The sequence below is a fragment of the Electrona antarctica genome, assembly GCF_951216825.1.
Source record: "Electrona antarctica genome assembly, chromosome: 21".
Taxonomy (NCBI): domain Eukaryota; kingdom Metazoa; phylum Chordata; class Actinopteri; order Myctophiformes; family Myctophidae; genus Electrona; species Electrona antarctica.
The window spans coordinates 16,940,286-17,012,032 of NC_136802.1; the positions used below are offsets into that span (position 1 = coordinate 16,940,286).

At 43.1% G+C, this 71,747-nt stretch overlaps 3 protein-coding genes across 8 annotated transcripts; 1 reads left to right on the top strand and 2 right to left on the bottom strand.

Annotated features, from left to right (window-relative positions):
• Window positions 1-2,510: 2,510 nt before the first annotated feature.
• On the bottom strand, window positions 2,511-16,731 carry LOC306914620 (myosin heavy chain, fast skeletal muscle-like). Of its 2 annotated transcripts, XM_079491742.1 has the most exons (40): window positions 16,513-16,731; window positions 16,271-16,414; window positions 15,882-16,038; window positions 15,767-15,794; window positions 15,544-15,655; window positions 15,334-15,426; window positions 15,182-15,245; window positions 14,945-15,043; window positions 14,757-14,860; window positions 14,337-14,475; window positions 14,011-14,129; window positions 13,399-13,548; window positions 13,135-13,305; window positions 12,666-12,853; window positions 11,927-12,042; window positions 11,725-11,789; window positions 11,501-11,588; window positions 10,589-10,706; window positions 9,862-9,985; window positions 9,582-9,718; window positions 8,998-9,253; window positions 7,815-8,057; window positions 7,547-7,723; window positions 7,322-7,467; window positions 7,105-7,195; window positions 6,633-7,022; window positions 6,415-6,541; window positions 6,152-6,270; window positions 5,850-6,046; window positions 5,549-5,732; window positions 5,248-5,413; window positions 4,997-5,121; window positions 4,556-4,864; window positions 4,247-4,450; window positions 4,034-4,159; window positions 3,671-3,841; window positions 3,482-3,586; window positions 3,304-3,399; window positions 2,708-2,836; window positions 2,511-2,598 (listed from the first exon to the last, which is right to left on the bottom strand). In XM_079491742.1, exons 1-40 carry the CDS (start codon window positions 16,717-16,719, stop codon window positions 2,578-2,580), a joined length of 5,805 nt encoding a protein of 1,934 aa, XP_079347868.1. In that variant the 5' UTR covers window positions 16,720-16,731; the 3' UTR covers window positions 2,511-2,577. The 2 variants fall into 2 exon arrangements, with proteins under 2 accessions (XP_079347868.1, XP_079347867.1); XM_079491741.1 differs by lacking the exon at window positions 16,513-16,731 and having other exon boundaries at window positions 16,271-16,408.
• A 7,207-nt stretch (window positions 16,732-23,938) lies between these two features.
• Window positions 23,939-47,266, top strand: LOC306914034 (aldo-keto reductase). 5 transcript variants are annotated; one of them, XM_079490913.1, is made up of 6 exons: window positions 23,939-24,064; window positions 26,693-27,005; window positions 27,614-27,759; window positions 28,291-28,430; window positions 29,008-29,166; window positions 47,152-47,266. In XM_079490913.1, the coding sequence occupies exons 2-6, from the start codon at window positions 26,758-26,760 to the stop codon at window positions 47,155-47,157; spliced, it is 699 nt and encodes a 232-aa protein (XP_079347039.1). In that variant the 5' UTR covers window positions 23,939-24,064; window positions 26,693-26,757; the 3' UTR covers window positions 47,158-47,266. The 5 variants fall into 5 exon arrangements, with proteins under 5 accessions (XP_079347039.1, XP_079347038.1, XP_079347035.1 ...); XM_079490912.1 differs by lacking the exon at window positions 47,152-47,266 and adding an exon at window positions 32,201-32,714; XM_079490909.1 differs by lacking the exon at window positions 47,152-47,266 and adding an exon at window positions 29,772-30,670.
• On the bottom strand, window positions 37,265-45,045 carry badb (BCL2 associated agonist of cell death b). The gene is made up of 5 exons (XM_079491790.1): window positions 44,933-45,045; window positions 41,757-41,915; window positions 40,534-40,727; window positions 39,123-39,654; window positions 37,265-38,905 (listed from the first exon to the last, which is right to left on the bottom strand). The coding sequence occupies exons 2-4, from the start codon at window positions 41,905-41,907 to the stop codon at window positions 39,517-39,519; spliced, it is 483 nt and encodes a 160-aa protein (XP_079347916.1). The 5' UTR covers window positions 41,908-41,915; window positions 44,933-45,045; the 3' UTR covers window positions 37,265-38,905; window positions 39,123-39,516.
• Window positions 47,267-71,747: the final 24,481 nt, after the last annotated feature.

Here is a 71,747-nt window from a genome sequence, read left to right on the forward strand (position 1 = left end):
GCTCCGATGCGTATGTCCGTTGCTGCGTATGACGTAATGATTAATTTGTGCTTGATATGGTATTGGTTTCAGATTACATGTATACATAGGGGCATTACCTTTAATCCACCCGACACTGAAGCATATCATTATTACGTCACCATCGAGAGCCAGTTATACGCTGGCATTGGTACATATCTTCATTACGTCATACGCAGCTACGGACATACGCATCAAACGACCCAAGTAACCACAGTATACTGTTAATCAATTTACAAATTACATATACATATACATAGAGGCATTTTCTTTAATCCACCCGACACTGAAACATATCATTATTACGTCACCATCGAGAGCCAGTTATACGCTGGCATTGGTACATATCTTTATTACGTCATACGCAGCTACGGACATATGCATCAAACGACCCAAGTAACCACAGTATACTGCTAATCAACTTACAAATTACATATACATATATACAACTTACATATACATACATGTATATATGTAATCTGAAACCTATCTTTATTACGTCACCATTGCGATCCAGAGATTTGAAAGTTCGTAGCGGTTGACAGTACTTGCGCGCTCTGCTTGCACACTAGTAGGTAATTTATGGCCTACTTGTGTGCAAAGCGCAAGTAGGCACTCGACAGAGTGCAGTTCTAGTTAGTTCAATGTTTGTTTTGTAAGCGTCATTGACAATGAAGGGAAACTTTACGCCATAATGTAACTCATTACGTCATGTTGTCTCTTTATTGTTAATGGCGTTTGTTTTACATCACCATTACAACCTAATCAACATGAGTTAGACTTTAATATATTAGCGCCCCTCAATTCACACGGGTGTGATTTTTATTAACAAGACATCTAAAAAAAGAAAATCTTATGCCTAACTTTGTCAAAGGCTAAGGAAGAACTGATTAAATTGTATTAAGCCAAATGGGCCAAAATCATAGAAAGGTGAAATAACTTTCACCAACAAATTCACACAAAACTTGGTCAGAAATGGTCACGGGTCAAGGAACAACTAATTAACTTAATTAAGTTGAAGTTGACCAAATTCAGTGGGGAAAATAGGGTATGTGAGCATGCATTCTGTGAACAGGCTGCATTCTGATTGCTGTCTGTGCGCTTCTGAACAGTGGTTGTAACTTAAGTCATTATAATAATAACTCAATATCTTGTCATGACCAACTTTTCAATTTCAATCTCAATTTCAAAATGCTTTATTGGCATTATAAAATAATATGTTCTACATTGCCAAAGCGTATACAACAAAACAAATGTCAACATTGCGTACAGAGAGACAACATCCCAACAATAATGAACAACAAGCAATACAGTAACAATGAAAAGAAATTAACAAACAGAAACATAACAGCAACTTAATTACCCTATTTAGCCAGATATACCTGCAGGCTCTTCTGTCCACTGGCTGTCCTTCAGTTGATGATAACTCCACACGTATTTTGCTGCCAAAAATGTACATTTGGACTGTTCTCCCAGAACATATTGAAGTGATGAGTTATTAATGGTGGATTCAAATTCTTTATATTTTTCTTTAAATTTAGGGAAGAATGATTCTCTGAAGTCTATATTTGTCACATTGTATAACGAAATAAAGTATATAGCTCCGTCTCCACCTCCCCTTGAGAGCAGAGTGAACACAATCTGTCTTCTCTAGGCAGCCAGTTCTGTCCGTGTCTGCCTGTTTCTATTGCCAGGCGTGGTAAATGGTAAATGGTTCATTTATATAGCGCCTTTATCCAAGGCGCTTTACAGAGATTGTGCATTACATTCACCCATTCACACACACATTCATACACCGATGGCAGCGGAAACCATGCAAGGCACCAACCAGCACATCGGGAGCAATTAGGGGTTCAGTGTCTTGCTCAAGGACACTTCGACAGTAACTCTGGGGGAGCCCGGGTTCGAACTGGCAACCTTACGGTTTCCATCCAGGCACTCTACCCCTGAGCCACCGCCGTCGCCCTGAGTACAGACTCAGTGGTCACTGAGTCTGTACATAGTCAACATCTTCCTCAGTTTTGGATCAGTAACAGTGGTCGGGTAATTTGCCATTGTGTATTCTCGGCTGAGGGCCAAAAAATTTACTTTGGGTTTTTGTTGTGTTTTTCCAATATGTGATGTAATTAGCATATAAATAAGCAGAACATTATTTGAATAATTATTAATTATTATTATTATTTGAAAATAAAAGTGACATTGATTTGATTTCTGCTCTCACAAACTTTACCATATAACGGGGTCTTCACATTCAGTTGATCAGTCATTAACCATACTCTTTCAAACAATTGTTATGAATTGGTGATTTTTTATTTTTCAAATAATCAATATATAATCAATTTGATTATATTTTTCTGATTGAAAAAAGTATTAAGTATGGCAATACATATACCATACATATACTCCATTATGTCCACTATTAGACCCAGAATTCAAACATCACAGTAAAACAAGACAAGGTAATGAATACAAGAAACGACAAAATACTGTTGTTGCCACCTTTATTGAATACAATGGGTCATATTTTATGACTTTGTACAGTGATTTGAATTGGAGAACTTATTCAGCAGCTTCTTTTCCCTGTAACAATAGGAATATAAGTTTAGGTATTCAACATTCATGAATCTTTAGTTAAATCTTAGTTAAAGATATAGTCAACATAATGAACCTACTATTGAACATGTATTACCTTGGAGTCACGACTTTTAGTTCTCATCTTGTTGACCTGGGATTCAGCGATGTCGGCACGCTCTTCAGCCTCCTCCAGCTCATTCTGAACCTTCCTGCACTTGGACAGGTGAGTGTTGGCTGCTTCCTCCTACAATATGATAGAGATGGTTCAAAGCCTCAATACTTGAAAAGAACATCTTCCAATCATAGTCCAAACAAGACAATTTCAGGGCATTGTAATGTGTGGTTGTGGCCCAAGCAGTATTGTTCATGAGTGACATTCATGTGGTCACATGAATTAGCCCTGACAGGTTCTCATTGGAATAGCACAATCATAGCTGTGTTCTTGTTCTTGTTCGGCACCCCAAGCCAAACATTGCAGCTTAGTTATAGGAAACAAAAGCCATTGCTTTCTGTAGTCCATTTGGCCTGAATATCCCTGAAACACACTGCCTGTGTCTTCAGTATGTGAATCTTGCTTTTCTTTTCAGCACCCATGTTACAGTAACAGATCAGACCCACTGCTCATGAATACATAACTGATTCCCATTATTCCTTACTTACACTAGGACAACAACACTCTGCCCATGGCAACCAAATGTATATTTGTCTTACCGCTTCTTCAGCCTGCCTCTTGTAGCCCTTCACCTTCATCTGCAGCTTGTCTACCAGATCCTGAAGCCTGCCAATATTCTTCTTGTCCTCTTCAGTCTGAAGTGAGAGTGAATTGAGAACATTAGTTTTTCGCCAATGGCATGATGGTCATTAAAGTGGACATGATAAGATAGTATACCTGGTATGACAGCTCCTTCACTCTCCTCTCGTACTTGCGGACACCTTTAACAGCGTCAACTCCGCATCTCTGTGCAGATTCAACCTCTCCCTCCAGTTCACGCACCTTCACAATGGAACGATACATTATGAAATTATTTCAGTTTTATTTCATTGACTATAAGCTGTGTTGAAGTAAACCTCATCTTACCCTGCCCTCCAGTTTCTGGAGCTGCTTCTTGCCTCCCTTCATGGCCAGGTTCTCAGCCTCGTCGAGACGGTGCTGCAGGTCCTTGACTGTGACCTCCAGGTTCTTCTTCATCCTCTCCAGGTGAGAGCTGGTGTCCTGCTCCTTCTTCAGCTCCTCAGCCATCATAGAAGCCTGGAAAGAAGATTAAAAAAATTGTCCCGCAAGAAAAACATGTCTTGGTCTCCATGCCATACACAGACAATGAGCACAGACAATAATGTATATTTTAAGCATGCCACAAGTATGTCCAATTGTCCTGGTATAATAATATAATAATAAATATAATTATAATGGGTAAGCAGCGGTTTTGTCATCCTAACTTACATCAGTGATGGCTTTCTTGGCCTTCTCCTCAGCATTCCTTGCTTCTTGAACACTGTCGTCCACTTCACCTGTGACTTGGATCAGGTCGGTTTCAAGTTTCTTTTTGGTGTTCAAAAGGCTTGTGTTCTAAAATAAACATTCAGTTTAGCAATGCATGAGCAAGTGTGCATGACTTGTATGATAAATATGGTGAGAGTTTTTCCATTGACTTACCTGGGAGTGCAACAGGCCAGCGCGTTCACTGGCATCCACTAGCTCTTGTTCAGCCACTTTGCGGCCTCTCTCTGTCTGTTCCAGAGACACTCTCAGCTCCTCGATCTCAGAAACCATGAGGCCATTCCTACGCTCCACCATGGCAGCTTGTTCCTTCATATCTTCTTGGCCTCTGCAAGCATCGTCAAGGTGCAGTTGGGCCTCCTAAAATTCACATTTAAGGTGGTCATGTTAAGAGAAACATCAGAATGTGACTTGTTCAGAGCAGTTCCGTTGTTTGTATATGTGTCCAACGACTATGTTTTGCACCTTAAGCGTTCCCTGGACATTCCTCAGCTGCTTCTGGGCCTCAGATGCCTGGCGGTTGGCGTGGCTCAGCTGAACCTCCATCTCATTAAGGTCTCCCTCCATCTTCTTCTTGATTCTCAGGGCATCGTTTCTGCTCCTGACCTCGGAGTCCAGAGTGCTCTGCATGGAGTCGACCACCCTTGCGCTGTTCCTCTTGATCTGCTCCATCTCTTCATCCTTCTCTGACAGCTTCCTGTCGACCTCACCCTTGATCTGGTTGAGCTCCAGCTGGACACGAAGAATCTTGGACTCCTCGTGCTCCAGAGTACCCTGAAATATAATACAGGATCAAAAGGTTGTAGGATCATACTGTATACTGCTATGCTGTTTGAATGTAAAACGTCTTGAAAGAAATGTAAAATATAGACATATGCGTTGTTCATCTGGGAGCTAAAGTGTCACCTCTGCTTCCTCCAGGGCTGTCTGGATCTCTGACTTCTCTGTCTCCACCTGTTTCTTGGACTTCTCCAGCTCATGGATGCTCTTTCCAGTCTCACCAATCTGTTCAGTCAGGTCTGAGATCTCCTCTGCACCAAGGTTGAAAAGAATCAATTTGGAACTAACTGCACAATCAGCAACTATTTGCATTTGCATTTGAATCGTGTTCAAGCTTGTTTAACTGTTATTAAAAGAATGATGTAGAGGAAACTCACGTTGCAGGTTCTTGTTCTCACGCTTCATGGTCTCCAGTTGGTCCAGAGACTCTTCGTAAGAGTTCTTCATTTTAAACAACTCAGTGCTGAGAGAACGAGCCTCTTTCTGTGCGCCCTCCAGCTCCGCCTGGCCCTCTTCAAATTTCTGCTTCCATTCTGCCAAGACCTGCACAGCAGCAGTAATGAAGTGTAATTTACCACACTTTAAAGACCTGCACAGCAGCAGTAATGCAATGTGTCATTTATCACACTTCAAGAAGGCATGCACTATTTTTTTTCAAAATAACATTTGTCAAAGCACCTTATCGAAGTTCCTCTGTTTCTTGTCAAGGTTGGCAGCCAAACCATTGGCCCTCTCCACATCAATCATGAGGTCTTCCACTTCACCCTGGAGTCTTTGCTTGGTTTTCTCCAGAGAGGCGCATTTGGAATTCACAGCCTCGATTTGCTCCTCAGCTTCCTGAAGACGCTGGGCGAGCTTCTTCCTGTTGATCGGTTTTGAATGGAATCAAATTATTGTGAGCAATGTTTTGGTTAGTGAGTGGTACCTGTAAACCAATGTTTTGTATAGTGAGTGGTACCTGATGATGTAAACCACTTACTTAGCCTCCTCCAGCTCCTCAGTGCGTTGGACAGCATCAGTCTCATACTTGCTCCTCCACTGACACACCTCAGCGTTGGCCTTGGACATTCCACGCTGCAGCTCCGCCTTCGCCTCCTGCTCCTCTTCAAACTGTTCCCTCAGAAGGTCACAGTCATGGCGAGCTGATTGCACAGCATGGGCAAGAGCATTCTTTGCCTGTCAAAAGAAAAATACCCAGATAATGTCAGCTGGATAAAATTACCAAACAAAATAGAATCAGGGCTATTTGTAAGAAAGAAAAGAAAAGGCTGTTACTCATACCTTAACCTCCTCTTCAACGTGTCTCTTCAACTCCTCAATCTGTTGGGTGAAGGCCTGCTTGCCTCTGGTAAGCTGAGAGACCAGAGCTTCTTTCTCCTCAAGTTGACGACCAAACTCACCTAGTTAGACATTCAAATATTAGTTTCAAACATTTAAATAATCTTTGTTGAATACATAATCCTTAAATCTGTGGGATAACTGCGGATCAAAGCAGTGCCATTGACAGACCATGCAGGCTAGTGGACTTTACAATTAACATTTACCATTTTCCGTCAACAGTCTTGCTCTCTGAGCTCCAATATCATTTAGCTGGCGAACATTCTCATCACTCTTGGCCTTGATTTCACTGAGTTGGTCCTCAAGGGTGCGGCACATCTTCTCCAGATTTCCCTGTTGAATAACATTGGACATATTCAATCACTGAAGTAACCTACAATGCATTTCCTCGTTTTTTAGTATTTTGTCAAGAATTCTATACTACCTTTGCCTTTGCAACAGCTTCCATGTTGCTGGACAGGTCATCGATCTCCATCTTGTATTCACTCTTCTCCTTCTCCAGTTTCTGCTTGACTCTCTGGAGGTTGTCGATCTGCTCGCCCAGCTCTGCGACGCTGTCCGCCTGTTTCTTACGGAGCGCAGAAGCAGTGGCTTCATGCTGCAGGGTGGACTCTTCAAGGTCACGACGCACCTTCTGGAACTCAGCCTCGCGCTTCTTATTCATCTCAATCTGAGCAGCGGTGGCGCCGCCAGCCTCCTCCAGCCTCTCACTGATCTCCTCCAGTTCCCTGGAGAGGTCCGCTCTCTGCTTCTCAACCTTAGCACGAGCAGCACGCTCTGCCTCGATCTCCTCCTCCAGTTCTTCAATACGAGCCTTTCAAATTAAGGAACATTAAAATATGAATAAACACTTACTTATAATCAATGGTTTTAAAGAAGATGAAAAAAAGAAATACCTGGAGTTCTTTGATCTTCTTCTGCAGCTGGGCGCCCAGAGATTGCTCATCCTCAATCTTACTCAGAAGTTGGGCTACTTCAAAGTCCTTCCTGTGGAATACAGTACATCATACATTATATTTTAGTGGTAGTTTTTCTCTGTTACATTTCATATTGCTATTATTAATAATAATCATTATTATTCGTAATAATTATTCATATCGTGGTCCACGTTACTTCTTTATCTTCTCGTCAGACTGTTGTTTGTCGTTCTCCAGATCCATGATGGTTTCCTGGGCCAGTTTCAGATCACCCTCAAGCTTTCTCTTGGCTCTCTCAAGGTCCATGCGGAGCTTCTTCTCTTGCTCCAGAGAACCCTCCAACTGCACAACAATAGGTTTGTGTTTTTATTCAGTACAACAATATATAGTTCAAAACACCCAATTGACTTGATGTACTGACGTCGTCAACTTGCTGCTCCAGCTTGGTCTTGGCCTTGGTCAGAGTGTTGACTTTGTCTTCCTCTGCCTGCAGGTCATCCAGGGTCTGCTGATGGGCCTCCTGGAGAGCCTTCTTCTCCTTGGTCAGCTTAGAAAGACCTTCATCTTGGGAGGCCATCTCCTCAGTCAGGTTCTTCACCTAAAAAAGCAGAACAGATTAGTTGTCATGAATGGATCATTCTTGTTGTATAACTTGATAAGACGGTCGGCTAGAGTGTATAATGTTGAACCTTGTTTTCAGTGGCGTGTTTCTCCTTCTCCACTTTGGCCAAGGTGAGCTCCAGGTCATCAATGTCCTTCTTGAGCTCAGAGCATTCATCTTCCAGCTTCCTCTTCTTGGCCGTCAGCTCTGCATTGATCTCCTCTTCGTCCTCCAGTCTCTCAGTCGTCTCTTTGAGCTTTGCCTCCAACTGGATCTTACTTTTGATAAGACCTTCACATCTCTCCTCAGCATCATTCAGAGCCTCATCCCCCTGGTTGTCAATAAAAAAGATAAGTGAGGGAACATTTCAGTGCTTGTTCTGGGTGAGATATACGAGTTGCAGCTGCTTCCTGGGGGGGACATTAGTAGACTGAACAAGCTGTTGAAAAGGCAGACTCTATCATTGTTAGCTTGGACGGTACAGAAGCGGTGGCGGAGGTGAGGACAAGGAAGAAGCTGGAGGCTATCAACCTCCTCTAAAAGGATATACTATGGACTATAGTAGTACACCCTCCCCCACAGAAGAATTAACCACAAATTGGGTCTACATTGTATGATGCCAACGGCCATTCGACGGTCTACTCTGCAAAATACATGGGCAACTTGCGGCCCGGGGGCCACATGTATGTGGCCCCCACCATCACTTAATGCGGCCAGCAGGTTAATATCAGAATACTGATATATTATTGATTTCAGCTATATTACTAGTATTAAAATGTTCTTCTCTTTATTTAGTTCATAAAGTTAACATAACTATAACTAAATGCATTTGAAATGAAATAGAAATGTCACTTTTCAGGATTCCAATTCAAAAATAGCAAAACATTATTCGGGATTTCGATTCAAATTTCAGCTGTTAAGATTCCAAACATGCAAACATCTTTAATTACTTCCGTCTAAATTAGTAGCTTATGAGTATAGTATTCAAATGTTATTGTCTTTTTTAATGTCCAATGTATTTGTATTTAGTTAACAGTTAACTATAATTATAGTTAGTCACACTGCAACGCATTTTGAGCTTGTAGATCGGCTATTTTTGCAGTAATATGCACTGTGGCCCTCTGGAGCGAGAGTGGAAATATAGTGGCCATCTCCATCGTCAAAGTTGCCCACCCCTGGTCTACAATACATCTACATTCTACATTAGATAAAAGATTTAAGATGATAAACGATATGAAATATTAGCAAACATTTCCTGTATAGCTACTTACTGATGCGGCTGAATTTGCAAGGTTATTCTTCTCCTGCACCACAGCCACCAATTTCTCTTCTAGTGACTTCTTCGTGGCCAGGGCAGCAGCCAGGTCAGTCGTCATCTTTTCATAGTTCTCCTTCATGTTCGACAGTTCCTTCTCAGTCTCAGCACTTTGCAGAAGAGGCTTGATCTTGTAGTAGACCAACATCCATGGCCAGTGTTTCACATTGACGAATGAGCGGAGGTTGAACTGGATGGTGTAGATGGCCTCTCTGTGGAAAACAGTGGATCATGACTGAGGATCCCCCTGAGCTGCAGATCTAGTTTCCATGAAATATGACTGCAGGGTGTTGTTATTGTGTCATTATTATTATGTTGTTATTGCTGTTGTTTCCCCCCGGCAAAGTGCTCCACCCTAGAGCCTGGTTCTGCTTGAGGTTTCTTCTTTTTAAGGGGATTGAGTTTTTTCCTTTCCACCATCACCAAAATCTTACTTAACAATCTTTGCTATTTTATTATAGTGAGTGTGACTTTACATACACAATATTAAGTACAACATGACACATTGTACTTAATATTGAATTGGTGTTTTCAAAGTACCTGCTCTCCATCATCTTGACAAACTTCTTCCTCATGAGGTAAGCTCTTGCGAGAGCCTGAGTCATGCCGACCAGAGCAGCCAGCTTTTCATCTCGCATCTCCTCAAGGACACCCAGCAGACCAGCTTTGAAGAACACCTGAATAATGTTACAAACACTGTAACTAAACAACCGTAAAATCGACTTTTAGTCCTCTCTGGATAACGTTAAATCAGATTTGCAGTGCGTTTACCTTGGTGAGTCCAAACTTGTATACTCATCATGAGGTAGAGTGTGTTTACCTTGGTGTGTCCAAACCGGTACTCGTCAACGGGAACATCAATGGATCCAAGCAGCTTCTCAGAGGCCTTCTTGTTGTCCATGAACGCGCCTTCGGGACATGCGCTGGCATTCAGTACTTTGTACCTGTTTTGTAAAAGAGGGTCATTTTGCATATAGGTTCGGAACTAAAAGCTCAGTTGAAAGCGTTCTATCAGGCTGTGTTACGGCCTGGTATGGAAACTGTACTGCCCGGGAAAAGATAAGCCTACAGCGAGTAGTGCGATCGGCAGGGCACATCATGGGAGGCAAGCTGCCCGCACTCCAGGAACTGTACAAAAAGCGGTGTGTAGTCAAAGCCCAGCGCATCATCAAGGACAAGCACCACCGAAGTCACACACAAACTGTTCAACCCTCTACTACAACGACCGTCTTAGCTCTTCCTTGGACACCCGTGGATTATACCAGGGACAAGGGACTTTGTTTCTTTGCTCCTACTCATGGACCTCCTTGCAGATTATACCACTGTCAGTCAATCAACCTTATGCGGATTATGCGGTTGACACACACTGTCATTTTGCACCTTCATGGCATTTCTGTGTTTTTTCTAGCATCCATAATGCACAGCATATCTGCTGCTATGCTCACGCGCCTGCAGCGTTTATAGCTTATCTCTGGTACTATATGTAGATTTTGTACTTTGTAAACCTGTGATGTAACAATAAAGCATTCTGAAAAAAGAATGAATACCTCTGCTTGAAGTCAGCATAGGGGATCCTGCTGGGGAAGCCCTTTCTACAAATCCTGATGCCCTCCAGCACACCGTTACACCTCAGCTGGTGGATGACCAGGAAGTTCTCCATCAGGCCTGTAAAGATGTTGCTTCATTATTACTGTATGACTGACCAAAGTTACATTCACTGACCACCTCACTGTCATTGTTTAAATGGCTATTTTCTGTGTTTACCTGGAGTCTTGGTCTCATTGGGATTCATATAATCATATAATTATTGTCTTCACCAGGCCGAAGGCATGGGGAGAGAGTATGTTTTGCACTCCGTCCGTGTGTGTGTGTCCGTGTCCGTGTGTGCGTGCGGGTGTGTGTGTGTGTGTGTGTGAACATCTAAGGCACCGTCAACCTGGTCGATGCCAAATTTTGCACACACTCCCTGGATGAATTTTCCAGAATGGCCTGTTATAGCGCCACCAGGAGGCCGACATTTGAAAAACACATGTTTTGATATTATTCCTCCAGATTCTGTCCAAAAATCCCGCAAATCGGTACACACTATCTCTATAGTCATGTGTTCAAGCCGGATCTGTCCGATATTTCATATTCCATCGCAATTCCATTGCAAAACACATTTTTCACAAAATGCCTCAAATCATGAACGCAGCGTGAAATCTTTCACAGAATGTCCTACTAGGCTGAGGAATATATCCCACCCTTTTCACATTGGCCTGTTATAGCACCATCAACAGGTGGATTTTTGCACATTTATGGAACAAAATGCCTCAAATCATCCAATTGCTATCAAAGGCAATGAAGAAATGGCACCCATTTCACATTGGCCTATTATAGCGCCACAACTTGACCTGCCCTGGTGGAGACCTGTGCCCCGAGGGGCACTTTATTTAGTTATATATATTTTCTGTGTTTACCTGGAACCTTGGTCTCGTTGGGGATCAGGCAACGCACAAAGTGAGGATGAGTGCTCCTCAAGTTGGTCATCAGCATCCCCAAGTTTGCCTATTGAGACATAAAAGAGCAAATTAGGCTTATTATTAGTAAAATGTCATTACAATATTGAACTTTTCTCTCCACTGCAATTATTAAACAAACATACATGGATATAATGTTGATAATAATGAATAAATATTCTTACCCTGAAAGCACTAGACACAGTCTGCATGGAACCACCCTTCTTCTTGCCTCCCTTCTTTGTCGTATCTGTTTATTTTTTGTTGAAATCATGATTTATCATTAGTTATACAGAATGAAAATGCCCTGGTATTAATTTAACAATACCTTCAGGCTCAGGTGGATAGAACACACATTATATTATATTATTATATTAATAAACATACCTTCAGGCTCAGGTGGGGGATAGAACAGGGCTAGCAGTTTAATTGTAGACTTCTGGTACAGCCCAATGACAGATTCATTGAGAGGATCCTTGTTCTTCTCTAGCCAGCCTGTGATGCTGTAGATAGATAATATAATATATTATATATAATATCTTCTTCCTCCATCTCACCCTGCAGGCCTCCTCTCCTCTCACACCAACTAACTTCAGGTCCTCTTTCACTATGTCCATAAATCTTCTCGTTGGTCTTTCAACCTCAACATCCTTCTACCAATATACTCACTATCCCTCCTCTGTCCAAACCATCTCAGTCTGGCCTCTCTGGCTTTATCTCCAAAACATCCGACATGTGCTGTCCCTCTGATGTACTCGTTCCTGATCCTATCCATCTTTGTTACTCCATAGTTCCAGCGTAGTGGACCAGGGAGAAGTGGGTTAGGGTTAGGACACATTAATATATTCACCTGTAGTCGACAGTTCCAGCATAGTGGACCAGGGAGAAGTGGGTTAGGACACATTAATATATTCACCTGTAGTCGACAGTTCCAGCATAGTGGACCAGGGAGAAGTGGGTTAGGACACATTAATATATTCACCTGTAGTCGACAGTTCCAGCATAGTGGACCAGGGAGAAGTGGGTTAGGGTTAGGACACATTAATATATTCACCTGTAGTCGACAGTTCCAGCGTAGTGGACCAGGGAGAAGTGGGTTAGGGTTAGGACACATTCATATATTCACCTGTAGTCGACAGTTCCAGCATAGTGGACCAGGGAGAAGTGAGCTTCACCCTTGCCTTTACCAGGCTTGGGTTTCTCAAAGGCCTTGTTCTTCCCCAGATGCTGGTCAAGCAACTTGTCGGAGAAAGTTTTGTCTGAAGCCTTTGGGAACATGCACTGCTCTTCAAGGATGGAGAAGATGCCCAAGGGCTTTGGAAAGGAAACAAAACAGACAAATCAACAAAAACAAAAAACAACATTTACATCATGTCCATTAAAGCACAAAATAATAATAGTATACCTTCTCAATGAACGCAATGCTGACAGACAAGTCTATGACAATACATAATAATATAATACGCAATAATAATAATAATATACCTCCTTAATCAGCTCAAGCAGACAGTGTATTACATTCTCAACCAGCTCAATGCAACAGTGTATTACATTCTCAATCAGCTCAATTCAGACAGCCAAGTCCATGTACCTACCTTCTCAATGAGCTCAATGCAGATAGCCAAGTCCATGCCGAAGTCAACAAGGTCCCAGGGAATTCCTTCTTTAAGGTACTCTTCTTGTTCCAGGACAAACATGGTATGGTTGAAAAACTGTTGAAGTTTCTCATTGGTGAAGTTGATGCACAGTTGCTCCAGGGTGTTGAACTGTGAGTGGAAATTTCATTAGCCCAATCTCTTGTAATTGTATAATTGTGACAAAAATAATAAGTCCCCCAATCAAAACAAGTCTATACTTACATCAAAGATTTCAAAACCAGCGATGTCCAGCACACCAATGTAGTAGTTTCTCGGCTGCTTGGTGTCCAGCATCTCGTTGATCCTAATGACCATCCAAAAGAACTGCTTCTCATAGATGGACTTGGCCAAGGCACCAACTGAGTTCATTACCTAAGGAAATAGGAACATTATTAGTAGGGGTGTGAATTACACAATTTACAAACTACAATTTAGACATTTAGCAGACGCTCTAAATCCAGTGTGATGTACAGTAAGCAAGTAAAACAACATCGAATGCATAGAAATAGTCATCTAGGATCAGGTAAACCAAGAAACTATCATCAGTCTTGAAACTATAGGCTACACTCTAGATGCCAGGTCTAAAAAATCTGTCTACATAACATAATACAATTTTAGCCTTTACATAAGCCGGTAATGTTGTCAAGGCTAGGGCAAGTGCTACGGGCTAAGGTGGAGTCTTCAGATTCCGGCGGAGGATTTGGAGTCACGGAAATAGGGAGTTCAGAGTTTGGGAGCCAGAAGGGAGAGGAGTCTGTCCCGGGTGTTTTAGGGAAGATTCTGACAGTTTTCCTGTGTTAGCTGATCTGGGTGAGTGGGAGGGGTACTACTCACCTGTGGCACAGTCTGGCCCTTGGTCACAAACTCGTTTCCCACTTTCACTCTGGGGTAGCAATATGCCTTAAGCATGTCTGCTGAGTTCAGACCCATCAGGTAGCAGATCTTGTCAGCCTCTGAAATATTCATACAATTTGCAATTTATAATTTAGGCATTTAGCAAACACTCTAAATCCAGAGAGTGACTTACAGTACGGAAGTTAAACGCAAGGTACGTCAAATGAATGCATAGAGATAGTAACATAGGAAATCCAAACAATCAGTATATGAGTAAATTCAATACGCGTGACAAAGTCAGCATTATTTCAATTAATTCCTCTCACCCTCTGTGCCATCTGGCTCCGCCTGCTCCTCACGCTGCTTCTGCTTGAACTTCATGACTCCATGATGCATCACTGCACCGGTGAACTTGTAGATGTACGCCTTCTCCTCCTTGTTGAAGCCCAGGATGTCAATAGCATCCTGATGGAAATTAGCAGAGATGAGATTAAGCATTAACAAACATCCTTTAAAACGGTCTACAACTCAACAGTAAACAAACCAACATACTGTATAGGGTGTCTGCACATTTCTAAAGTGACTTTTAAGAAGACCTTTCAATACCATTACTGCGTCAAAACAAAAGTAAATAAACAAAGTAAATGCAATGCAAAGTTAAAATAGGATTATTTTGGGAGGTGTTGTAGAAAAGACATGTGCAGAGCAACTGACTGCAGTGCACAATGAGCAGTAGGAAGACTCACGTCAGTAGCCATCAGCTCCACTTTGTCGTCGATGCTGGCCACAGTGATCTGACCCATGCTGATCAACGGGAAGTCGTAGGGGTTGGTGGTGATCAGACACATTTCTGAAAAGGCATTACAAAGCTAGGGTGAGCATGTGTTTATTGATTTATTTATGTTCTCACTGCATCATCAGTAATTCCATTTACCAATAATCTCAGGTATGTGGGCTGTCATCATCTGGAAAAAGATGTGGTAACCTCTCTCTAGAGGAAGCTGGTAGGTCACTCTGGACTTCTCCAGCAGATCTATATGGGTTGTATTATAACTCTTAATAATATTAATACTAATACAAATACTAATAATAATCTACATGGGTTGTACATAACTAAAAATGTAATCCTAGAAGGAATATACAATTTATCATCTGTGAACTTCATACTTACATGTCTCAATATCAGCACTGGCCAATTTACCCGCTGCGTTGAAATGGATTCTGATGAATTTACCCTGTTTGATACAGCACAATTTGTTGCATCCCTCTACATTGTGGAATTATTGCAGAATTTCTCATAAAATTACATTCTTTTACACTTACAAAGCGAGAGGAGTTGTCATTCCTCACAGTCTTGGCATTACCATAGGCCTCCAGCAAGGGATTGGCTGCAATAATCTGATCCTCCAGTGACCCCTAGAATGTTTTAGACATCGCCGAGTTTAGAATTTGCTCTGAATTCGTTGAAATTGAATTGCTATATTGCATATAAATGCTTTATGTTCCAAAACAAGTTAAAAACATACAATATACCTTGATTTTACCACCATCAGCCAACGATTTCTCTCCAGCGTCAGTCGCAGCTGTTGCAAAGTACTGGATGACACGCTTGGTGTTCACAGTCTTTCCAGCACCGGATTCTCCACTGGTTATAAATTCACACATTCAGAGAAATGCACTTGCAATTTGTGTACTGTACAATGTTCTTTTTTTAATGCCTATATATGCTATTATAGTATAGATGATGGAAACTTACGTGATCAGGACAGACTGGTTCTCTTTATCTGTAAAATGTAAAGCAAGTCATGGATACAGCACAAAACCATTTGTATAGTTATGTATTTGTTTACATTGTCCTGACTAGTACGTACCCATCAGCATGAACTGAAAGGCGTTGTCAGAGACAGAGAAGATGTGGGGTGGAGCCTCAATACGCTTCTTGCCTCTGTAGGCACTTACAACCTCCTGGTCGTACACTGGGAGCCACTTGTAGGGGTTCACAGTTGCACAGAACAAACCAGAGTAGGTCTGAAGGGGAGAAGAGAAAGAACATTAACATCATACAACATATGACAACATAGCACTGACTATGCCACATATCTGTGACAACGGATCACAGTCACGAGTTGCAAGTGGCATGAACTAATGAGCAAGTTAATTTCTATGGTTTTCACTTAACATAGCGGGTACTCTTTATTTTTCTTTCTTTGCTATCAACAGGTGCAATAGTGTATTGCTCTCAGCATGTAGAAAAGCTTACATAGATCATCCATGCTGCATAACGCTCTTTGAGGTTATACAGGACAGTGGCTTCAGTGAGGTGGGTCATCATGGCCATGTCCTCAATCTTGTCATACTTGGGAGGGTTCATAGGGGTCACATCATCCTCAGGGACAGTTCTTGTCTAAGAAATGTAAAAAAACAACAACACACAACTTCAGAATGTATTCTGATTACAATTGTACTATGCCACTACTTGATTTTAGATACAGCTCTACCTACATCCTTCTTGATGAGCGTTTCCACGGTGACTTTGGCACCATCCTTGCTTATAATTTTACACTTGACGTAGAGCTCCGCCTTATCGGCCACATATGCTGCAGTTTTGGCATCAAAGGGCGCAGATTGAGATTCAAGTCTCTCCCTCTCTGGTTTACGGAGATATATGGCGGCTTTGCCATATTGCTCCATCTCAGCGTCCGTACTCATGGTGGCGGCTTTCTGTAGACGGACAAATAGATGATGCCTTTACTGACTGGAGATCTGAGCAGATAGGCCTAATTATTGGACTACTGTATTTAGGACTATATTGTTATAGTATAGTTTTGGGGGAAAAATTTTAAATACTCACTTTTCCCTCCTACCAAGCAGTGAAACCTTGTGAGCAACCCCTAAGTGTGGAAAACAACACATCATTTTGAGGACATTAACATGAAGGATTTAATACAATTTATATTCATAATTTAAATTGGATTATATGAATCCTAATGTTCATTCTTGCTGCCACACACCACTTTGTAAGAGAGGCATTTTAAAATGTCTCATTTTGTTTGCTTATTCTTAATTTCACCAAGTTATTATAGCCATGTTTCTTGTTTTAGTTTTCTTTTTACTGAAGGAATGCTAGATTTCTTTATTACACTTTTATTCCATTGTATGAAGTGAGGTTACATTCAGACTAGAGGTAGGTAGACTAGCCAATCTGTACTCAAGTAAAACTATTGTTACTTTTAAATAATAATATGTTAACTCTAATAGATGTAAAAGTACTCTTCCAAAGAAGTACTTGATTAAGAGTAAGAAAGTATCTGGTATAAAACACATACAATGCAAATTATTATTTAAATAATCGTAACATCATTGAAATGTCTAAATAGAAATGAACGAACAAAAGCAAATTCCAATCTGGCCTAAACCCATATCACTATAAATAAAATAATACACAATCAATCATTTAAATCTGTACAATAGAACATAAATCATGCTGCATGTGTAACCTTGGTTCATAGCTATGTGGCACTATGCATTGAATAATGCTAAAAATTAATAGCTGGCATGTCTATACATGACTAACATCACTAAAACATTTATATGAATATGATGGACAGAATAAAGTCTCACTCACCAACAAATGGAACTCTGCACTCCTCTGCAATGGGTTCATGTCAACCATCCCAGCATGCTTATATATTAGGTGTTAATTGCAGGCTATGCAGAAAGTAAAAGTAGGAGTTGCTTCCTGCATATATGGTTTATGTCGATGCCAGTGGCTATGGTATACAGATAGTATTCGCAGGGTGGTAGGGTGCTGGGTTTCTTCATCTGGTAAAGTCATTACATTACTGCCCATCTTGTCAGATACATTTGCTGATGGTCTAGTTACGATGTCTCCGCAACTTCTAGCTAGCACTCATCTTTTCTTTTCTTCTTTATTTTTAATTTTTACTACAGTTGGTTCCTTCCTTATCTCTATAAAGCGACTTTGGTTACTTCAAAGTGCCATATAAATCTGCGCTATAAAATGGTAAATGGTGCATGAGGGCCGGCCCTCCCATCAGGCAGAACAGGCAGTTGCCTGGGGCATCATGAGGGGAGGGGGGGCATCCACTAAGCAAAAAAAACAACACACAGTGCTTTAGAACACAAGGGGGCCATGGTCATTGTTCAAGGGGGCATCGACGAAAAATCCTATAGGGCACCAAATTACTCAGGGCCGGCACTGGCCGGCTCATATAGCGCTTTTATCGAAAGCACTTTACATAGATTGTGGATTACATTCACACACACACACACACACACACGCACACGCACACGCACACGCACACACACACACACACACACAGTTGTCCAGTTTATGTTTTTTAGTAACATATATATTGACATTTTATTTCCTTTAGAGGATAGCCCCTTGAGATGTATCATCTCGTTTTAGAGGGGGTCCTCCTGCACCTGCACAATGAATACAGTACATCAGTGACGACGACTACGTGGGGGCTGCGGGGCTCGAGCCCCCTTGATGATTTTAGGGAATTTCTAGTTTTTCTACATTCCTAACACCTCCCCCCGCCCCGCGGATTATGAAAACTATTCGTCCCTGCTTGTACACATGCAGATCAGGCATTGAAATGCTAATCTGGGTGCTTAACCTGCCAGGTATGTGTGTGAGGAGCTGATCACAGTCACAGATAGAGGGAAAGTGTTATATTTGGCCTATTATTGTCTCCACCAGGCCGAAGGCATGGTGAGAGAGTATGTTTTGCACTCCGTCCGTGTGTGTGTCCGTCCGTGTGTCCTTCCGTCCGTCCGTTACCAGCTAATCTCCGGCACCGTTAACCCGGTCGATGCCAAACTTTGCACACACACTCCCTAGATGCCAACGATGAACCTCTGCCCCGCATTTTCCAGAACGGCCTGTTATAGCGCCACCATGAGGCAGCTTTTCACATTTGTTACCTAAAACTGCACCGATCTGCGAAACGTTGCATGCACACTCCCTAGAGGACAAGGACAAACCTTTGACCTGCATTTTCCGCATCTGCCTTTTATAGCGCCACCAGGAGGCCGACTTTTGTAAAACACATTTTTGGATATTACTCCTCCAGATTCTGTCCAAAAATCTCACAAATCGTTACACAGTATCTCTATGGTCATGTGCTCAAGTCGGATCTGTCCGATATTTCATATTCCACCCTAATTGGCTATAATTGCCTTTCACAGTTTGCAAGATTGCCCCGTTTTGAACAAAAGCCTCAAATCATGAACACAGCATGCAATTTACGTGAAATCTTTCACACATTTTCTTACTAGGCTGAGGAATATATCCCACCCTTTTCACATTGGCCTGTTATAGCGCCACCAACAGGTTGATTTTTGCAAAACAGGTTGATTGGAACAAAATGCCTCAAATCATCCAATTGCCATACAAGGCAAACATGTTTATATTACTACTAAACATTTTGCCAAACATCTCACACAGTCCTATCCTCCTGGTGGAGACCTGTGCCCAGAAGGGCAATTTTTCTAGTTTATGCTATATATTATTGACCGCGTCTGTGTCACAGTCTCACAGTCACACATTGCGCACACGAGAGAGAGGGAGAGAGAGAGAGAGAGAGAGAGAGAGAGAGAGAGGGAGAGAGAGAGAGAGAGAGAGAGGGGGAGAGGGGTGCTTGTGTTAAAACATAAATAGGCTACTCATCTTTGTGTTCTGTTTCACCTTATTGCTGACTCGCTGAGTGACCGTCACAGGGAAAAGGGGTTTAGAAGCGAAAAAGTCCGTTGTGGAGAAAAGGAACTATAGCCTATGCACTCCTCACAGAGTGATTAGACTACTAATGAGTGACAGGTGACAATACATTAAACATGTCGACACAGAACAATACACTTACAACATCAACAAAACATAGATGCTCTCCAAACCACTCAAACACTACATCAAGATTCAAGACTAGAAGCAACTGCACTGAAACACCTAACAAAAATACTAATAATAGTGATACTAATAATGAAAATAATAAAAATAAAGATAAAGATAAAAAGAATAATCAAGCATTAAAGTACACACCTCTCCAAAAATCAAAAACAAGTACAAATGGGTTTCAGGTCTACAAGCAAAGAAGCCTTGAAAATGTTAAATGATGTAATTGATCTCAAAGAAAAAGACAAGTTGTTCCAATCAGAATGAGCTTTAAACTGAAAAGCACGTCTCCCAATTTTGTTAGATGTTGTGGGTACAGAAAAATAAAGTTGTTGAGTATGTCTAAGAGTAGAGTTATATGTAACTAATAACTGTTTTAAATATGATGGATAATTAAAGTAAATGCACTTAAAAATTAAAAGCAACCAGTGGAATTGCCTCCTCGTTTGAGGAGTTAGCCAATTTAAGGTATCATATACATGACACAGTGGTGTGTCTGGTAGGGACACCTCAAGACAAATCTACAGATACTATTGTACACAACATTTAATGAATGGAGATGAGCTTCAGTAGTATTCTGATAAATGATATCACCACAACACCCACACGCACGCACGCACGCACGCACGCACGCACGCACGCACACACTCATACACCAATGGCAGAGGAAATGCATGCAAGGCACCAACCTGCCCATCGAGAGCAATTATAGGGGTTCAGAGTCTTGCTCAAGGACACTTTGACACTAACTCTGGGGGAGCCCGGGTTCGAACTGGGAACCTTGCGGTTGCCATCCAGCCTCTCTACAGGCCACAAGAGCCCCGGAGACCGTAGGCGTTTTTACCGGCCACTATACCCCTGAGCCACTGCCGCCCGCTATTACTATTATTATTATTTGTTAATATTCAGTGAATAAGGTAAATAAGTTAGTACTCAAATACTGTGCTTCATGAGTATAGTATGGTAGGCCTATAGTTGTCATTTTACTTGATACTTCATACTTCCACCCCACTGCATTTCAGGAGGAAAGTCACTACATTTGTCAGCTTTAGTTACGTTTATGCGTTGGTGTTTTTATAGTCCAGATGTTAATGAGTTGTTAACTGCTCCAACAAAATAGTCTGGCACTGACTTCACGGGACTCAATTGCTTCACTGTAGGGGCACTGTCACTTAATCCTTTACTGGCCCGTAACTTTATTTGCATTCCTTGTACTCATCACATTTAATTTTAGCATTACATTTCATCATAATTGCATTCATTAGCAGACTCAGTGACAGATAATTGCACACACAGCCTCACACCGCTGACACAGTCCAAGGTTGCTGTCACAGCTTGCCTGTGTCAAATCAAACATGATACTTGAGTAAGTGATAACCAAAGTCTAGTGGGTTTAATGAATAGACCATGGTCACATTGGTCAGGACTGAACACAGTGTGTAAGTAAGTAAGTAAGTACATTTAATTTATAAAGCACCTTTCTTAACAAGGTTACAAAGTTCTGTGTGTGTGTGTGTGTGTGTGTGTGTGTGTGTGTGTGTGTGTGTGTGTGTGTGTGTGTGTGTGTGTGTGTGTGTGTGTGTGTGTGTGTGTGTGTGTGTGTGTGTGTGTGTGTGTGTGTGTGTGTGTGTGTGTGTGTGTGTGTGTGTGTGTGTGTGTGTGTGTGTGTGTTGTCCTTAGGACCCCTAGGGTTCTCTCTGGTGGTACAGGGTAAAGTTTCTGCCCCTCGCTGCAGAGACTAGGCTAGGGTTTCAAATCCTCCACGGATAACAACTAAAATACATGGCCATGTTTGGAGGAAGGCAGGAGGGGAGGGTTATGCTCAGGTTCCTTCAGCATGGCCAGGGAGGCCTTTCAGTTGAGAGGAAGAAAAACTGCAGAAGCAGAAAAACCTGCAACATGCACAAGAGTATTCTTATAGCTGCAAGGCTCAAAGGTACAAATGGAAACCAAGGAAAAGCCATTACAAAATAAACATCCTTTTTTTTCTACATTTTTTTATCCCACGATTTTGCAACCCATTATAAAATAGTCTGTCTAAGATCTGATAGTTCGTTGTAACACTACCAGCTCATGAATGAATCTGCGCTGTCAGTGTTGCCATGTCTGATTTTTATAAGCGACTTTGGGCTTCTTTTTCTGTAAAGTTGTTTAAAGTAAACCAGTGATTCTCACATTTTCACATCAAGGACTCCACAACATGTAGCCTACAAATATTTTGTGCCAGGGAGTAGGGAGTCTAGGGACCCCCATACCAGATTTGTGTTGTTAAAATGTTAGTTAATATTGAAAATATTCCACATTTGACATTTGTCACTTTTTTCCAAGATTTATTTTTTGAAAAGAGAACATCTACAAACTCACAACGCGTCACATCGCGACGCGTTGTGAGCTTGTAGATCTGCTATTTTCAAACCTAGGCTTGTTTTCATAGACCTGGTTGCTTATTTCAATTTCAATTCAATTCAATTAACTTTATTGGCATGAATGTAATAACTACAGTATTGCCAAAGCATACAATGCAGCAACAAAATAAATAAAAATATAACTGAAAACAATATCAAACATACAAATAGAACATTAACTTACACAAAATGTACAGTATTAAAGTGTCTGTGGTGTGTGTGTGTGTGTGTGTGTGTGTGTGTGTGTGTGTGTGTGTGTGTGTGTGTGTGTGTGTGTGTGTGTGTGTGTGTGTGTGTGTGTGTGTGTGTGTGTGTGTGTGTGTCAAGATATTTCTTGTCCCTCATTTTGTGACATGCAGTCACATACTGTGCAGCCAGGTGTGCTGCAGGTCCCTCTCCCAATACAATGAGTTGTTTGTCATTGTCATCTAATTCCTTAAAATTTGGGATCAACAACTCAAATTTCCTAAAATATTCTGCTCTTATATTATCAATTATCATATTTATTGCATTTTAAGGAAGTGTGTCTCAGTCTCTACCTCAGCTGAGGTACAATGACCACACACTCTCTGTTCTGGAGGCAGGGCCGGATTTAGCCAGCCCCACTCAGGTGGGCAGACAGAATTGTAAGGGGGGGGCGACTCCGCCGGCGCGGGTTGGGTGTCAAACCCACATTGGGTGGGCAGGACGCACGTTTGGGTGGGCTATGCCCACCCCTGCCCCCCCCTAGAACCGGCCCTGTCTGGAGGTAGATAGGACTTCTTGTGTCGTCCTTTCTCTATGGCCAGACTGTGGTCACTCACTCTGTATTTGGTCAAGATCTGTCTCTGCTTTTTCTTTGACCGAAAACAGATACTCAGCCAGTTTGGTTTAGGGCCAGATAGCAATTAAGTTTAGTTTTGAGTTTTGGTTTGATTAGTCCAATGTTCCAGATATGTGTCTTTTATTAGTTTACTAATTTGGTTGACTCTAATTAGTGGTTGTGAAGCAGTGCTGGTCTAAGGTTGAGGCTGGACACTGTTGTTGGGTTGTGAGTGATCAATAAATCCAAGGACTAGTTGGCAGAAGGGACTCTTTTGGGGTTTCATCTCCTGGGATTGCAGGGCCTGGAATCCCAGGCTGTTTTGGGGGCTTGATTTAAGGTGTAACCAAAAAGTTAGTGTTCTTTTCCCAATGTTAATAATTAATGGGTAACGGCCTAATTCTGCACTGTACGCATTGGTTGGTGTTTTTCTTTGGATGTTTAATATGGACCTACAGAATTCTGAATGCAGGGTTTCTATGGGATGTTTGTCCCATCTAGTGTAGCCTAGTCCTGGTGGCTGAGTGGACCCCAAACCTCACTGCCATACAGTGCAATTGGTTGGATTATGCTGTCAAATATCTTTTATCCAAATTCTAACAGGGATATCAATTTTGTAGAATTTTCTTTTAAATGCATAAAATGCTCTGCATGCTTTCTCTTTCAGTGCCTTCACTGCCAGACCAAAGATACCTGAGGCACTAATCTTTAGTCCCAGGTAATCATAATACAGGGTATGATCTAACTGTGTGTTTCCTAATTTAAATTGACATTTGATTATTATTATTATTTCTCTCACACAATCTGGCAACACGAGTCATGACTGTCACGTGACAACGACGCAATACGCATGCATCGTGTGGACGGATGACCTCAAGACGTAAACAATAGACATTCATTTAAACCTGCGAGCGAGCCTGCGAACGAACTGTGAGTATTCAACTTCAAACCAAAGCACAGTTTTATTACGTTTACTTCAGCTAGCCCCAGTATGTTCCCTCAGAATGAGCGTAGGGACGGCTAGTAGGGGCTGAGGGGAACATATTGGGGCAGTGCCTGGCTAATGGTTAGTGCTTAGTGCTTACAGACCTACTCTTAAGTTACAGACCCCTCTCTCTCTCTCTCTCTCTCTCTCTCTCGTAGATGACATCTTGTGTTATGTTGTGTGTGTTGAGAGAGAGAGAGAGAGAGAGAGAGAGGGAGAGAGAGGGAGAGAAGAGAGAGAGAGAGAGAGAGAGCTTGTTCTTGTCAAACAGTGGAAGAGGAGGTTAAAAGGTTGCTCTTGGCAGATATAATTCTCTTGATAGATGGTAGTCATTGGAAGGGAAGGGGTGACACTGACAGATGACGGATGAGATATGGGTCGGCAATGCTCTCTCTCTCTCTCTCTCTCTCTCTCTCTCTCTCTCTCTCTCTCTCTCTCTCTCTCTCTCTCTCTCTCTCTCTCTCTCTCTCTCTCCAGCCCTGCTTCCCCTTATACTTCCTGACTGTAAATGACACAGCAGCAGGTCCCTGTCCCTGAGAGATGGAGAGTTTGCAACTGATGACCCTCTCTCAGCTGAGCCAGTGGTCCTGTGCTCATGCAGTGGTGGAAACCAAGTACATTTTAGTACTGAACTTATGTACACATCTGAGGTAGCCCCTTTTGGGACCCTCGGTTAGCTTTTCTGAATTTTGGACGCGCAACCCTAGGGTCCCTGACAGCTTATTCCGCCCTCCATGGGATGCAGATTTACATACCCTCTGTTCACGGAGAGCGGCGGCGCCGCTTGAGTGTTGGTGAGATGTTTCAAAGATGCATAACACAGCTATAGGAGACAACGGAAACGTGTACGAAACCGCATTAACCGCCGATGCCGTTAACTATTTTTTTTAAATTTTGCTTCGCTGAACTTCTCTCTCTTCCTTGACTTCCTTGTTGACTTCCCATTGTACCGCCTTCCGAGCGGTGACTGGCTAGCTGCACGTCCTAGTTACTGCCTCTGGTTGGCCGACCGCGTGCATGCAAGATGTTTATAATGCTGTTGTGTCTTGGGAGGCGGAACATGGGATGTGAGGAAGAGAGAATTTCAGAGAATCCAAAACTTAAAAAAAAGATAAAAAATACTTAACGGCATCGGTGGTTAATGCGGTTTCGTACACGTTTCCGTTGTCTCCTATAGCTGTGTTATGCATCTTTGAAACATCTCACCAACACTTAAGCGGTGCCGCCGCTCTCCGTGAACAGAGGGTATGTAAATCTGCATCCCATGGAGGGCGGAATAAGCTGCCAGAGACCCTAGGGTAGCACGTCCAAAATTCAGAAAAGCTAACCGAGGGTGCCGAAAGGGGCTAACATCTGAGGTATCTGTAGCCGCAATTTGCAACTCTAGATTTTTTTATAATGGGATGAATCTAGAGTTGCAATACCCTCCATTGACTCCCCATTCATCCAATTTGCGTTTGCGATCTGCTTGTATTAAACAACGTTAAACTCACGAACATTGCAGCTCTAGGCCAAGCTTGGATTATCCTTTTTCAATCTGCCGAGCTTTTGTTTCAGAAAAATCCACCATAGACATGTTATGAGCTACTTTCTGTCAAGAAATTCTGTGCAGGTGATTCTTTTTCTAAGTGTTGGAGTTTGGAAGCACTCGTCAAAGTCACTGAATGGCCATTTGCACATAATGCAGGAGGCAGCAGCGCGACTAGCTCTGGTCCATAGCTCTAATGCGTTGCATGGCATTAGAGCTATGGACCAGAGCTACAGCGCGACCCATTTTTGCCATTTGAAACGAGCCAATCTACAAGCTCACAATGCAATGCGTGAGCTTGAAATGGGACATTCTGCACAATGAGTAGGCCTACTTTAGTTTTGGTACCAATACTTTTGTACTTTTACTCAAGTATATTTTGAATTCTGGACTGTATAGAGTTTTTCTAGGTTGCACTATTGATATTTTTACTAAATTAAACAATGTGGGTACTTTTTCCACCTGCCTGTGCTGTCAGCCTGTCTAGCAGTGGTAGTCTGGTAGACAAAGTAGTGAACCTCCAGTACTTGAGTCAAAGTATAGTTACTTATCTACAAGAAACTTTCACTAAGAATTAACATCACCTATAAAATAAACCCCACAAAAAACATAAAAACAACACAAACACTAAAATTCTAACCCTACTAAAATTCTAAAACTCCCTACTTCAGAAGTTCTCAGGTTTAAAGTTAGTTTGGTTGCAGTGTCCAGCCTGTTCCACTGGGCGGCACCAATGTATCATGTCAAATGTCCTTTACCTGTCAGAGACTCACAGTCACACATTAGCGATGAGATGTGCAGTGTGCACCCCTGTCTTTACTCTGGCTTTACCAGAGTAAAGACATTTTTTTTAAAGACACAAATCTTGTCAGACCTCTGAGACCTTTCTCTCTTGAATCTAAAGAATCTCTCTCTCTCTTTGTGTCTGTATCTCTCTCTCTCCCTTTGTCTTATCTTTCTGTGTGTGTCTGTCCGTCCGTCCGTCCTCTCCTCTCCTCTCCTCTCCTCTCCTCTCCTCTCCTCTCTCTCTTTCTCAACCCTCTAGGTGGATGAGCAGAGACCGTCAAAGGAAAGGTGCCTTAATTGACAAAGTTTCCGATCCATACCAACATGTCTTCCACCTCCTCCGCCCCTTACGTTGTCCTAAACACCGGGGCTCGAATGCCCCTCCTGGGCCTGGGGACCTACAAGCTGTGTGGGGCCGAGGACGTCCGCTCGGCGGTGGATGCCGCGCTAGCATCAGGCTACCGGGCCTTCGACACAGCCGCTGTCTACCGCAATGAAGCCGACCTGGGCCGAGCTCTGAGGGAACTCCTGCCCAAATACGAGCTGACCCGCGAGGATGTGTTTATTACCAGGTAGAATCCGAATCATCTTTATTGTCACATCACAGTCTTTTTCCACAAAGAAAATTACACATGGTACCTGAGATAGTAAATATATATATGGTCCGTGAGCATAGCAGCCACTGTGTACTGTGCACTATATATATATATATAAGAGCTGCACGATTTTGCCTAAAAAAACCTTGATTCTTTTCTCTGAACCTTGATTTTTGTTTAAATGCAAACAAATGTGAATTTTCCTATTGGAATAAAGTCCAAACCTTAAAAGGATCCGTGGCTAATAAGACTCCTGTAGTGGAAGATCAGCTGTTTTGTTTTGTCGACGTCCATTGACAATGAATGGTAGACTGTATCTTTGCATCTGCCCGTGTGAACGCACAAATTGGGCTCTCTGGAAATCAGAAGGTAGCCAGTTCGACCCTTTTGCTCGCCCAGCTGACATGTCAAAGTGTCCCCGAGCAAGACGGTTAACCCTGTGTGCTCATCAGACCCATGATATGTCAAATAGATTTCGTGTCTGTAGCCCGAAAGACGGGAAAATACTCCCTGTCCATTTTGGCAGGTTCACTGCTCTTCATCGCTAATTTCCAGCCTGTTTCTCTGTTCCTTCCTGCCTCCAGTAAGCTGGGTCCCAAGGACCAGGGTGTGAAGGCCACGGACGGAGCCCTGCACAGCCTGTCCCAGCTGGATTTGGATTACATCGACCTCTACCTCATCCACTGGCCCGGCACACAGGGACTGCTGGTGTCTGACCAGCGTAACCCAGGTCAGGATGCACAATAAAGGCATTTATACACCAAGAATTATGTGAACAAATGGCACCAAATTGCAATGAGTGAAGAACGAGTGAAACACTTGGTGTCATTTCACAATTAACCACTTTTAATGGCAAGATGGCCACCATGTGAATATGGTCCATAGAGCCTCGGGGGAAGATTTGTTCGTCCATTTGCAATGTTTGAGCATCCCCTAAAGGTCAATCATATTGATTTGCATTATTCCTGCGGTGCAGCTGTGCGACAGAAAAAATCAGGTCAGCCATTAAATCAGGCAGTCATCTCACATACAGTATTTTTACTGTTGACTACACCATTGTTTGGCTGCGGTTGGGGTAAAAAAAACAAAAACAAATCAAGCCAGACGATAGAACAGCCTTACATTGCATTGTTACACAGTTTTATATATTCTTTTTAGATGTAGAGATACTAGCTTAGCTGCAAAACATCCAGTAAGTAGGCAAGCGCCCCTTGTGCTTTGGCGTCTGCTTGGGTCTGATGCATTTCTCTCTGTTTTCCAGGGAACAGGGCTCAGAGCTGGGCTGCTCTGGAGGAGCTGCAGGCGCAGGGCAGACTGAGGGCCATAGGAGTGTCCAACTACACAGCAGCACACATGACACAACTGATGCACAGCTGCAAGGTCCCTCCTGCTGTGCTGCAGGTTAGAAGATCATTCACAATGTAGAATGTGGATGACGTGGTCAGTCACACGTCTGTATCAGAAGCGTCACATGGCGATGGGTTGTGAGTAGCAGGGTTCCCACGTCCCACAGTCATGAAATTCCTGGAAAAATAAAAATAAAAAGGTTTGGAATTAATCAAATGAAAAATGTGTTCATGTCCCATGTCTAGCATTACTGTATGTGAAATATGTGTGCCCTAATGTACTGCATACATGACAAAAATTATAGATCTACAAGGTGCATCTGTATGTTGCACCGTGATACGTTGTTAGCTTGTAGATCTGTTCTGTTCATCACATGACAACATTTGCACGAGTCTGTCTTGGTGCATTGATAGAACACTGGTGTATATAGCCTCAATATTGCATTGTATGATTGCTAGAATGCCTGGGATGGGGTATAATATTTTCAAAATAAGTTTTGAAAATTCATTGTTCAAAATGTGTGGGAACCCTGTTGTAGATATAGGCCATTTCCACTGTTTTGTTTGGGGAGGGGGGAACATATTTCAAAATGTATGAACATGCGTGTGTGTGTGTGTGTGTGTGTGTCCAGGTGGAGTTTCACCCACAGCTGTGTCAGAAGGAGCTGAGGCGACTGTGTGAGGAGCATGGCGTGTGTTTCCAGGCCTACTCCTCTCTAGGAAAAGGACAACTGCTTAGTGACCCTGGGGTGATGGAGGTGGCACGGGGCTGTGGACACACTGCTGCGCAGGTATGTGAACACACACACACACACACACACACACACACACACACACACACACACACACACAGCACCCTCTGAAACAACGCTACAGTATGTGACAACATTAACCACATGAAACCTAGTCTCTGTATTCTGGGTATGACAAGATATCAGGTCTACAAGCTCACAACTAAGAGATTTGAGGGGAAAATGGAGTTCAGAGCTAGGCTCTGGGTTATCCCAGTCACCGTAGTATATATATAACTTATGTCGTTAAACTATCACAACTAAAAAGCCAGTTGGAGATCTAAGATTTGTAATACATAACTGTAGCGCTGATCATTTTCACTATTTTTCGCACAACAAAGTATAAAATAATGTGGTCAATTGATTTGTTGACACACACATGTACAAAGAAATACGCTTCTCGATGTTCGAAAACGTAATTGATAAAATAATAAGCGATACTTGCAGACCTGGAAAGTAACTAAGTACATTTACTCAAGTACAGTACAAGCTTAATTTGTAGATCTGCTATTTTCATGTACAAAAGGAATGGAGTACTTTTTCCACCACTGAAAAGCGCTAGAGGGGACTCACATTGACACACGCGGTATGTTTTCACCCCAAAGGTTCTGTTGCGTTGGGCGGTGCAGCAGGGTGTCCCGGTGCTGCCTAAGTCATCGCACCCCGACAGAATGGGGGAAAACACCAAGCTGTTTGACTTCACACTGAGTGACACAGACATGGACACACTGTCATCTCTGGACTGTGGTCACAAATACGTCTCCCGGGACCCCTCGGAGGTGGCATGACACACCACCAGCTTTTGTCTTTTTGATTGTGATGTCACTTTGAAGTCATATCGCTCAACTGCTTGAAACATGTTTTCATGATTGCCAACAGTAACAAAGCAGCCTTCTTTTGTAGTGCAGCAGGCTAGCCGGTGCCTATAAGACCTCAGAATAAGGTCCGTCTTTCTGAAACCCCATATATGTGTTTAAAATTGCATCATATAAGAACTTCTTATTCCAAAAATAAACAAAGCATGGTGGTTTGACTCATATGGACAGCGAGAAAACTGCCGAATTCATTACATTTTTGCCAGAAATAAACAAATCAAATATGAGTGACTATCGTTAACGATACAGAGCCACCTCCCTGACAATATCGCCGGGACATTTTGTTTAGTTTTGGACCACAAAGCTTATATGAGAAGGTTTTAAGATAACCCAATGTTATTCTCCATAGAGAAATTACTTCCGTGACCCAGCGGACTTCGGTAATAGGTACTCTGTGCTCCTGATATTAAATTTAAATATCATGCAGTCTGGTCAAAGCTCATCAGGGACGTTTTACTATGAGGTTCAGGTAAAGGGGAACATGGAAGAAGAGAAAAACGAGCACTCTCAGTCAAAACATGCAGTTTACCGGGTGCACGGCTCACGAAGAATCACTGTAATAGAGAGATAGCTAGCAATCCGAAATCCATTTAATCCATTTTGGGCAGGAACCCCTTTTGGTGTTAGCATTATGTTATGCTTTAGCTATTGAAAAATAGCAGATCTACAAGCTCATAGTGCACCGAGTGGCGCGCTACGAGCTTGTAGGTCTGCTATTTTTAAAAAAATCGAAGAACCACTGACGTAGAAACATAGCTTTTTCAGAAAACTGTCAGGATGTAGAAGACATTTTTAGAATCTGATCTCAGGTCAAAATGGGTTAAGGTGTATTTATTGCATTGTGCACCATGGACAGACAAAACACGGACGCGTTATGGCATCAATCCTATACACACTGAGGAGTGAGGAAGGCTGACGCCGAAACGCGTCCGTGTTTTGTCTGTCTGTCCGTGCTGCACAATGCAATAAATATACCTTAAATGGATTTCGGAGTGCTGGCTATCTCTCAGGTACAGTAAAAGGGAAGACTAGTTGGACTTTAGGAGTGGCGAGAACGTCTATACAGTATGTGTATATACTGCATGTGCAAGTCTATATACGGTTAATGTCCACTGGACTTTAATTGTTCTTGTTCACACATATTTTATACTTAATTTTACATTGAAAGTCAGTGGGATTCGGACCTGGTTGAAACCTTGCACAAAATAATACTACTGACGGCTGACATCACGGGCTGACCACGTGACAATTTGATATCCACATGGGAGCTGCGCCTTTTCCATGTGGCTCCTGACAGACATGATTTGATTTATTTTTAAAATAAAATTGCTACTGTCGACCACATTCGTCAAAACCTCTTTAGGCCTGACGTCGAAATAAAAAAAAAGTCTTCTGAAAGAATATATATATTCAAAGATTTGTGTCGCATTTTCACGATTAAAAAAAAATAGCAGACCTACAAGCTCGTAGCGCGCCACTTGGTGGCGCGCTATGAGCTTGTAGATCTGCTATTTTTCAATAGCTAAAGTATAACATAATGCTTAGTTAAAACACCAAAAGGGGATCCTGCCCAGAATGGGTTAAAGTGAATCAATGTGATCCTGCTCCTCACTGCTGCTAACCACATGAAACCTAGTCTCTGTATTCTGGGTATGACAAGATATCAGGTCTACATAGCTCACAACTAAGAGATTTGGTGTAGAGGGGAAAATGGATTTCAGAGCTAGGCTCTGGGGGATCCCAGTCATCGTAGTCTACAGTATATATAACTTATGTGGTTAAACTATCGCAACTAAAAAGCCAGTTGGAGATCTAAGATTTGTAATACATAACTAGCGCTGAACATTTTCAAGTATAAAATAATGTGGTCAATTGATTTGTTGGCACACACACATATACATGTACAAAGAAATACGCTTCTCGATGTTCGAAAAAGTAATTGATAAAATAATGAGCGATACTTGCAGACCTAAACATAAAACAAGTGCCAGTGGTGGAAAGTAACTAAGTACATTTACTCAAGTACAGTACAAGCTTAATTTGTAGATCTGCTATTTTCAAAATATTTTTATACAAAAATGAATGGAGTACTTTTTCCACCACTGAAAAGCGCTAGGGGGGACTCACATTGACACACGCAGTATGTTTTCACCCCAAAGGTTCTGTTGCGTTGGGCGGTGCAGCAGGGTGTCCCGGTGCTGCCTAAGTCATCGCACCCCGACAGAGTGGGGGAAAACACCAAGCTGTTTGACTTCACACTGAGGGACACAGACATGGACACACTGTCATCTCTGGACTGTGGTCACAAATACTGCTGGGACCCCTCGGAGGTGGCATGACACACCACCAGCTTTTGTCTTTTTGATTGTGATGTCACTTTGAAGTCATATCGCTCAACTGCTTGAAACATGTTTTCATGATTGCCAACAGTAACAAAGCAGCCTTCTTTTGTAGTGCAGCAGGCTAGCCGGTGCCTATAAGACCTCAGAATAGAGCACCGAAGTCTTTAAGCCCCGTCTTTCTGAAACCCCATATATGTGTTTAAAATTGCATCATATAAGAACTTCTTATTCCAAAAATATACAAAGGAGCATGGTGGTTTGACTCATATGGACAGCGAGAAAACTGCCGAATTCATTACATTTTTGCCAGAAATAAACAAATCAAATATGAGTGACTATCGTTAATGATACAGAGCCACCTCCCTGACAATATCGCCGGGACATTTTGTTTAGTTTTGGACCACAAAGCTTATATGAGACGGTTTTAAGATAACCCAATGTTATTCTGCATAGAGAAATTACTTCCGTGACCCAGCGGACTTCGGTAATAGGTACTCTGTGCTCCTGATATTACATTTAAATATCATGTAGTGTTGTCAAAGCTCATCAGGGACGTTTTACTATGAGGTTCAGGTAAAGGGGAACATGGAAGAAGAGAAAAACGAGCACTCTCAGTCAAAACATGCAGTTTACCGGGTGCACGGCTCACGAAGAATCACTGTAATAGAGAGATAGCTAGCAATCTGAAATCCATTTAAGGTGTATTTATTGCATTGTGCAGCACGGACAGACAGACAAAACACGGACGCGTTATGGCATCAATCCTATACACGCTGAGGAGTGAGGAAGGCTTGACGCCGAAACGCGTCCGTGTTTTGTCTGTCTGTCCGTGCTGCACAATGCAATAAATATACCTTAAATGGATTTCTGAGTGCTGGCTATCTCTCAGGTACAGTAAAAGGGAAGACTAGTTGGACTTTAGGAGTGGCGAGAACGTCTATACAGTATGTGTATATACTGTATGTGCAAGTATATATACGGTTAATGTCCACTGGACTTTAATTGTTCTTGTTCACACATATTTTATACTTAATTTTACATTGAAAGTCAGTGGGATTCGGACCTGGTTGAAACCTTGCACAAAATAATACTACTGACGGCTGACATCACAGGCTGACCACGTGACAATTTGATATCCACATGGGAGCCACGCCTTTTCCATGTGGATCCTGACAGACATGATTTGATTTCTTTTTAAAATAAAATTGCTACTGTCGACCACATTCGTCAAAACCTCTATTAAAGTGAATCAATGTGATCCTGCTCCTCACTGCTGCTAACCACATTTCAGAGCTAGGCTCTGGGGGATCCCAGTCATCGTAGTCTACAGTATATATATAACGTATGTGGTTAAACTATCACAACTAAAAAGCCAGTTGGAGATCTAAGATTTGTAATACATAACTGTAGCGCTGAACATTTTCACTATTTTTCGCACAACAGAGTATAAAATAATGTGGTCAATTGATTTGTTGGCACACACACATATACTGTATATGTACAAAGAAATACGCTTCTCGATGTTCGAAAAAGTAATTGATAAAATAATAAGCGATACTTGCAGACCTAAACATAAAACAAGTGCCAGTGGTGGAAAGTAACTAAGTGCATTTACTCAAGTGCAGTACAAGCTGGAGTACTTTTTCCACCACTGAAAAGCGCTAGGGGGGACTCACATTGACACACGCAGTATGTTTTCACCCCAAAGGTTCTGTTGCGTTGGGCGGTGCAGCAGGGTGTCCCGGTGCTGCCTAAGTCATCGCACCCCGACAGAGTGGGGGAAAACACCAAGCTGTTTGACTTCACACTGAGGGACACAGACATGGACACACTGTCATCTCTGGACTGTGGTCACAAATACTGCTGGGACCCCTCGGAGGTGGCATGACACGCCACCAGCTTTTGTCTTTTTGATTTTTGACACTGATGTTTATATAATTGTGATGTCACTTTGAAGTCATATCGCTCAACTGCTTGAAACATGTTTTCATGATTGCCAACAGTAACAAAGCAGCCTTCTTTCCTATAAGACCTCAGAATAGATCACCAATGTCTTTAAGCCCCGTCTTTCTGAAACCCCATACATGTGTTTAAAATTGCATCATATAAGAACTTTTTATTCCAAAAATAAACGAAGGAGCATGGTGGTTTGACTCATTTGGACAGCCAGAAAACCGCCAAATTCATTACATTTTTGCCAGAAATAAACAAATCAAATATGATTAACGATACAGAGCCACCTCACTGACAATATCGCCGGGACATTTTGTTTAGTTTTGGACTACAAAGCTTATATTCTCCATTACTTGCGTGATCCAGGGGACTTCGGTAATTGGTACTCTGCTCCTGATATTACATTTAAATATCATGCAGTGTTGTCAAAGCTCATCAGGTGATGTTTTACTATGAGGTTCAGGTAAAGGGGTACATAGAAGAAGAGAAAAACAAGCACTCTCAGTTAAAACATGCAGTTTCCGGGCGCACGCCTCACGAAGAATCACTGTAATAGATAGATAGCCAGCACTCCGAAATCCATTTAAGGTATATTTATTGCATTGTGCAGCACGGACAGACAGACAAAACACGGACACGTTATGGCGTCAATCCTATACACGCTGAGGAAGGCTTGACGCCGAAACGTGTCCGTGTTTTGTCTGAGAAGACTAGTTGAGCTTTAGGAGTGGCGAGAACGTCTTACACAAACAATATTTTGGACCAAACAAATAATTACAAAGAAGAAAAACAACAAAAAAAGTGTTGTAACCTGCCGTTTTTTTCTTCTTTCTAATTATTTGTTTGGTCCAAAATATTGTTTGTGTTGTCATGAGTTGTCACGACTCGAGTTGGCTTTGTCCGCGGCGTAACCGTCTTTAAATAAATACTATAAATACTACTTAAATAATGCATTGGGTTTCATTTCCTGGTCCAGGGTAGGAGGCGTGACTGCGACGCTCTATTGGTTTACAAATAAAAATGTGCTCTTTTTATAAGATGTTTCATAAAATTCTTTATTGTTCAGCACAGGATATACCAGCAGTGGCACAATAGTAGAGAAAATACATTTACAAAAGTCAATACAAAAAGAAGAAAAAAAAGAAGTTAAAAGTTGGAGTTTCTCCTCCACACATATCTTTAGATTCAAGTAATATCAAGGATGGATGCAAAGCAACTGGTGCACAGACAGGCATGGAGTTTTACATGGAGAGTTTACTGTCACGACTGTTGCTTTAAAGGAGCACTTTTTCAACTTTATCTTCATATAATTGGTCCTCACTAATGCTCATTATAAGATGTGGAAAAATGACTCAACTTTTTTTACTCAAGTATCAATTCCGCAATGTAGAAATATGTTACAATCTGTTACAAGTAAATGGCCGGAATACAAAATTTACTTGAGTAAAAGTACAAAAGTATTGGTATCAAAATGTACTTAAAAGTATCAAAAGTAGAAAGTACTCATTATGCAGAATGTCCCATTTCACAAGTTCTTAAAAACAACATAATAATAATAAAATAAATGTATTTTGAAAATGGCAGATCTACAAGCTCACAAGTTTGTAGATCGGCAATTTTCAAATGGCCGAAATGTGTATATATAGGGCTGAAGTGGTTAATGTATGTTTAGTAATAATAACAAATTGAGTTGAGATGTAGTGGAGTAGATGTAAAAGTATTGGAAATGGGAAATACTCAAATAAAGTACAAATACCTCAACATTGTACTTAAGTACCCTACTTAAGTAAATATACTTAGTTACTTTCCACCACTGCTCTCTACTCGTTGTGTCAGTTCCAGTCATGACAGTTCCTCTTTATATAAAAAAGAAATATTTTCCTATATTCTTTTTATCCCGAAAAATATGATTCATTTAAAAAACAAAAAAACGTTTAGAAAATTGCCAAGCTTGCAGATCGGCTAAAGTGGTTAATTCATGCAAAAAAAGCTGCACCAAGAAAATAAAGTGTGATATCTTAGGACCATTCGTTAACCTGGTAACTAGCATAAGGCATTTGCTTAAAAGAATAGGAATGTGGCCTGTTTTTACCTGCGTGTGCACCTGCACACCTTGCATCGCATCCCCACAAGCTGAGAGGAACTGAATAAGACACGTCGAACAAATCCACTGCATCACCACCTTCAACAGTCACGTATTGTTTACAATTGTCACACACATAAGCCAATTCCTATGTATCCGGTCTCGCTGAGTAGGAGTGCTGATCCCAGGGCCAGGGTCTTCATTTAGGCTTTAGTTTAGAGGCAAATCTGCAGGCAAATCTGATTGGTTTCTCAGATCTGATCTACTGTACAGCAACGCTTCTCAAAAAGGGGTCCGGAGACCCCCAGGGGTCCTTGAGGGGGTTCCAGGGGGTCCCCAGCTAAAGTAGTTCATGTAGCATCAAAATCTATTGTAACTACTGTAATTGGCAATATAAGAATAGCAGATCTACAAGCTCACAATGTGTTGCCAAACTCGCCATCTTGCAGATGTGCTATTTTTGCAAATACATTTGGAAAGAATGTGACCCAAATCTTGTATGGGGGTCCCGTCTCCCTGGCACAAAATATTTTCAGATGGGGGGGGTGTCCAAATGCATATATGCACACAGGATCTTTTGGCTATGAGATTGGGACCTGATTCCATTTTTAGTACATTTACGGTTTAACCCATTTTGGGCGGGAACCCCTTTTGGTGTTTTAACTAAGCATTATGTTATACTTTAGCTATTGAAAAATAGCAGATCTACAAGCTCATAGCGCGCCACCAAGTGGCGCGCTATGAACTATTTTTGAAAAATCATAAAAATGCGGCACAAATCTTTGAATATATATTCTTTCAGAGCGAACGTTTTTTTTATTTCGACGTCAGGCCTAAATGGGTTAAGATTAGATGAGAAAAAAGGTTATTGATCTCCTCCAGGGGCAAATTCGAGTGTCGTTTCATAGCCTATATATCTGTCATTCAGAATATACAGTGTGGAACCGTAAAGCCACGGTTAGGCTGAACCAAGAGATAAGCACTCGTACTCCCAGAGGTCCCCGATAGATAAACCATTCCATCTACTCCTGGCAGTCAAATCCCAACACAGAGCGACGTCTGTTGCATTGGAGAAATGAGGCCGAAGGCTGTTGTGTTTGGTTCCTTACAGCAGTTAATTGATTACCACCTTAAGTCTTTTCTTAAATATTCACAAAACATCAACCCCCAAGACCCATAGATTGTACACTGCCTATTGCTAGCTTGGCCAAAACGTGTATAATATAAAGATTCTGGTGAACTTGTGATCCTCAACACCCTCAAACTAATTATTTACAGTTTAACCACATTAATCCTCAATTTTGGGATTCTTTTTTTTTAAAGAGGCAATGGAAGATCTACACGCTCACAATGCATCATGTTGTGATGTTTCTGAGCTTGTAGACCAGCTATTTTCACTATTTCTCGTAGTATATATATATATATATAGGGCTTAAGTGATTAAAAGCCCAGTGTCCACCTTTTTATTTGTTTTGTTGGTGATTCAAGGCCTTAAAAAGATAATATTCATGCTGGTTTGTGCTTTTTTTTATATACATCTAATTTAATTTGACACTATTATCTGATAGAAATCTAAACCCTGAAGTTCAGTACACAACGTAGAACAAGAAGACTATTCCAGCAGTATCAGATTGTCGGTGTACAAGATTGTTTTTGTTTGATAAAATCGAGACATACAAAGCGATTGATGATAGTCTTCCTGCAGTTTTTTTCTTCTTTCCTAAAGATGGTGTTTGGCTTGTCTGTAACTTAATGGAAAAAGAGATAAAGGACTCATTTGATTACTTTATCTTTCTTTCCTCTATTTGTCCTCTGAATTATCAGAGGGGGCACTTCATAAGCCAGGCGGGAGCCGGCCTGTTCCATGCATACACAGTGTTCTCCATAATAATATATGTGCTTGATTGTATGTGATGAAAATGAAAACATGCATGAACGCGACTGCGCTTTTATTGCACGGCCAGTCCTGTGACATGTCCTGACTGTTCTGAATAAGACCCCCGGCTCCAGTTCATCCGTTTCCCGAACGCAAACGTCACCACTGAATTATTAAACAACACGAAGGAAGAACCGGCAGCCCATTGTGGGATTATACAAAAAGAGGCGTAAATAGCTATATTTCATTGTTTTATCTCTCCCTCTATGCTGCATAGCGTTCACGGGGGAGAGACGCAACAAAATGGAAAGCCTCTTTTTGCTACCAAGTATTTCCTCTTTCCCATAATTACCCTCACTCTGTTTTCCCTTTCTATCCCCTTCTATATTCAGTGCAGTTATTTCCAGAGCTTTACCTTTTGGTACGTCGGGCAAATCCTGTCGTCACCATTCAATATCCCCCCGCCCCCTCACAGGCAGAGTATGGTGACAACGTTATTAATCACCTTCAATTTACCAGCCACACGCATGCAAGTGTGAGCAAATGTGTCGACACACCTGACAATGTGACTGGTCAACAAAAAGTACAACAAAACAAAAAGACATTTGGCCTGGGCCATGGCTCAGTGGTCCAGGCACCTTGGCTGGTAATCCAGTCTGGCAGTGTGCCGCGGGTTCGACTCCCGATCCCGACGGCCTTTACTGCCCCCCATCTCTCTCCCCATTTCCTGTCAGCCTACTGTCTGTCCCTCCATAAAATATATAAAATAAAGGCGAAAACCACAAAAAAACATAAGAAAAAAAAAGAAAAAGACATTTACTTCAGACAGTGTGATTATATTACTGAATATATGAGACCATAATAATTATGGTGCGGAATCTACAGACAGGAAGCGATTGGACCAGTGGTTCTCAAAATGACCCTTACAGGTCTGTAACTCGGAGAGTGTACAAATGTACAGTGTACATTTGTACTCTCAGAATTAATGGGATCCTTGAAATTAAAATGGCTTGAGAATAACTGGATTGTACCCTGCTTTGCTCTCTCGACACCCATCCCTCTTTTCTTCCATCTGTTCTCCACACTGTGGAAATGCATTGGAAATATACAGAATTTCACTTTTTCAGTCTCTAACCAACAACCCCCCCCCCCAAAAAAAAACAAACAACACCAAATAAAACTAAAGAAAAGGTGTCCATGAACCTGGTTGATTCGGAGTGTCTACTCCGTGCGACTACTACTGTCGTGGCTGTGGCTGTTCTCTCCCTCTGTCTCCTGGTGACTAAAGAGGTAGTTCCACCAGCTTTTAGAGTGGTGCATCTGTCCTGTAGTCCCGGCACTCTTCACCCGCCTTATGCCCTGCAAGATGGACAGAGAAAACCCAAAAGAAAATGTTTTATGGGCATCACCCGTGGTGGAGAGAAAGTAGCTGCAAGATATTAGGAAAACATGTAATATGCGATAACATTGTTACTTGCGCAAGTACTGCGATCGTGTGTGTGTGTGTGTGTGTGTGTGTGTGTGTGTGTGTGTGTGTGTGTGTGTGTGTGTGTGTGTGTGTGTGTGTGTGTGTGTGTGTGTGTGTGTGTGTGTGTGTGTGTGTGTGTGTGTGTGTGTGTGTGTGTGTGTGTGTGTGTGTGTGTGTGTGTGTGTGTGTGTATGATTTCGTTTGTGTTCACATTTAAACCAGCAAGCTTGTGCTTGATTGTACGAATGGATGTTTTTGGCTGGGTTTTCAAATTGCTCCGTGGTCGACCAAAAAGTCCTGGCGATCGACCAGTCCATCTACATTCTAACATGACATTGTTGCCCTGACATCCAGCATTTCAGCATACAGTATGACCCAGTGTACAGTCAGTGTATCCCATATGATGATATATAGATTTATATCTGCATATAACTAAGTGCTGTTTCTACATTCCCAGGAGACTGTTTATCTTCCATTTGACCATGCACCTTATAGTATGCATGTATATATTTGTTTTTCTCTAGGCCTACTCTCTTCCATTCTTATGCCTATTAGTTCTGAAACTGACCTTTTTTTTTTGGTAAACAATAATTGTACCCACTCTTTTACACTGGTATACTTGTTGTGATATGACAATAAAGTTGGGTTGAAAAAGGTTGCGGTTTCTGCCATCTCCCTCTTTCTCCATTTATTTTTCAGTCCTTATGAAACATGTCTATCCACTCCCCCACGGCGCGCCCGGGCACTCCACACTGTCTCTTAGGCCTTACCCCTTTGTCCAGCAAGCTGTCAAACTCGTCGCTCATCCGTCGGAGCTGCCGGCCATATTTCTGGGCTGCCCAAAGGGCAGGCGGTGCCGACAACGACCGGCCCCGGAATGGGACGCCGTCCTCGCTGTCAAGGTCATCGTCTCTGGAGGCGATGGCGGCGTTGGATTCTGAATTCAGTCTGATCCGACCGCCCGCTGCAGGGTGTGATTCACAGACAGAGAGAGGATGAGAGGTTGATTCACAAAAATAGCTGTTAGTTGGACAGTGCCGTTGATACGTATATGCGCAATACGCACGGCGTAGGGCAACACGCCGAGGGGGGCAACAAAATGTGCCAAAAAGTGCCAAGCCGATCCTCATTAATAACAATTTTCTCTGTGGTTCCGCCACGTATCGCAAACGGCGAAAGTATAGCCGATCTGAATGAGGAGTGCTCTCATCGGGAGGGGGGGCAGCGCAAATATCCTACGAGTAGGGCAACCAAATGGTCAGCGATGTCCCTGCTGTTGGAAAAAAAATTGTTTATGTGGTCACATAATTTCCCAGGTAATCAGCCAAAAGGCACAGAGTATGCAGGGGTCCGTTTTTTTCAAAAGGGCGCATTGTCGTTCAAACTTCCCGCATATTTTGCAACTTCCCGCATATTTCACCGCATATAATCACATAAAAACCTGCATATTTCATCACAAAATCAAGGATTTTAGCTAGCATAATCAAAGATTTTAAGCCGCAAAATCAAGCATTTTTGCACACGTTTTTCTGGACGGTCTACTATATACGTACAAACACTGGCTATATGAAAATAGCTGATCTACAATATGTCATGCTGCGACGTTGTGAGATCTGAATATTTTGTGAAGCATTTGAACAACACAACTCTTGTATGGGAGAGCCTGGCACCAATGTTGTGGTGTGTATGTTTTGGAATTCGTTTACAACAGGGGTGCCATGTTTTTGGAAACCCCAGCAGTGGGCCGAGGCAAGCAGATACAAAAAACGCTTGGAAGTGTTTTTTAGGTGAGAGCCATGGCGTTTTCAGCTGCGAAGAAACACTTTGTGGACACGGCCCCTCATACAGCTTCATTTATACTTACGCAACCTTGTATCAGCTGTGTAATTAGATTTTGTGGAGATGAGAAAGGAGGACAAATTAATGTGCAGCATAAGCTCTAAGGTAAGAGACAAGGAAACAGCCATTTAAGGAATGTTCTTAACTTCTTTACCTGACATTCTGGGCTCAGGTAAGATGAGGGTGTGTCTGCCATGTGTTGGAGCGCTCCACTCTTGCTCGCCCGGCGACTGGTCGGTTTCTGACCCCTCTACCTCCTCCGAGGGCTCTGATTCGCTGTCTGAAATGCTGAACTGGGCGGCCATGGTGACATCTGCAGGCAGGACGGTCACTTGAAGAGTTAGTGTGTGTGCGTGCGTACGTAAAATATATAAATTAACTCGTTTTCAAATAAATGTAGTGGAGTAAAGGTATAACCTCTCGTCACCAGGCTTTCCACCTAGGAGGTTTCCTCCTGCCTAAACCAATGACTACAACATAACGTAAGTTACCATCCGCTACTGACCGGATCATAAAACCTGAAAAGGAATGCTTCCCAGGCTAGAGTAAAAGTGCCACATTTAGATCCGAGATGTAGGGGAGTAGAATTAAAAGTATTGGAAATACTCAAGTAAAGTACAAATAAATACCTAAAAATTGTACTTAAGTAGGCCCGGGTGTTACATACGCCTGGTATGTAACACCCGGGAATCGAACCTGGGTCTCCCGCGTGGACAGCCAACATCTTAACCACTAAGCCAAAGGCAATTGCCTATGGCTCGGGGGATATATTAGACTTTTGAGGCCATCAGGCTCAGGCTGTGAGCCACTCTGCTACACTCGCCGCCCTTTTGACCTCCTCCCATGGGGAAACCGGATCCGGGTCACAGCTCAATTGAAACAGCCAGGAATCGAACCATGGTCTCCCGCATGGAAAGCCAACATCTTTTTTTTAAAGATATATTTTTTTTGCGGCTTACGCCTTTTATTGGTTTTTGAAGGGACAGACAGTAGGCTGACAGGAAACGGGAGAGAGATGGGGGAAGACATGCAGTAAAGGCCGTGTCGGGCTCGGGAGTCGAACCCGCGGCACACTGCGACTGGATTACCAGTCGGGTGCCCAGACGGTTATGCCACCGCCTGGGCCGAAAGCCAACATCTTAACGACTATAAGCTAAAGGGATATCCCCATGACTCGGGGGAGATATAGGTCATCAGGCTATGAAAAGGCTAAAATATGTCATTTAGATGTGCATACATGTTATGTAGACAGATCATTATCGATCTGGCATCCTATGTAGTTCGTAAGTTTGCTTGTCAGTGACGCTGGTGTGTACACTGTCACTGCAGCACACCATCTTCCATCTCTCTACTATCTTTGACATGTCACAACTCTTCTACTCTATGGCTCTGGATCGACGGTGGTATTATTATTATTCGCGAAAATGTCCGGGTGTTCTGATCTGATAGTCGCCTCCCCTCCCCTCACGTCAAAACAGTTCTCAATGTTTACATCTTACTTGAGAGAACGTAAGACATGTGGACATATTATACGGAACCAGGGAGAGGGGGAAAAACACCACGAGAGTGACGAGTGGTCAGTCAAACATGTGTTCTCTCCGCAGTAAATAAATAATCTGTCTGTATGCGATCTGACCATTATTATTTTGATTACACTGTCATGCTCGTTTGAGGACAGGTAGAGAGCAGAGCATACATGTGTTTGGGAATGTTGCTGAAGGTTATGTTATTTTGACAGCTGACACATATACCAAAGAAACCATACAGCGTGTATTTAATTATTTGATATCGCCGACAGTCAACGCACTGCAAGACTACAATGGAAGCATAATTCTGACGGCCCGCGGTGGAATGGACAAGTTAGAGTATAAAAACGGACAGGGCAGACCCATTACTTTTGTGGATCAAGGTTATGTTATTTTGTCATCTGACACCCAAACCATACAGTGTTTATTTAATTGTATACAATGGTATATGTCTCAACAGTGAGGCTGGAAAGCCTAGCAGCCTATACTACTATAGCCTACTAGCCTACTGGTGGGCAGAAAAATGGCAACCAGAATAACCCGTTCTGAGTGAAACTCCTCCCTATGCACTGGCCCTATAGTGTTTATAGTTTCAATGTATGGATATTGTATAATTGTACCCGTGTTTGTTCGTACCAAAAAAACGAGCATGGTTGCTATGGTTAGCACAGATGCTTTCCTGTACATTAGAACCAGCTTTGTCTGTATGTTTGTGTACCTGTATACCTACGTGTCCGTGCAAAGGTGAGCATGGTTACTATGGTTAGTGTGTGACGTCACTGGCATAGCTGATCAGACTATATAAGACCTTGCACCACTCAGTTCACACGGGTGTGATTTTTAGTTTACTTATGATCCTAGATCATAGATTACCTTGTGTTGTTCTTGATTACTGTAGCCTATAAGTCACTCTGGATCAAGAGCATCCATCTGCTAAATGCCTGCTGAATGCGAACGAAAATAAATGCCTGGATAGAGGCAAATGCCTAAAATTGTAAATTGCTGTATATAGCCTAATGTTTACAAGAAATCAAAAAGGATATACACATGGCAGTCCTATACGCCTGTTGGGTCTGAGGGTCACACACAAAATGCTGAGGCTGCTTACAAGAGTTATGTTTGTATAATGCAAGAGTTATGCTTATGCAAGATAGGGAAGTATAAGAGATATGCACCCATGCCTGCTAAGAGTGAAACACACATGACAGTGGAATTATAACAAAAACAACGTTGCCTATTACTTTAAATTAATGCTGTCTTTAAATCTCTCCCTCTATGCATAACTAGCTATCCTGGCATGTTTCATTGTCTTTAGCCATCACAGAAAGCTTTAATAAGAATGGCATTACCGGTATGTTAAAAAGGCAAGAGACATTCCCTAAATATCACGAGTTAACGCGCGAGAAAAGCCTGGTGTAGCTTGGCCGAACTACAACGCAACAAATGGCCATCTCTGTCACTCCTACTCGCCGGTCCAAAGGTATATCCATAATGGAGCCCCCACGCGTTGAGATAAAGTGATCACTTCTGATGGGGCGTTTTGATAAAACACCAAAGAGTCCTGATGTAACACAATCAACGACTCGTTCCCGCCATGCGTTACAACAGTGTAATAGACAGTGCATAAACAGTGTAACAAGCGTGTTGTTGTTGGACTCTGCACGCGCTGACTGACTGACTGACTGTTGTGTTTTGTTGTTGTTGACTGTGAGAGGACAAAAGAAACTTGCGCGGAGTGGGGCGGATGCCGCCGTACGTGGGAGTCATTAAATAGTAGTAATAGTAATGTAATAGTTGTCCTTACCCGCGGTCTTTGTGGTGTGGAGCTGAACGACGTCGCGGATGTGTGTTTTAGCTGGTGGCTGGTTGGTGTGCTGTTTTGTACGTGACTCGCGTCTCGGGGAGTCCGTCCGTGGGTACAATACACAGTAATGTGGGGTCGCTCCTCTCCTTCGCCCAATCGCGTCGTGTCCGTGCACAGCCTCGGCGTTGCTGACGTCACTGTTGCGAGCTAGGACTGGGCTGCGGCTTTGTTTTTCTCGCCGGCTCACCGTAATGCACCGCGTAGAGGCGCAGCGGGAAAGTAGCGCACGCACGCCACCAGAACAGTATGATTGATTTATTGTCTCCACCAGGCCGAAGGCATGGGGAGAGAGTATGTTTTTCCCTCCGTCCGTGTGTCCGTCCGTCCGATACCAGATAATCTCCAGCACCGTTAACCTGGTCGATGCCAAACTTTGCACACACACACTCTCCCTGGATGCCAACAACGAACCTCTGTCCCAAATTTTCCAGAACGGCCTGTTATAATGGCGCCACCGCAGTTTTTCACATTTTTACTTAAACTGCACCGATCTGTGCGAAACGTTAGATGCACTTTCCCTAGAGGCCAAGGGAATACAGTATGCCCTGCATTTTTCACATCTAATAGCGCCACCAAGAGGCTGACCTTTGTGAAACACATTATTTTATATTAGGCTACTCCTCCAGATTCTGTCCAAAAATCCTGCACATTGTTACACAGTAGGCCTATCTATCTCGTCTATAGTCATGTGCTCAAGACGGATCAGTCCGATATTTCATATTCCATCCTAATATCGAAGTCTGACGTCAATATCGGTAGAGGGCGCAAGTCTACAGGTTCATGTAGGCCTACTTTTTCCCCATGGGGGGATTTTAGATCACCTCATATAAGAACTGTGTTTGAAAAATAAACATGTCATCCCGGCCGTTTCACTGATGGATATGAAGAATAACTGACTGAGCGAAAACACTAATATTAGGCCTACTGCTGCTGAATTAGTTTGATTTTCCCTAGAAACAGACTGTATCAAATATGAGTGACTGACTGTTGTAAACGATACAGAGACACCTCCCTGACAATGTCGCAGAGACAGCTTGGTTATTTTTGGACCACAATGCTTATATGAGACGATTTCAAGATGACCCCAGAGAAATTACTTCCGTGAACCAGGGGATGAGCGAGTGACGTCAGGACTTCGGCTCTATTGGCTAATATTGTTGGCTTCCAAAGTTTGCAGGATTGGCCTGTTTTGAACAAAAAGCCTGAAAATCATGAACACAGTGTGCAATTTACGTGACATTTTTCACGCACTTTCCTACTAGTTTATTGACTGATTGATTGATTGTTAGTTACTTATGGATAGGGTTAGTTAGTGTTATAGGGTTGGGTTTAGCTGCTACTGTTGGGTAGGTTTAGGTTTCTGAACAGCTGGTGACGCAAGGTTATACTTTCACTCCACTACATATATTTGAAAACTAAAACTAGTTCCTATAGTTACTTTATAGATTTAGATTATTATTATAAACCATACACTAAACACATCAGTACTATATACATTTTGGCCATTTGAAAATAGCTGATCTAAAAGCTTGTGAAATAGCCAATCTATTTTCTCATTCTGATCTTATGTCTCACTCTCAACTCCTACAGTTCCATGTACTTGTCTGGGTGGGGGCCCCATGTTTCGTTGGGGTGTCACAGCGGTAACCGGAGTCCGGAGAACTCGCCAGGTTTTCCGACTCGCCGCGGTTTAGTGCATTTTAGTTTTTCTTCACCTTTATTTAAATTGCATTGAATTGAGAGAGAGAGAGGATAGTTGTTTAGAGTTTACACTAGAACTAGAATACTAGATGAAGTATAGGAATGCTAAAGTTTAAACACCAATGTACCGAAACGATGTAATTCATTAGTAAACAATTTCCTGAAATATCATTGGTAGCCTACTATCATTGGTATTCACATACTCACCTTTTAATCATTATCTAGCTGACCATTTAATTGCATAAAATATTTTTTATCACTTTGGAAATGAACTATAACATCTGTGGGTTTGACATACTACACTGATGAAGATAGCATGTTAGCATAACGATGAAGACATTGAAACTTGTTTCTCTCCACTTTTCGCTGCGGCGAGTTGGTAAACCGGTGAGTTCTCCAGTATTCGTCACACCAGCTTCTTCTCAGTCCTGAGTCCGTTCTCTTCTTTTTTTTTTCAGCTGTGAATGCTGGACCATGAAGCCTGCTCTACAGAAGCCACTGACTGTGCTACACCAGAATGCTACGTGCAGTGCCAAATATCAACCAGGATGAACATGTTACCAACATTCATCTGTATGGGGGCCAGGAGAATGGGGCTGGTCGGTCACTGCCATTGACACCGATAGGCCTGTCACAATTATTAAATAATCGCCTAATTATTTGAGGGAATCGCAATTACTTTAGCATAATCGTCAATCGTTTCCATTTTGAGAAATGTCCATACATTTTCAAACATAGCAGAAATAGCAGATCTACAAGCTTACAATACGTCACTTTGTGACGCGTGTTGTAAACTTCTAGATTGACTATTTCCGCTATTTTGTTATTTTTTGGAAAGAAAACGATATTAAAAAGTATTAAATGTGTCAGTGATTTCTTTGTATATTTAAGTTATTTGTCATATCTGCCCTGTGCAATTTGTGATTACGAAGCCTAAAAGGCAAAACAGAAATACAAATTGTCTAATGTCCCAGTGTTCAATGCATGAAACACAATTAAATTGTTAATCATTTGTGTGACAATTAATCGTCAACTTAAATTTGTAATGGTGACAGCCCTAGGCAGCCAGCCAGGAGAATGGGTCTGGTCGGTCACTGCCATTGACACCGGTAGCTCCCTGCAGGCCAGCAGGGGAGGAAAGTACTGGCAAGCTACACCGCTGGACGGCTCATCCAGGGAGCGGCTCTATCTCTCAATCCATCGGTTCCAAGTAGAAGACGGCTCATGGTAAGAAGCTTTTTCTCCCCCTTCTTCTCCCCTTTATTTCTTTTTGCTGCTGCTGCTTGTGTTGTATGCTATGTGTATAATATTACTAGCTATTGCTGTCATTTTGGCCCGATGACCCAACATTCAACATTCATCGACTGGCTTTGGAATTGGATGCTCCTGTGAATACAGCTTGTATATTGTATTGTGTCTGCCGTTAAAGAACAGTAGGCTTACAGTATATGTGGCTCTTGGTCACTATGTGTAAGTTTGCCATTTTGTTAGTAGGCTATTTTATTTCTATACCTGCAGTATTTTTTTTAAATGTTGTATAGTAACACATGATAATGTGCATCTATAACAGGCTAGTTGTATTGTGTTATCTGTTATGCCATCTGGCTATGACCAGATATGGGGCTACAAAACACTGGCCCAACCATCTGTGAATGTTGGGAAGCAGTAGCACTGCCCTGTCTCACTGCCCTCTATACTGCCCAACCAGTGCATCTTAAAAGATCTCGAGTTCAATAATAATGCAAAGGACTAAAGAAATGGGAAACGGTTACCAATCTTTTTGTAGGCTACTTTAGTACTTTTACTCAACATTTGTAATTCCAGACTTTTTCTTGTAATGTATTTCTACACTGCAGTTTTGATACTTTTACTTAAGTAAGACATGTGAGTACTTTTCCCACCAGTGCTGAAATGGGGTAGTAGTAGTGGTACCCAGAAAGAAAAGAAAGGAAAACATTTTTTGTTTGTTCTGGCAACATTTAGAAACAAGGACAAAGAAGGAGAACACGAGACACATGGAAATGGATTAATATCAGGATGAATGTTTTTGTGCTGCCTGTTGAAGGGCCTATAGGGTCTAGTAAATAAAGTTTGACAACAACTGAACATATAAGGTGGCCAGTAGACGAGGTAATCAGAACTGAGCAATAACCAATAAATTAGCCTGGGTACCGTAAACCCCTCCAACCTCGCCCTCGCCAGATTTTCATTCTCTCCCTCCTGGCAGAATGAAAATGTTGTCCAGCAGGGAGAGTGATTCTACCAGGCTACCAATAAATTGCTTCTGGTTGAGACAGTGGACTCAACTCGTTTATTTTGGTCTCGTACTGCACCATGCAGCCACTAGAGGGCACTAGGTTATCACTCAAAATCCCACATTCAACTCATTTGAGCTGTAGAACAGCAGCCTACAGTTCTTTTCTTTAAGGCAGTGGTTTTCAACCACCTTAGGTGGTCCCCAGTGAAATGATGGAGATTTGGTAACCAAATGGACCCCTATAGATCTTTAATGAAACCAAATGGATCTTATGTGTTCATTTGGTTTCATTTCATGCTCTTAAATTATTGTTAAACATCTACATTACTTAATTTACAAGAAGTCTACACAATTGGAGAATGCAGAAGAATTGATATTTTGGTCAATGTTTGCCTGTTATCTCTCCTAATGGTATGCCACCATCAATACAGCATGGAATTGTGGACAAAACCTCACTCAACAACAACAAAATATTCTACGTCTGGGTCTGAGAGGCTAAATGTCGTCAAACGGTGGTCCGTGGCTCAAATGGCGAGCAGATAATTGGCCTTGAGATGAAAAGGGTTGAACACCAGTGCTTTAAGGACATCCTCTGAGCTCCTGTATTCTGTATTAGTAAGCCCACAACATCCTCCTGTCTGACACCACCACCAGGGAGGCAATTGCATGTAGCATAATTTGTGGCCCAGTGCCCCCTTGTTCATTGTCCTGAGATTTGGCCTCAGCTCAATCTCTGGGCGGCTGTCAGGTCGGATAAGGAGAGGATATGGCACAACGTTTTCCCCCATTCATTTAAACCCGTGGTTCCCAACCTTCTCATGGATCAGGGCCCACTTGAAAATCTCAAAAGCGTCCGTGGCCCATCCATCTCACCAACACTTACCACGGTAGCCGTTCAGATGGGTGGGCCTTGTGCATTTTCATAGCACGTTTATTTGAATGATGAATCAATGGATTGAGTTTGGGCTCGGATCAATGGAACTAACAGTTTACTTTAAGTTCCTATATTGCATCCGTATCACAATGAAACCTCACCTTTCAAGGCACACAATAACATGATATTTGTTAATTACATATTGAGATCAGGTTTCTCTCTAAACTGCATGTACACGTACACACACACACACACACACACACACACACACACACACACACACACACACACACACACACACACACACACACACACACACACACACACACACACACACACACACACAGATTGTCATACTGTATATGACCAGCAGATGGAGAAACAGGACTAGAAATGTGCATATTGTTATTGTGAAACACCATTCTTCCTAACCTAGGCTGAGCTAGATGTTGAGCCGTTTCATCCTGTGTTCGTTCCATCAGGTCTTGTACAAAGCTCACATGCCACACTGTCAAATGCTACATTTCAATTTGTATTGCATGTCCGACCGGACCCTTACATTTGTACACTGTCAGAGATAAATGAACACTGAGGATTTTAGAGACAAGGGTCCTGTAGATAGATTAAAATAAAATGGTATGAAATCGGGGTCCATGGGCTACTGCACATCAAACTGTGGGTTCCAAAGGTTGAGAATCACTGTGGTCACGGATGGCAGCACGGTCTCTCTCACACATAAGAAATTCTCTATTACTCTGAACCCATTTTGACCTGAGATCAGATTCTAAAAATGTCTTCTACATCCTGACAGTTTTCTGAAAAAGCTATGTTTCTATGTCAGTCGTTCTTCGATTTTTCAAAAATAGCAGATCTACAAGCTCGTAGCGCGCCACTCAGTGGCGCGCTATGAGCTTGTAGATCTGCTATTTTTCAATAGCTAAAGCATAACATAATGCTAACACCAAAAGGGGTTCCCGCCCATGGCACCAAGAGATAAATCTATTGCTAAATGTCAACGCTGCAACGCTCGGCATCAATCAGAACACCAGCCAGGTGTTTTTATTCCCTGAAAAGTTTGTGACACGGGGAGAGAAGAAAGAAAGATAGACATGAATCTCTGAAGGTAAATTACACTATAACATTGTGCCTGCTGCTGCTCTGCATATGTCAGCATGCACCGATGTGAAACTATTGTAATGAAGGGGTGTGTGTGTGTGTGTGTGTGTGTGTGTGTGTGTGTGTGTGTGTGTGTGTGTGTGCGTGTGCGCGCGTGTGTGCGTGCGCGCGTTTGCTCAAGTAACTTTTGAATTCCGGACTTTTACTTAATTGTAACAGAGTATTTCTACATGCGGCAGTAATGATACTTTTACATAAAAATACATAAGTTAAAGGACCACTTCACCACTTCTCAACGCATCTTCATAAAATAGGTCCTCACTAATAATCATGATAAAATGGCACCATTTTTTCCTACTCAGTCTGTTTCTCATAGGAGGGCTGTGGGCAGTTCAGAAACCCGTCCACCAGTGACATCATCGTTAGGCAGTTGTTTTTTTAAACAATATGTTTTTACAAAAATGTTCAGATTTTGTATTATCGTGAGAACGATGGCTTCCATTTTCGCATTGCAACTTTTCAGGACTAGAAAGCCTGTAGTTTCTATTAGCTTGGATTCCCCATCGATGATGTCACTGGTGGACGGGTTTCTGAACTGCCCACAGCCTTCCTATGAGACACAGACTGAGTAGAAAAAAAGTGGTGCCATTTTATCATGATTATTAGTGAGGGCCTAGTATATGAAGATAGGTTGAAAAGTGGTGAAGTGGTCCTTTAAGTAAAACATTTGAGTAGTATTGGCTACTTTTTCCCCACCACTGGATTTAGGTATAGAGCTGAGCAGAGCAGGGACGTGCAGAGTGTTAGAGAGGCAGGGGCTGAAATCCCGTAAGAGGGCACTTTTGGACCAAAATAGTAGCAGATCTACAAGCTCACAACGCGTCGCAGCGCGACGCGTTGTGATCTTGTAGATCAGCTTGTGGATCAGCTATTTTTGGTGGCTCAACCTATAGCACTCTTTATCTACTGGAGATGCGGTGTGCGACATGGATTTCGAAACAAATTTGTTCAACACAAAATGCTGCGTTCCAAGTTCAGGAGACTTCGGAAAATAGCAATTCTCCTGAATGCTGCCTTTCCGGTATGGAAAGGAGTACCAGCTCAGTGGCCTTGTGGTTAGAGTGTCCGCCCTGAGACTGGGAGGTTGGGGTTCAATCCCCGGCCGGGTCATACCAAAGACTCTAAAAATGCGACCCAGTGCCTCCCTGCTTGACACTCAGCATCAAGGGTTGGATTGGGGGTAAGTCCCTGCGACATACTAGCGTCATGTCCAGGGGGTGTACTTGTACATCAAGCTGCCTCACGCTACAGAAACAGGAGATAGGCTCCTGCCCTATGGGCCCCATGGCTCGGCAAGGCTACTTACTTACTTATGGAAAGGAGTGGCGTTTTGCCACTCCTTTCCACCACAGTAAATGCTGCATTCGTGGTCTGGAGAGGGCAGTCTCTCAGTTGTTTTACAGAAGGGTAAAACAACCGAGGGCCTTTGATGTCTATGTGTGCACGTCCCAGGAGCAGCACATACTGCATGGTGGTGGCCCACCACCACCATGCCGTCTTGAAAATCACAGAGTAACTTTGGCATATGCTATATGGGAGCGGTCGATATGTATAAGACACACGTAGCAATTACGCTGCTGATTACAAGACTGGAGTGGATTTTTAGAGGGCCGGTCGGTCGGTCGGTGGAGTTTCTCAGATGCAGAGGCTGTGTGTGTGTGTGTGTGTGCTCACTTCACATCCTGTCTGTCTCTATACCTCTGTTGTTCCCTGTGATTTGAAATCTCTGCTGAGACTTCATCTTTTTCTGTCTCCTCTCCTGGTCTCTGTCTGCTTCTCGTCTCTTCCATCATTTTTCTTTTTATCTTTCTGTGTGTGTGTGTGTGTGTGTGTGTGCGTGCGCGTGCGCGTGTGCGCGTGCGTGCGCGTGCGTGCGTGCACGTGCGCGCGTGCGTTCGCTGGCACTTTTCTGTGTCTTCCTATTTTCATTTTCTGCTGCGTTTTCAGTTTCCCATTTTCTCTTTCTCTCTCTCTCTCACTTTCTTCTTCTCTATCTTGCACGATGGATGCGCTTCTAATCTTTTCTCGGAGCAAGCTACTGTATGTATCACTCTCTCCTCTCGGCTGTGTCAGCAAAATGGAGGAAGATTTGAAGGGAGAGCGAGAGAAGCGGTCCTGGCTGGCAGCGTAGGGGGACGCGAAGGAACATTGGTGTGGGAGCCGTTTGGGAACACTGTATGCCATCCAACTCTCAAACATCCTCACAGGCACACTCACACAAGGCTACGTGCGCGCACACACACACAAACAGCTCACTTGCACACACAAACACACGCACGCACACATAGACACATACTGGTACACACACACAGAGTGGTTAGGAGACAGTGAGGGTGTGTGTACGCCTCCGGATCTTGAAATAGCCTCCAGATGAGTGGCTGGGAGGCAGGGCGAGGTTGGTACAGGGAGATATAAATGGAGGATAATTGTATGGCTGTGTTACTGTTAAATGACATTCAAATACTGCAGGGTTTATACACATTGACTCTGCCGCACGAGTCTCTGCGACTGTGCGTACTGTATACATAATGTGGGGGAAACGGTAAGCGCTGGGTGCGTGGCTTTGGTCTTCTCCTGCTCCCTCGGGTACAGGGAGGGTAATTTCATGGGTGTTAGAGGCTGCAAAGTTCTACAGTATATGCGATTACGCACCAGGCTGTGCACAGCACACACACACAGTTGGCTCACGCACAGTTCAACCAAAGAAAAAAATCACGTTTATATATTAATTCTAAAAATAGTTAGCAAGTCAAGTCACTTGAAAGTGACTTTCGAGAACTTCCAACTTCACTGTCCAGATTAATACCTGAATGTGTTTATTTTTGAGTGGTGCAACCACTCCTATAGACAGCTATGTGTGTCCCTGGGTCTGGCCGAGCACGAAAATAGCATTATAGCGGTTGACGGGTCTGATTTATTTTGTATTTATTTTTATTTTATTTTTTCAAGATTTGTTTGTTGCCTTTGTTGATAGCTTCGAGTGAAGACGGACAGGAAAGAGGGAGGGACTGACGGGGAGAGACATGATGCAGCAAAGGTCGTCACGAATGGGACTCGAACACGCAATGCGCTGTCAGGCCAGAGCCTATATGTGACATATGCGCCTGGACCACTAGGCCATGTGGGCACTCCATACCTGAATGTGTTTTATGCTGTTGTTTCACCCAATGCACTTTATTTAGTTGTGCCACTGCCAACTGCTGCGACCCAGGGTTGTCCTGTCTTTATAGCTGCTACTATAGCTGAATGGGTAGAGTGGCCGCCTGGGAATCACTTTTTAATGGCCATAGCTGAATGGTTAGAGTGGACTGACCGCCTGGGAATCACTTGGACTGATGTGTCCGAGTGTCCCTGGGCAAGACACTTAACCCCTAACTGCTACCCGGGTGCTGTATTCTGCACCCGGGTAGAATATATGCGGTATATCCCCTTCCCCTATACCGCATATAACAATACATCACAATGGCTGCTGTCACAGTGGCCTCAACTTCACCCTTTTCCTACTCTGTGACATGGCAGAAAAGAAGGCTTTGGCTCCCGTTTGAGAGAGAGAGAGAGAGAGAGAGAGAGAGAGAGAGAAAAATAGATATTGTACAGTGTAAATGGCGGATAATTGCATGGCTGCTTCTGTTGAAGTGGGGACGAGAGAGACATGTGGGGACGAGAAAGAGAGGGGTAGGGGAAGGGAGAGAGATTTTTTTTTAAATCGCACTCGTGTGAAGTGAGGGGCGTCTGGTAATGTTTGTTTAAAGTGCTCTAACAAACATTAACCTTTTCTGTCCCATCTACGTTTATAAACGTAGCTAGGCTAATGGTACCTACTGGTGCTATCTACGCGTATGTTCGTAGACAACCGTATACTCCATATATGAACGCGCCGTCCGTCTCTTTACCTTTTAGCATTGCTCCGGCTAGTATGGAGAGCCTCCGTCAATTTACAATTACAATTTACAATGTAGGCATTTAGCAGACGCTCTTAATCCAGAGCGATTTAAATTAAGCAATTACAAAAAGCATGGCATACATCACATATCCCACCAGCGATGAGATTGTTAAATCCAGCTCCGTTGAGCTTCCATTATAACAGGATTTTCAAAGCGCTGTATCTCCAAAGGTTCGAGAGCTGTCCATGGTGGGCCACCGCGCACCCGACGATCGTCAATCAATTGTGATTTTGTACCACATCGCTGAGCAAATGTAACTGGTTGTACTGCTAGCTAAAGGCTGTGAGCTAATGCGAGTGGTGTCGTGCTCTTCACAAAGGCCCCCACCTGAATAACCCGGAAGGGAAACAAGCTCCGTAGAGTGAGAGCAGACGGGCGGCATTTCTTAGGTGTGCACATGCTAACACTAGATGGCGCTAAAGGAGTTAAAAGTCCATAGACTTGGCTGTACTGACAAGGGTCCCACTCCCCGTGCAGATAGTTAGATGGTCCCTTACAGTTCTGTAACTCTGAGAGTGTGCAAATGGCAGCGAATCATTGACCCCAACGGGTCGATTTGGTTCCATTTCCCCACGGCCCTAATGCATATCAAACTGAGGATCCTTGAAATTAAAAAGTTGAAGAGTTCTAGAGGACATAAATTCACATTACAGTGTGCACGCTGAAACAAGGCTAGTGGTGTGCATATAGGCTGAGCTGCACGGCTCATCGCCTTTCATTTACAGGCCGTGTCTCTGGTAGTGTATACTTATTCATTTCATCTACCCATCAATTCGTGTGTGTGTGTGTGTGTGTGTGTGTGTGTGTGTGTGTGTGTGTGTGTGTGTGTGTGTGTGTGTGTGTGTGTGTGTGTGTGTGTGTGTGTGTGTGTGTGTGTGTGTGTGTGTGTGTGTGTGTGTGTGTGTGTGTGTGTGTGTGTGTGTGTGTGTGTGTGTGTCCTGAGCATGACATTAAACTGCTCCGTTGTAACTACCACCGCTAATGTAGTGGGTGCAGATTTAAGATGCACTTGCAACCTCTGTGGACATTGTGTGCTTCAACACCATCACAACCTCTGTGGACATTGTGTGCTTCAACACCATCACAAGCTTGCATACAACAAGGCACTGCTTCACCGATGGAGTATACCAACTGCTGCTTGGTGGACCTTCTCATGAGCAGCTACTGGGAAGAGAGGCGTCGGACCTGGCCTTCTAGCGGTGTGTCCGTCCGCTGTCGGAAAAACAGTGGGTGGATTTTGGGCCCATGGGATCAGCCACGCTACCGGGAACGATACGACACCGGGCGGTAATGCAGGAGTGGACTGGGAAATAGTTTCCTCTGGTGGTCCAGCCTGAGACACACCCGCCAACTGGTTGTTGGTGGCCGGGGGTTTCGGACTTGGGATGCATGCCTACACTACGACTTGTGCCCATGGAATGCTGGGTGCCATGACATTCTTGTTGTATCGCGACATATTCCTTGATTTTGTGGATGTAACTTTGCTGCACCTGAACTATTTATGTCCTTGTATGCAATTTCCTCTGTGTGGACATAAATAAATTGTTAAAATGTCACGCGTGCGCGTTTGTCTGAGTTCCTGTTGTCCTAGTCTAGCCTTCTTTGTCTTGTCCTACTGCATGTTTTTAAGTGTTGCAACCACTCCTATAGACAGCTATGTGGGTCCCTGGGTCTGTCCCTGGCTGGGTGGCTGGGTCTGTCCGAGCATGAAAATAGCGTTTGTTCACCACCAATTGTCACCGTTGCACAGCCTAACACACACACACACACACACACACACACACACACACACACACACACACACACACACACACACACACACACACACACACACACACCCACACACAAAGGCCAGGGATGGGGGCTTGTACAGTACGTACAGCACAAGTACAGTACAGCACACATTACTTCCCACTTTATTTTCCCTTTCTTTGGACTGCGCACGCACGCACGCATGCACGCACGCACACGCACACACAGTAGTACACATCACCGGCCTGATGGTGTGGACTCAGCCTGCCAGCGAGCCACACACCCTGCCCCGCCTTTTACTCCCTCTAATATTGACCAATGTGGTCAGGCCCTACATGGGTGTGTTGTCATGTGGTTGGGCAGGAAGGAACGCATGTGTGTGAGTGTGAGGGTGTCGCCGGCTTCTCCCCAGCTACTGTGTGTGTGTGTGACTGTGTGACTGTGTGTGTGTGTGTGTCAGTGGTGATCTTTAACATCTGTACTGCAGATGTCAACTACAGGGCGTACGTACAGCGCTAGATAACTGTTATTATAATTTGTAATGATAAGGCAATGAATAGTCTGATTTTATACTATGAACGAACCGTATCATGCCACGGCCACCTTTGCCGTTAGTTTTGGGCCAAGATCCAGATATTGTGCGCACTGTGCAGCAAAATACTCTCCTTGTGCGCACTGTGCAGCAAAATACTCTCCTGTAAAACACACGTGTCACACAAGAATCATCTCATGAAGAGTGAAACAAAGAGCTGTCTCAAGACAGTCGCGACCTTGGCGGTGGAGTGCATTGCCTACAGTTTTCTCTGTAACACTGGTGTACCTGCTGCCTCCAAGTGTTTTCTGGAGTGGTCCTTGGCCACTCTTCTGACCAGCCTTGTGGTTAGAGTGTCCGCCCTGAAACTGGGAGGTCGGGGGTTCGATCCTCAGCCGGGTCATACCAAAGACTGTAAAAATGGGACCCAATGCCTCCCTGCTTGGCACTTGATTGATTGATTGACAGTTTGCAGAATTACAGTACATTTCAAGCAGATTCAAACAGATTCAGATTTTACGGGGGCCAGTTTCGAATTGCAGCCATCCGTAGGTGCCCTTTGAGAGCGGTTTTGAAGGAGTCAAGGGATTCGCATGTCTTAATGACTGTTGGTAGGGCGTTCCACATTTTGGTGGCATAGGAGCGAAAAGAATTTAGTCCCTTGTTTGTGCCGAATCTGGGTTGTACATGGTTCGTTGCACTCAGCATCAATGGGTTGGATTGGGGGTCAAATCAACTAATGATTCCCGAGCGCCGCGCACGCTGCGGCTCCAAGAGATGGGTCAAATGCGGAGAACAAATTTCACTGCGGTAACGTGTGTGACTAATCGTACGACTTTGACTTTGATCCTTCTGACTCCGTGGTCAGAAAGCTTGTGAGGAGCTCCTGTGCATGCTGATTGTGAAGTGAAGCTCCGTAGTCGCCCATAACGGTTACTGAATATTGAGATGCTTTGAAACACACCTGTAACCAGTTCCATTTTGATGCTGAGCAACAATCAGGTTGCTTGAAAGAGCTCTTTGCTTTGTACCATCGTGAGGTGTTTCTTGTGTGACAGGATGGTAAAATAATCATACAAATAAAAATCTCAGCTGATATTAATTTGCACAGATAGGTGGTTGTGGTAAAGACAGATTGACTTTCCCACTTATGTCTTTGTACCCCCAGTATTTTATGTTTCAGTACAATCACCTATGCATTACAAATGATAGACAAACTCAGTTGAAATATATATTTATTGATTTAAAGAAAAAGCTCATTGCTCAACCAAACTTACTCCCTGTTTTTGGGTTGATCATCCAAAACAGTCACAGCTGATTCCGGGGATCCTTTTATAGGCTGGTGGAGGGACCTAATTGGGACTTACCACTTATGGGGGTGTGTGGGTGTGTATTTGTATCTTTATATTATGAATGAATGAATTTGTGGCAGCGGTGGCCGAACGGATAGCGGCGCGGTCTAGATACCGGAAGGTTCCCAGTTCGAACCAGCCGTCCGACACGTTAAAATTACCACCGCTGAAATGCCCTTGAACAAGGCATCAACCACTACGATGAAATGTGTTCTATGAGCAGGGCCTGGCTGGAAACAAGTTCTTGAGCTTAGCCCAGATACCCTGGGTAAATATAGATTTCATTTCATTTCATTTCAATGAAGAGTTGTTTGCTAAAAACATGATTATAGTTACCTTGTGGAGTATTATGTCTGTAAGGTTTGGGAAATGTTTCTGTTTATTTTGGCTAGAGAGGTTGGTGAAACTATAGTCTTAAACCAGAGCTCAAGACGGTTGGTTTGACCCAACAATTGAAAAGCCCAGATTTTGGGTGGGGAAGGGATTCCAGTTTCAGGTAGTAGAGGGAATAGAAGGGCACAATGCTGGATAGCTCTGCCCTTATAGTGAACAGTCAGTAGCACAGACTAGCTAGACTGTCGTGTGTGTTTTAAACACACCCTCAGTGGAAGGTTCAGCTTTAAACTTAGGCTTGATTAGAGGTCTGTACGTTTTTTGTTTCCTTTTTCGTGAACTACCTTAATTGTGAAACTCTTTTCGGAAGAATGATTTTTGAACATTATTTTTGAACAGCTTGCAAAAGAAGAATAAAACTACATTTTCTAAATGTCATGAGTGTCATTTCTGTTCACCTAGCCCTCATCAAACGGACTCATTTACAGTGGTATATACAAACTTGTGATTGCTGTTGCCCCTGCCTTTCATTTCCTTTCCTTATATTGATTGTTCGATACTATTTTCCTGTGTGATCCCACTTTATTCCACGTACAATTATTAATTGACTTTACTTTAGTGATTTCTTTTATTTGAGTTAATGCCGTTAATCTGGTCAAATTGTCATGTGAATTGCATCATTAGAAAATATTTCATTTGAACAATATTTACTGGAGAATAAAGATGATGTTTTCAATACTTATTTCCCCCCACTGTGCTTTGTTGACTGCTGGGGTCCCCCAGGGGTCTATGCATGGCCACATCTTACATCAACAATCACCCAGAGCAGTAGTCGTCGCAAGTATCGATGTAGTGGCGACCTTTTCCTGATTGGCTGGCCAGCCTGTCAAGGTGCAGCTGTGCCTTTGCGCCGCTGAGACAAAAACAGTCCTTTTCATGTGAGCTTGTATAGATCTGCATTCCACCGAACGTTCACCTCAGATTCATGTGGTACACTATAGTGAAATTGATGCATTTTAAGCTCAAACATCTCTATTTATAACTAAATCTGGCAGTGTTGCTTCTGATCTTTGATCCCCAGTAGTGCAGAGAAGCATGGCCAAAAAAATAATTTAAGCACTCTCTGCCCGGAGGGGAAAACATTATAAATGTATTGCAATGCAATGCATTGCCTTATTCAAAGAATAAATATTTCCTCACCCCAAGTGTCTTAGAGTGTTCTTTCCATGCTCATCTGCACACAGGGGGGTCGTAGATCAAGGAAGACTCCTGGGTTTTATTTTCTATAGTTTTCTGTAGAGTGTACTGGTTCTACTAAAAGCACTGTTTTCCAAACACTGGGAAATACTATTAGTTCAAAACATAAAAAAAATAAAAACAAGCTCACAATGCGACATGAAGCAAAGTGATGTCCTTCCTGGGTTTCGAACCTAGCTCCACTGCATGTGCACCAGCATGAACCCAGCTCCACTGCATGTGTACCAGCATGAACCTAGCTCCACTACATGTGCACCAGCATGAACCTAGGTCCACTGCATGTGTACCAGCATGAACCTAGCTCCACTGCATGTGCACCAGCATGAACCTAGCTCCACTACATGTGCACCAGCATGAACCTAGCTCCACTACATGTGCACCAGCATGAACCTAGCTCCACTACATGTGCACCAGCATGAACCTAGCTCCACTACATGTGCACCAGCATGAACCTAGGTCCACTGCATGTGTACCAGCATGAACCTAGCTCCACTGCATGTGCACCAGCATGAACCTAGCTCCACTGCATGTGCACCAGCATGAACCTAAGTCCACTGCATGTGTACCAGCATGAACCTAGCTCCACTGCATGTGCACCAGCATGAACCTAGCTCCACTGCATGTGCACCAGCATGAACCTAAGTCCACTGCATGTGTACCAGCATGAACCTAGCTCCACTGCATGTGCACCAGCATGAACCTAGCTCCACTACATGTGCACCAGCATGAACCTAGCTCCACTACATGTGCACCAGTATGAACCTAGCTCCACTGCATGTGCACCAGCATGAACCTAGCTCCACTACATGTGCACCAGCATGAACCTAGGTCCACTGCATGTGTACCAGCATGAACCTAGCTCCACTGCATGTGCACCAGCATGAACCTAGCTCCACTGCATGTGCACCAGCATGAACCTAAGTCCACTGCATGTGTACCAGCATGAACCTAAGTCCACTGCATGTGTACCAGCATGAACCTAGCTCCACTGCATGTGCCAGCATGAACCTAGCTCCACTGCATGTGCACCAGCATGCCTGCTGTTGAGCTATCAGGACCTAGTGCTCATGTATAACAGATTTTATATGGCCTGCGGCTTCCTTCCTAAAATGCATTATTTATGGCCCACCAGTAATATTCATGTGAGATTCATACTTTTTTTTTTTTTTTTTTTTTTAAAGCAACCCAAGCTGTTTCTCAGTAGAATGTGTATTCCTAACTGCTTATTCCTCGTGTTGTCTCATTCTCAAGTCAAGATGTGAAATAAAGCCTAATATTTATTTTATATTATTAAAATGTATGTAGAGCCCCACTCCCATTTGAACAAAAAATATTAAAGCAATGCAGGGCATGCATGTAAAAGAAAAAGGCAGAATAGGTTTTGTTTTGTTCACAGCACACTCATTATCGTCCACTTCTAAAGCCAGCAACATCCCTCTGTTTTATCCTGTGACCCTCAGAAAATAAACCACCACTCCGTTTCTCCCTCTTTCATGCTCCTGTTGGTGTGGACTGTGCTACGTTGCGTTGTTGTTAGCCCTGGTCCAGTGCGTTTGCGAAGTCACTAACACTTTTTTAAATATTGTTTGACACTGACGGAGTGACGGCGGCTGTTAGCCGAAATGTTTGTCCTGATGAAGTAGAGAAGTAAACCTGCTGACTCTGACATTTGTTCCGTGGTGTGTGCAACCTTTTTCTAACTTCTATTATGTTGATTTAAGTTGGTAACGCACCATAAGTCAGAGCGCGGTGGTCACAAGAAAGTTTTCCAGTGTTCAATGTTGCAACACTTAAAATATAGAATATGAAATTTTAACAGTAATATCGTATATCGTATCGATATCGCAATATTTGGCATAAATACTGAGATATGACATTTTGTCCATATCGTGCAGCCCTAATGCATTAGTTAACTGGGTTCCCCCAGTATAGGCCTCTCACAATTTTTACATAATTGCCTAATCGCAATTATTTTAGATAATTGCAATTATATCTGCATAATCGTCAATCATTTCCATGTTGAAAACTGTCCATACATTTTCAAAAATAGCAGAAATAACAATCTACAAGCTTATAACACATCATGTAAGCGTGTAGATCTGCTATTCCTGCTATTTTGTACATTTTTTGGAAAGAAAACAATATTAAAAATGATGTGTCAGTGATGCCAGAAACGTACCTCCCAGCCCTGGCAGAGTAGTTCTGGAGTAGTTCCAACGGATTGTGTGGCCCTGGTTTTTCCCTAATGGTAGCTACTGCCTACTGGGACGTATCGGGACTTGATCACCCCGGCTGGGTCGCCTGAGTGAGGGGTAACCCCGATGACCTTTGGATACATCACTGAGGGTACGTCCCAGGTGCATCCATGCAATGTTTTTGTTATGTATTGTCATATCTTCCCTGTGCTATTTGTGATTACGAAACCTAAAAGGCAAACGGAAATACAAATTGTCTCATTCCAAACACCAAAAACACAATTAAATCGTTAATCGCAATTATTTGTGTGACAATTAATCGTCAACTTAAGCATGTAATCATGACAGGACTAATGCTAGTTCACTGGGGTACTCCTTTTCCTCCCTCTACACACCGAATTTCTTCACAGAACATTTGTGAGCTTCTAGGCTCTTTTCACAGAATGTTCACCCGAGAATAGGGCATCAAATAAAATTTGCCTCATCTGGCGCTCGAGTAAATGTATGCAAATTTCAGACGTCGCTTCTTCTTCCTCTCTCTCTCTCTCTCTCTCTCTCTCTCTCTCTCTCTCTCTCTCCCTCTCTCTCTCGCTCCCCATCCTTCCTTCTGGTGTATCTGGGTCTTGGGATGAACTAGTTTATGAAGACATAGCTGGCTAGCTCCAGGCGTCATCCTCGCCTGTTTAATTGATGCTGTTGTTTGATCCAAACAAGCTGCTTGTTAAGGCTCTGACAGGTGGCCACCGAGCACCACGCGCACACACACACACACACGCACACGCACACGCACGCACACATCACACGCGCACACAAACACACACACACACACACACATAGGACCACCATGGACTTATCGTCGCTATGGTTACTGTTTTCACAAGAATGCTGGTTGAGAACATCACTTGCTGTCATGTAGCGACCAGAGATTCCCTTGCGGTTCCATTTGGTCCCATTTGTACGCTCTGTCGCTGTCAGTGTTACATAAAAAGGACATGGTAGCAAAAGTGGCCTGATGATGCATCTCAGTCTGTGGGTCCTTGAAATGAGAAAGGTTCAAGAATCACTTGTGTATAGTCAACAAGAACCTCATGCTGCTACAGTATATCACTCTATGGGGAGCTCTCATGTTGCACACTATATTATATATCTTCTTCCCAAAAGGACTTTCAAACTAGGAAGGGTATGGCCTGGTCAGCCTGCAATGACATGCATAAGATCTGGTCATCCCAGCTTAGTAAGAGGTTCAAAGTAAAATTATTTAGGACGACTGTTGAGCCGATTCTACTCTATGGCTCCGAGACATGGACACTTTCAAAGAAATTAGAGAAACGGCTGGATGGCACTTACACCTGCCTTCTAATGAGAGCGCAAAATCTCTCTTGGAAGAGCCACCCATCGACTCTAATATACGGCAACCTTCCCCGTGTAAGAACACATTTTGCTGGCCACTGCTACAGAGCTGATCATGAGGTTTTATCTTCCCTTCTCTGGAATCCAAAGCAGACCAGAGGTAGAAAACTGTCGTTCCCCGATGTCATCGCTAGGGAGTCGGGACACATGCATCTGTAGGCAGGAACTGGGGATGGCAATGAAGGACTGGGAAGTCTGGCGTGCCATTGTGAAATCTATGATCTCGACCGCGATCAAAAAATGATAATGATATGAGTTCCTCAACCAGACCATCTTGCCCCCTCTGTCAAGACTGCCAGTAAATCAAATAATGGTACTTTTTACGCTTGACTGAGGCCACCAGGGTCTGCAAAGCACGTGTGTGTGTTTGTGTGTGTGTGTGTGCATGTGTGCGTGCGACCGTGCGTGCTGCATACGTCCGTGTGCGTGTGTTTTGTGTGTGCGTGTGAGTGTGTGTGTGATGAATCACACAGAAGGTCAGCATTGTTGCTTGAGGGGAAACGGGGGAGTGAGTTTGAGGGAAGTGATAAATTACACTTTGGGACCCATTTCTTGCATCGCCTTGAGTTATATTGACCCGTGCGTGCAGCGCTTGTGCACATGCAGAACAGGTGCATACATGATGGTGAAGATGTGGTTGTAGTTAACGAAAGGATATGTGCAAATTGTGCATATGGTATGTGTGCATGGCACGCATGTGTGTGAGCCTGCTCATGTGTGGATGATTGAGGAATATATATACTATCTATCGACAGTAAATCATTTACGGTAATGTTGCAATGTACTTTGTGTACATATCGTGTGTGGATATCACTGTGGGTGGGGGTGGAGAGAAAAAAGGGATGTGCATGTTGCAATACCACAGGGTCGTAATGATTATGCAAAGAATGCTGAGTTATTTTCACTTTTGGCAACAGTTCAAATTATACAAGAGACAATCCCGTGAGGAATACACTCACATGGAACTTACTTTGATTTGGTTTGGTTTTGTTTAGTTTTAGTTCAGTAAAACAATTTAATATAGGTATAGTTTTGCCCAAACCATTCATGATTTACGTTCCAATTTTGGAGCTCTGGCTCATGGACTATAAGAACCAAAAAGAACTGAACCGGTTTCCATTGGGAACCAACCGGTAGGAAAGGGGTCAATGTGTCACACATACTGTACACTAGTATTTGATATATCATGCACCTATGGTCATGAAGTGTGGGTCATGACCGAAAGAATAAGGTCGCGAATACAAGCGGCCGATATGAGTTTTCTTCGACGGGTGGCTGGCATCTCCCTTAGAGATAGGGTGAAAAGTTCAGTCACGCGAGAGAGACTCTGAGTAGAGTCGCTGCTTCTTCGCCTGGAAAGGAGGCTTAGGTGGTTCGGGCATCTGGTTAGGATGCATCTCGGGTGTCTCCCTAGTGAGGCCCTCGAGGCACGTCCCACTGGGAGGAGACCCCGGGGCTAGACCAAGGCGCAGTTGGAGGACACACATCGACTCACTGGCCTTGGAACGTCTTGGGATCCCCCAGGAATATATTGAATATATATTGAATATATTGTTTCTTTAAAACCTTTAAAAATTGGTTTTGTTTGTGATACCGATAAATATGAACTATACTATGTGTATAAGTAAAGTATACTACATTTTTCCATGAATCAAAGCCGAACTCAATCGATTGTTCTGGAAACGCACACGGCCCACCCATCCGACCGTTTTATCACGGCAGCCTTTCAAACAAGTGCACCAAAGAATGATTTGAAATGGAGCCCAACCAATGCGTGAGCGCTTTTTACTATTTTTCTTTGTTGCTGTTCTTCGTTCAGCATCAACTGCCCAGTTTTGGGGGTTTGTTTGGATGTGTGGGTCCTTCTTTTTCATCTGCAAAACACAGCCAGCCTATGTGCTTTTCCCGAAGCATTATGACGTCGCTCTCTGGCAATAGTAAAGTCACCAGGCTGAGCTTTCCGTGCTTATTGCCATAGAAACTGGGTAGAGAAGTTGTGTCTTTCTCAAACGATATCGCTGCTGAGGCTTGTTTGGCGGCGCACAGTAGGGAGGCTTTACTCACACACACACACACACACACACACACACACACACACACACACACACACACACACACACACACACACACACACACACTACTACAAAGAGATGGGGGAGGGTGGAATCGGGGATCCTTTGAAGTATAGTGCTGGGAGCTGGGCATTGAAATGACATGCATGTGTTATGCATATATGAAAATGAAATATAGGCTAATCTAGGTTAATCTAATATAGGTTAACTACAAAAAATATCCACGGATTACAGGTATATATTTAGGGGCACATTTTGTCTTAACTTGTTGGCAGACATGTTTGAAATGGGGGGTATTGCAATTGTATTGTGTTGAGTGAGACTATGGACACAAGGGGCCCTAATTTACGCCCTGCCTTACCCGCTGGTCGCCACCCACAACCTGTGAATTATGCATTTAACAGCTTCCACTATCCGTAAACTGTATCTTGCAGCCATGCTGCCCACTATACATTAGGCCAAGCGGCACGTTTAGAGCTTGCAGATCTGTTATTTGCCGTCTTTGAATTTGACAGTTCCACAAATCACAATGTGTTGCATAGTGTTCCTCATATTGCCTACAGTATTCTATGCATCTGGCTGGAATGGCTATAATATGTTTCACTCTATGAATATGTGTCTGCCTGCCTGTGTGTGTGTGTGTGTGTGTGTGTGTGTGTGTGTGTGTGTGTGTGTGTGTGTGTGTGTGTGTGTGTGTGTGTGTGTGTGTGTGTGTGTGTGTGTGTGTGTGTGTGTGTGTGTGTGTGTGTGTGTGTGTGTGTGTGTGTGTGTGTGTGTGTGTGCGTGCATGCGTGCTTTTCCCTCAGGGTGAGGACCTTCATGCAGAGCATAACTCTGATCAATTGTGTGTAAAAAAAATAATTATAATTAAAACTCCCCCTTCTCTCTCTCTCTCTCTCTCTCTCTCTCTCTCTCTCTCTCTCTCTCTCTCTCTCTCTCTCTCTCTCTCTCTCTCTCCCTCTCCCTCTCTCTCTCTCTCTCTCTCTCTCTGAGCTGCTCATGTCATTACTTACACCTGACCCACTCCAACTCCCCCAGGCTCCCTCTCTCTCTTATGTAGATCCCATGCATGGAAAAACTCACATTTTGTACTTGAGTAATCAGTATCAATACTGCAGTGTAGAAATACTCTGTTACAAGTAAATGTCCGGAATCATAAAGAAATATAAAAATATACCAATGCTCCATTCTGCATTTTTTGCAAGGTAGAACCAGCCAACCAGCACGTCTTTAGTTGAAATGTGTGCAGGTGACCTCCGCAGGCAGCAGTAGTATTAAACTAGAAAATGTGTCCCTCGAGGCACAGGTCTCCACCAGGCCATGTCAGGTTGTGGCCTCCTGGTGGCGCTATAATAGACCAATGTGAAAAGGGTGCCATTTCTTCTTACGCCTTTGATGGCAATTGGATGATTTGAGGCATTTTGTTCCAAAAATGTGTTTTGCAAATATCCACCGCTATAATGCAGGCCAATGTGAAAAGGGTGGGATATATTCCTCAGCATAGTAGGAAAGTGCGTGAAACATTTCACGTAATGATTAGAGGCTTTTTGTTCAAAACGGGCCAATCCTGCAAACTTTGAAAGCCAATGTTAGCCAATTAGGATGGAATATGAAATATCGGACAGATCCATCTTGGGAACATGACTATACAGATACTGTGTAACGATTTGCGGGATTTTTGGACAAAATCTGGAGGAGTAATAACAAAAAATGTGTTTTACAAAAGTCGGCCTCCTGGTGGCGCTATAAAAGGCAGAGGCAAAAGATACTCTCTCCCCATGCCTTCGGCCTGGTGGAGACGGATCACATGGAGGCTACGTGGTGGTGAACATCAACAGCTGCACTTGATAAAAGTGAACGTTTCACCTTGATACAAGCTCAGCAGCACATATCTCCATACCAGCGCCAGGAGCCCAACCCTGCACCAAGTGTAACACTTGGCAGAGGCAAGTGAGGAAGCCACCTCTGCTGCCAGATGATGCATCACAGATTCACAAGAGAGAGATAGAGAGAGAATAATACTTAAAAGTAACAGATTTGCAAGCTCGATCACATCACATCAAAACATGTTGTGAACTTGTACATTGGCTATTTTCACTATTAATGATTACTTTGTTATTTGTTCTTTCAAATACGTCAGTATTTTAATATATTATCTTTTTTTACTCCAGCACAAATTTGACCGAGCATTTTTCACTAGTTGAGTAATATTTGACCAGGAGTGTCTACTTTGTCGCAAGTTGGAGTTCCACCACTGCGAATTACCTGTATTCCTTGGCATCCTATGTGGAGGCCGGGCAAGTGGAACATGTCATCACGCTCATGTGACTATGACTCAGCCATAACCATATAAGGACTGGAGTTCCCAATGCAGCTACGACCAAATATGGAGTGTGTTGCCTAACCTCAATGTGTCATCATGGCATCAGGCGCAAACAAATCAGTCAGCTCCATATACTGGGCATAAAAAGGGGGCATACCCATATAAGGGCATATACTGATGACATCAGTAATCTCAATATATGGGCATATCGGTCGGGTCGGAAACTGCAGCCCCCTTTCCCGTCAGTGATCATGGTACAGTATCTGCATGACTTTAAAATTGTGATTTAGCATTTAAAACATTTTGGCATCCTGGGAATTCATTAACATTCAGAGCTAAAAGTCCTCAAGGGTGCTGAATGCATATTGAGTCTGCTGAATACGCATTGAATACAAATTGAGCAATCACTTGCTTGATTGCACTCAGTAACAAAAGCGCTTTGTTCGCTCAAACGAGTAGAATAATCTTGTCTTGTAAGAACCCATTACTGAAAAAAAAGAAAGAAAAAAAAGATTGTATAACATTTTTAGTAATCATGGAAATGTATTTACTCTTGGTCCCAAATAAACAAATCTTACTTATGGACCCTGTATGAAAGTGTACAAATGGAACCAAATGGACACTGATGGGTTCCATTTGAACACTCTTATGTGGTCCTTGAATTTAAACATTTGCTGGTGTAGATCAGTGGTTCCCAAACTCCCAAACTTTTCAGGTCGAGACCCAAAAGAGAGATTAGATGCTTGCCTGGGACTCAAACTAGTGAAAACCCAATGCGTCACTTCGCGCCACGTTGCGAGCTTGTACATTTATTTTCTAATTTTTTAGTTGAGTGAATCGTTACATGCCTATTCTTTACCTATAATGACACCCCTGAAAATAGGCATGCCAGTGGTTATGTCTTGCTGTGGGGTTTATAAATATTTAAATCAACAAGAGCTTGTGATTAAATAATAACTACATTGGAATCGGTGGAAGTTGGAACACAGGATTTTCTTCCTGAAAAGTAATGGCTTTGCCAATGGTGTTCTGCTTGACAGTGCTGTATCAGGTCTTCTTGAAGTGCTATAGTACTGTGTGAAGTGTTATCGTGTCACATGTGATAGATACGGTAGAAACTGAGTGTGAGTGCAGTACAGGGGCAGAGCCGTCCTCTCACAAGTGAGTGCCCCCCACGCAGGTTAACGCAGGAGTGAGACCATTTTTCTCTAAGCTCTGTAAGAGGTGAGCCATCTTGAAATGGCTCTGTGAATCCAGCCGTCTCTCCAGGGCCAATCTCGCAAACTGCTGGACCGATCAGCGCTGCCGGTATACTGTAGGTAGTGGTGGTGGACAGTAATAACGTACAGCACATTTACTGTACTCAAGTATATATTTTTTTAGTATCTGCACTTTACTTGAGAATTTGGATTTTTTGATTTTTATGAATTTCACTCTACTACATGACATGTCAAAGACAAAATGATGTACTTTTAACTCCACTGCATTTCTAGGAAGGGAGAGAGTATATTATGAATTAACCTTTTAAGCTCTATTTTAAATAGTGAAAATACCCTGAGTAGATGATAAAAAAAATTTCTTTAAGTGAAATATCCCTTTAGCTTTTTTTTCCTTCTTATTTTTAACGGAATTTGACGGAGCAACTTTCACTTGCAGTTGAGTCATATTTGACCAGGAGTATCTATACTTTGACCCTATAGTACTGGGGTTGAATACTTTGACCCTATAGTACTGGGGTTGAATACTTTGTCACCAGTAGGCCAAGGAAGTGTTGAGTCTTTTTCACTCAATGTGAAATGCATGGGCTCACTGGCCACATGAAGTCTGATGCAGATGTAGTGATGTGCAGGAGCGGGGAGTCGGGGACCGACGCACAACCTGTCTGATGCAGATGTAGTGATGTGCAGGAGCGGGACCGACGCACAACCTGTCCTGATGCAGATGTAGTGATGTGCAGGAGCGGGGACCGACGCACAACCTGTCCTGATGCAGATGTAGTGATGTGCAGGAGCGGGGACCGACGCACAACCTGTCCTGATGCAGATGTAGTGATGTGCAGGAGCGGGGACCGACGCACAACCTGTCCTGATGCAGATGTAGTGATGTGCAGGAGCGGGGACCGACGCACAACCTGTCCTGATGCAGATGTAGTGATGTGCAGGAGCGGACCGACGCACAACCTGTCTGATGCAGATGTAGTGATGTGCAGGAGCGGACCGACGCACAACCTGTCTGATGCAGATGTAGTGATGTGCAGGAGCGGGGACCGACGCACAACCTGTCCTGATGCAGATGTAGTGATGTGCAGGAGCGGGGACCGACGCACAACCTGTCCTGATGCAGATGTAGTGATGTGCAGGAGCGGGGACCGACGCACAACCTGTCCTGATGCAGATGTAGTGATGTGCAGGAGCGGGGACCGACGCACAACCTGTCCTGATGCAGATGTAGTGATGTGCAGGAGCGGACCGACGCACAACCTGTCTGATGCAGATGTAGTGATGTGCAGGAGCGGGGACCGACGCACAACCTGTCCTGATGCAGATGTAGTGATGTGCAGGAGCGGGGACCGACGCACAACCTGTCCTGATGCAGATGTAGTGATGTGCAGGAGCGGGGACCGACGCACAACCTGTCCTGATGCAGATGTAGTGATGTGCAGGAGCGGGACCGACGCACAACCTGTCCTGATGTAGTGATGTGCAGGAGCGGGACCGACGCACAACCTGTCCTGATGTAGTGATGTGCAGGAGCGGGACCGACGCACAACCTGTCCTGATGTAGTGATGTGCAGGAGCGGGACCGACGCACAACCTGTCCAGATGTAGTGATGTGCAGGAGCGGGGACTGACGCACAACCTATCCTGCCAATAGGGCTGAGCCCGATTGGCAGGGCTGTTGTTAGCCGGGTCTTGGCTGGGTGCTACACAGAGAAGCTGCCTTTAGCTACTATGCCCCTGTGCTTTGGAACAGCCTGCCTACGGTTCTCTGAATCTGTGGACATTTTTAAACAAAATCTTAAGACACATTTAGCATTGCCTTTTCTTAGACCGTTTTACTTGTTCCTTTTTTGATTAATTGATTGATTGGTTGATTGATTGATTGATTGATTGACTGACTGACACATGAAGCCAAACTGTAATTAGACGGACCCCATCTGGTTAGTGAATGATTTATTGAAACATCCTCTCCCATTCAATTTCCACAAACATAGACAGATTTCAAATTACACAGTATTATAGACCTATTAATCATAACAAAGACAAGTATATTGTTGCTGTCGGTCAGAAACTCTCATGTTTAATTCATGCTTACAGTATATGGACGTCAATCTGAGAGAGAGAGAGAGAGAGAGAGAGAGAGAGAGAGAGAGAGAGAGAGAGAGAGAGAGAGAGAGAGAGAGAGAGAGAGAGAGAGAGAGAGAGAGAGAGAGAGAGAGAGAGAGAGAGAGAGAGAGAGAGAGAGAGAGAGAGAGAGAGAGAGAGAGAGAGAGAGAGAGAGAGAGAGAGAAATCGAAAGCCCATTAATTTAGTAGAGATTTCCGAATATATTTACATGACTTATTTTGAGCCTGGAC

What these genes read in the sequence shown, in the direction of transcription:
- LOC306914620 (XM_079491742.1), bottom strand. Translation starts at nt 16,719, where the DNA reads ATGAGTACGGACGCTGAGATGGAGCAATATGGCAAAGCCGCCATATAT. An exon ending in GCTGGAACTGTCGACTACAG is followed by an intron (nt 12,043 to 12,665) that starts GTGAATATATGA and finishes ATCTATCTACAG; the next exon opens with CATCACAGGCTGGCTAGAGA. An exon ending in AAGACTGTTGACGGAAAATG is followed by an intron (nt 6,271 to 6,414) that starts GTAAATGTTAAT and finishes ATGTCTAACTAG; the next exon opens with GTGAGTTTGGTCGTCAACTT.
- LOC306914034 (XM_079490909.1), top strand. Translation starts at nt 26,758, where the DNA reads ATGTCTTCCACCTCCTCCGCCCCTTACGTTGTCCTAAACACCGGGGCT. An exon ending in TCCCTCCTGCTGTGCTGCAG is followed by an intron (nt 28,431 to 29,007) that starts GTTAGAAGATCA and finishes GTGTGTGTCCAG; the next exon opens with GTGGAGTTTCACCCACAGCT. An exon ending in GTGGACACACTGCTGCGCAG is followed by an intron (nt 29,167 to 29,771) that starts GTATGTGAACAC and finishes TTCACCCCAAAG; the next exon opens with GTTCTGTTGCGTTGGGCGGT.
- badb (XM_079491790.1), bottom strand. Translation starts at nt 41,907, where the DNA reads ATGGCCGCCCAGTTCAGCATTTCAGACAGCGAATCAGAGCCCTCGGAG. An exon ending in ACCTGAGCCCAGAATGTCAG is followed by an intron (nt 40,728 to 41,756) that starts GTAAAGAAGTTA and finishes CACACCCTGCAG; the next exon opens with CGGGCGGTCGGATCAGACTG. An exon ending in ACAGCTTGCTGGACAAAGGG is followed by an intron (nt 39,655 to 40,533) that starts GTAAGGCCTAAG and finishes TCCATCTTGCAG; the next exon opens with GGCATAAGGCGGGTGAAGAG.